The sequence below is a fragment of the Balearica regulorum genome, chromosome 2 (genome assembly GCF_011004875.1).
Source record: "Balearica regulorum gibbericeps isolate bBalReg1 chromosome 2, bBalReg1.pri, whole genome shotgun sequence".
NCBI classification, from domain to species: domain Eukaryota; kingdom Metazoa; phylum Chordata; class Aves; order Gruiformes; family Gruidae; genus Balearica; species Balearica regulorum.
The window spans coordinates 162,458,657-162,529,752 of record NC_046185.1 but is presented as its reverse complement, the minus strand read 5'-3'; the positions used below and the strand labels follow the sequence as shown (position 1 = coordinate 162,529,752).

The 71,096-nt window shown below is 46.9% G+C and overlaps 1 protein-coding gene across 7 annotated transcripts; it reads right to left on the bottom strand.

The window, feature by feature from the left end:
• Positions 1-11,805: 11,805 nt before the first annotated feature.
• On the bottom strand, positions 11,806-45,320 carry XIRP1 (xin actin binding repeat containing 1). Of its 7 annotated transcripts, none has more exons than XM_075746733.1 (8): positions 45,225-45,320; positions 43,725-43,858; positions 42,405-42,459; positions 40,612-41,004; positions 39,317-39,398; positions 23,195-23,355; positions 21,523-21,576; positions 11,806-20,062 (listed from the first exon to the last, which is right to left on the bottom strand). In XM_075746733.1, the coding sequence occupies exons 2-8, from the start codon at positions 43,847-43,849 to the stop codon at positions 12,371-12,373; spliced, it is 8,562 nt and encodes a 2,853-aa protein (XP_075602848.1). In that variant the 5' UTR covers positions 43,850-43,858; positions 45,225-45,320; the 3' UTR covers positions 11,806-12,370. The 7 variants fall into 7 exon arrangements, with proteins under 7 accessions (XP_075602848.1, XP_075602847.1, XP_075602850.1 ...); XM_075746732.1 differs by having other exon boundaries at positions 43,725-43,861; positions 45,225-45,319; XM_075746735.1 differs by having other exon boundaries at positions 40,612-40,674; positions 43,725-43,861; positions 45,225-45,319.
• Positions 45,321-71,096: the final 25,776 nt, after the last annotated feature.

The window sequence follows — 71,096 nt, the reverse complement described above, 5'->3', positions numbered from 1 at the left end:
GAGAGTAGTTTGGAAAGAGAAACCATTGCCTGGGGAGGAGGACTGGTACGGGCAGTAGGGCATTGATGCACTAATTCATGGATTTGGCTTTTCTCTTAGCTCTGAACATCAGGAGTGATTGTGGTTGGAGACCCATTTGGACACCTGTATGTTGGGATGAATTGCGGCCAGAACAGATTTGTACCCACCAGCTATGTGGTCCTGCATTTTCCTTCCCTCAGTGCTGGCAGGGAGAGGTCAGGTTTCTGGGTGTGCTAGGGACAGCTTGGTCTGGGGTGTCACTCAAAGCATCTTTGGCACAGATGACAGGCCACCCCTTTCCCACTGCTTCAGTGAAAGGTGCTTGATCCCTGCAAGCCTTTAGGTCTCATTGCTCCATCTCTAAACACAGCTTGACCAGGTTTCAGGCAGGGCTGCGAGGTGGCAGCACCTCTGTCGTCTCAAGTCTTTTGCCCCATCCCACGGTGAGACCGACTTCAGCATCTAATGAGTCATGCAACTTTCAAGGATGTCTCTCTTTTCCCTGATTCATGCTGATGGAACAGTGTCCCCGCACAGAGCACTGACACACTGCTTTGCAGCAGATGCGGTCATTAAGCAGCTTTATTCCTCCAGCAGATCTGACAGAACCAGATATACTTTGGCACTGGTGAGGCTGGGAGGTTGGGGTTTTTTAATTTTATTTTAAAAAATTAATCATTTTAACATCTTCATTTTATTTTATTTTTTTTTTTACAGACAGCTGATTAAAACAGATGAAGTGATACGCTCCACGATCCTTTTCGCAATACACATGTTCCTGGTTTAACTCTCTGAGATTTCCGGTGAGCTTGTTTATCACTAGTGTAATTGTTAACTCCTATAACATTTATGTTATGGCAGCAAAGGGCAGTCCGGGAGGATCAGAGTGCAACCATACAGGGAGAGCGGATGCAGCAGTGTCCCTGCCCCCCAAGACTTCAGGAGACATGGGTTCCCTTTCCTCCTCTGCACTTCTGACGGGGTGACATTGGCAAGGTCATTTCGTTTATCTATGCTCATCAAACAATGAGGCTAATGATGGCGACCCCCTATGTGAAGCAATTTTGCAGTCTACTGAAGGAAAAATATAATGAGGGGAGTGAGATTTCATTAATGTTAAGTGTAGGCAAGCCATATAGTGAAAAGATGTGTGACATTTTGGATTAGATTCATCTCTGGATGTCTAAATGTAGTTGTCTATATGTGAAATAGATAGCTAGGGTTGCACTGTAGTTACTGGAGATGGATCGACACAGTTAAAAGAGTCCAGAGAGCTGTTAGCTTTTCAAATACAGTTGTCTCTTTTAGGGTGGGCTGAATCACTCCCCAGACTGTGCTTACTAAGTCTCCATTGACTCCAATGTGGGCATAAGCATCTGGTTTACATTGAAACGCTAATATTGCAAATTTCTAAACCTAATTTGGAGACAAATCTTGACCCTGCCCTCCTCAGCTTTGCCTTCGTCCATTGCATTTTACTTGTGCACTTGTGGCCAAGAATTCGGTTCCTTCCTGATAATGGCATTCTCTTCTCATTTCAGTTTCTAGTTCTTCATTAACTTGTTGCTCATGGTTGCTTGCTGGTTGGGCCTCTTTGAAGGTCTGTCTCCCCTCTGCCATGCAGACAGTGGCCATGCAGACGTCCTCTGAGGGGCCTCGCTAGTAGATTTTGCAGAAGATCCCCTCTGCAGAAGACCTCTGGGTGCAGAGAAGAGGGTGCTCCTGGTGAGTCTCTCCTTGGAGGTTCCTCACAGTGAAGCCAATTGTTGCAATGTTCTTTTTTAGGAACTGACCCACTATGACCAAGATAGAGATCTTAAATTTATCTTCTTAAGACATTAATAAATCATTCTGTACACAACTGAATTTGTCTCATGCCAGAGGAGTGGGGCATTTCTAAACTGATTTAATGAATCAATTTTTGTCCCATATCAGCTAACTCGTGCTGCAGGGGTGGATGCTTTTTTCAATCTTCTTTTTTTTTTCAACTATATAAAGAACTCCTGGTCTAAAAGGCCATCATTTAACACATTCAGATCTACAGAAGAGAGACTTTCGTAATCTTCTTCAACTTCTGATGTATTTCTGCTGCTGTTCATTTTTTCAGGAGCCTCCTGGCCCATTTTGGTTGAATCAACATTGAAAGGATCAAAGACACCCTGATTAAAGTTTTCAGAAGCATGGCATGCATACATTGGGGGAAAATTGTCTTCCTGCGTGGAGGGATGCTTGTTTGTTGAGCCTTCAGCACTGAGACCCAATCCAAATGTATCTTCTGCAGCCTTTGGAGCCTGACACTGTGGATCCAACTGCTGTAGTGAGTCTTTAATATTAATCTCATCCTGTCCAGCAAGAAGCAAGAGACTGGAGGTGTCCCACAGCGCTAGTGGGGCATTTGTTTCTGCTGGGATTTCCTGGCATAATTCTGAAGGATTTGGATCAAAGCAAGATGGAGTTTCTGTTTCTGAATTTTGCAGGTCTGAATTTGGGTTTTTACTTGCTATGCTGGGAAAATCTTGTTCTCCAGAAAAGAACAAGTTATTGTCCTCCAGAAAATCCATGTTGTCTAACTGAAGCTCAGCTTCCTCAGGTAACTTTTCCAAATTACCTGGTGAAAAAAATATCCCATCCTCTGTCACTGTGTCCTGGACATCCAAACTCAATAGGTTCTCCATTTCTAGTAGATGAGCTTCATGATGATTTCCTTCCCTGATGAGATTTTTGCTGTTATCAGCTGCAGGCGTAAGCTCTGGAGGAGGATGTAGAGGGTTTGTTCCACCTTCCAAGATTACTGCAGCTTCTTTCTCTTCCTGTGCTGGCATGAGAGGCCAACAACTGTCCTGTGTTTGCCAAACCTGACTATGTTGGTCATGAATATCAAGTTCAGTTCTCTCGTGTTTATCATCGCATGAAATGTTTGTGCCAGGAGCTAACAAGAGGACATCAGTCTTCTTGCCCTCAGTACAGTCTGAGAAGCCTCTGGAGCTCTCCTGGATATGTTTAGGGAAGACCTCCATCTTTCCTGGCTGTGGCAGCTGATCATTCTTGGAGGCCTTCTGTTTTGCTTGGCTGGAGGAGCTGAGGAGGCCCTGGGGCTTTTCTGGCCTGTCATCAATATTTGTTTGTTCTGAGGATCTTGCAGGTTTTTCTCCTTCACTCTGCTTCTTCTCTGAGGAGTAACCAAACAAAGTGACAAGGGCTGACTGGGGCTTAGTGGGTTTCCTTTGGGTTGCTGTTTCCTTCTTGGGAGTGCTGCCTTTGTCTTCAGAACCAAAAAGGGTAGTGAAGGGTTTTTTCTCAAGCCTGAAACCTTTACCTAACATCTCTCTGCAGACTTGACTGCTTCTAGTTTCTTTGCTCTGGGAGCCAGGCCTTGACGTATGCACTGTGCTTTCCCCTGGGAGTTTCAGATCCATTTTTTCTTCACCCACTGGATGACCTCCAGATTTGTTCAAGGATATATTCGTTTTGGAAGAGTCTAATGTCTTGGCTGGTTGCTCAGAAATGTGAAAGGTGTTTCCACTAAGAACTTCTGTGGAATCCTTTGACTTGGAGTAGTTGACTTCATCATGTGATGACCAAGTGGCACAGGTTCTTTTCAGACGTGTGTCTGCTGATACTGGAAAATCCTTGCCAGGTGATTTTGTATCATGTCTTAAAATATCTACATGAGGGTTAGTTATCAGTGGGCCACATGTGCCCTGAGGTTCTGTTTCTTGTAGACAGGACACACTGTGGTCATCTGTCTTATCTGGCAAACCAGGTGAAGAGACTCTGCTGTTTTCTGCTCTGTTGTCCTGAAATGTATGCTCAGGACTGGGGTCCTCCAGAAACCCTGATGTACTTATTGGTTTCACTTCTTTTGTCTTCTCAGATTCTGCCCCTTTGCTCTCAATTCCAGGCAAATGACTTATGCTGTATGGCTGCATATTTTCCCCCAAAGTTACTGGTGTCTGTTTCCCAGGGAACTCATTGGTGTTTGCCTTTGATTTCTCATTTACCTGCTCAGTGATCTCAGGTGATACACTCAACCCTACTGGCTCCAGGGAGGCAGAAGATACATAAGGGGTCCTTGACACACCAGAGAGGCAATGGGCTTCTTCAGCTTTATTTTCAGGGTTATCAACACCCTCAGCTCCACGTTTTAGCTCTATACTTGTGGTGTTTCTGGTTTTGGGCTCTCCTGTCACACAGATAGACTGTGGGCTGTTCATTCTCTCTCCGAGATGATGCTTGTCTCCTGCAGTAGCTGGGATGGCTATAGTCAGTTCAGGCTTGTCATCTGTCACTGCAGGCATTGTGCCCCCTTTGTTGGGTGTGCTTAGAGACCCACTGACCTTGTTTTCCTTCACTGGGAGCTCTGCAGCAGAGAGGATGCAGCCCCCTGTGCCCCCCAGGTACATCCAGTTGGTGGGTTTAGTGCTTTGACGTGTGATGTGGTGGAGAACAAGTGAGCCATGAGGCAGGGATTTCACAGGCTCCAGAACTAGAGGAGAAGAAGCAGAGGCAGGTCTCTTCAACTGGGCTTTGTCCTGCTGGATTGCAGCCACTCGCTGGGACACCTTGCCCCCTCGCTTCCCTTTGGGCATGTCCCCATTCCCAGTCTTTTCACTGTCTCTCTGTTCTCCTGTCTTGGGCCAGGAACACACTTGCTCTCTTTCCTTGGTATGGGTGACACCAGGTAAGAAGCTTCCCTTCTCCACTGCTGCCTCCACTGCTGATTTTCCCTCCTGACCCCTGAGCAGCATCCTGCCTTCCCTGGTGCCTGCAGCCTGGTAGGTTTGCAGGCTCAGTGCAGGCTTTTTCCAGGAAAATGCTCCCTTTCCAGCTTTTTCATATGCAGCTACCAACGCTGTTTCTGAAGGGGGCCAGCTTGTTCTGAGCTTGTTCCCTAAGAGGACAGACCTGCCGTTCATCTCTTGCCTGTGCTTAGCCAGCTGCAAGCTGCACTGTGCATTGAAGGATGTGGGTTTTCCTCTTGTTTCAGTCTTCTTTTTAGTCCTGTTATGCCAGTCCGGTGACTGTGGTCCTCTGCCTGCCATTGCCACTCGCTGAACCTGATGGTGTCCTAGCCGATGCTCCAGTCTTTCTGTCTCGCTTCTGCTTTTAGCTCCAGCCATCTGCTTGTAGTGGACTTGGCAGTAAAACACCCCATGGAGGGCAGCATAGTTTTGCAAACTGGAAAACACACATTGGCATAACTGTTAGCAGCTGTATGGGAGGGAAGGATTAATGGTAGCACTGATGGACAGGTTTTCAGCAAAATTGTTTTTTCAGTGGAAACTCTTGGGGAAGGGAGGGTGTTTGAAGAATGAAACCTTTCAAAAGTAATGTTGTTTTTCTGGGGATATGTTTGATTTTTCTTTCAAAAAGCAAAACACGTGAAAAATTAAACATTTCCTTGCAATACCTCTGGGACCTGTAGTCCAGGTTATGTGCAACCCCTTTCTCATTTTCAGGCCAGGCTTCATACCAGCACTTCATCTCTCCCCCTGTATGCACAGCATGGACCATATGGGTAACACTGCACAGGGCTCCCATGAGACAACAGCTGCATGATGGGAGAAAGTGTCTGTACAGCTGGGGGGCCAAAAGGATTGCAAGCAGCCGTGGAGAAAAGGACTGGGGTGTTTCGGTGACTGACAAGCTCAAAACAAGCCAGCAGTGTGCCCTTGTGACAGAGAAGCCAACTACATCCTAGGCTGCATTAGCAAGAGCCCAGACAACTGGTCAAGAGAAGTGACTGTGCCTCCACATTTGGCACATGTAGGACCACATGTGGAGTCCAGTTTTGGGCTCCTCAGTGCAAGAAAGCCATTGACAGACTGGAAGGAGTCCAGCAAAGGGCTACCAAGGTGGTCAGGGACCTGGAATGTGTCATCTGTGGAGAGGCTGAGAGCTGGGTTAGCTAGGTCTTCTAAGGAGAAGGTTAAGAGGGAGGAACTCATTGTGTGTGTCTATTTTATGGGAGATTATAGAGAAGACAGGGCTGGAGTGCTCTTGGAAGTGGACAGCGACAGGATGAGAAGCTATGGAAACAAGTTGTAACATGGGAAACTGTGGTGAGATACAAGAAAAAGCCTTTTCACTGGTGGTCAAATCTTGAAAGAAGGACCCTAACTGAGAAGCTGTGGAATGCATCCTTGGAGCCATTCACACCTGTCCTGGATGTGTTCCTGAGCTACCTGCCCTCCTTGGGCCTGCAAGAGCCTGGGTGGAGACTTCCAGAGTTACCTTCCAACCTACCTGACTCCATGAACATGTGAGGTGCCCAAACGACTCCTGCAATTAAATTCCATATCAGCATTCCCAAACTGTAAGTATTTCTTGTATTTTCAGCTCACCCTTGCACCACCATGCAGATTGCTGGTCCACAAGTGTCTACAAGTTTGAGGTGAGCCGTTTTCAGACTCTAGTGATGGAGACACAGATTGTGTCAGGGAAACTGTCTGCCCTTTCTCATTTCCTGAAGCCTGCCCTGTTGGAATTATCCTTGGTCTATTGTGATGTAAACTTCTTGGACATTCCTTAAAAATAAATGTATCTGGGTCCTACCACTCACCTCAGCTTCCTCCCGCAGACCTGGCAGCAGAAACATGAGCGGTGCACACAGACTTTGTCAGTGACCACACGCTCCGTGGAGTAGACAGGCTGCAGACATAAGGCACACACTTCTTTCAACATGGGCTGAAGAAGAAGGAGAAACTGAAATTAAATAATTCTGAATCATGACCACTTGGACATGCATCTACAAACTAATTTGCCGAATCTTCTGCTTGTGTTGGATTTTCTCATTAATGTTCTTTTGCAGATCTGTTGTGAGAGCTCAGGTTCCTGTCTGACTCAATTCACTTGTCATCTTGGATAGGTCAGCATTAATTTTCAGTCAGGACAGAAAGACAAGACACCCTAGGATACCCAATGAGAGAAATTATTAATTTGATTGAGAGCAAATGATTCACTCAATCGAGTGAGGTAAGAAACATTGTTCAGAGGCTCTGACTCAAAACCTTTGGCTGGGCAACTCCTGAAATCACTCATATCATATGGCTGCTCACACAGACCACATAGTCCAAACCCTAAAAAGGCAGCACGTCTCAGCATTAAAGCTTCCACAGCTCCATAAACCTGGTGGTTTACTCTGGCATGTTTATCCTGTGGACTTTATTTTATGCCATGACCTGATTCCTCAAACACCACTTTATGTGAAGAGCCCAGGGAATCTCTCTGGAAAGCATTGCCAACACCAGCTATTTTATTAGTGGAGAGCGAAAGGGAATAAAGAAGCTTGGACATCAGCCTAGCTACGGAAATAGCTCCAGGTTGTCTGCATGGTCAAGAAATCCGGAGAATGCTGGCGGCAATGTGGATATCTCTGTGCACCCCTTTTCACTGTGGTGTGAAGCAGAGGCTCAGCTTACCTGGTGAGTCCATCTGCAAGCCAAGTCTGCCCAAAGCCCCAGCTAAGCCTAACCTAACTCTGACTGACCAGATCAGTGCTCTGGGTACTGATACTCCCTCACATGTGGACATCTCTGCCTCTTTGTTGGGGGTAATTTGCCACAGTTTGATTTGACTAAGTTTTGCTGGTGCTCTCTGATCCCTCTGGCTTTTTGTTCAATATGTGCTCACCCTTGTTTGCAGTCTTGTCAGCTCAGAGAAAAGGCAAGTTTACTTTCTGCTCTTATGTGGAGTGGGCTGATGGCCAGATTTTAGCTTTGACCAGAGGAAACAGGTTGCCCAGAGAAGCTGTGGCTGCCCCCTCCCTGGAAGTGTTCAAGGCCAGGCTGGATGGGGCTTTGGGCAACCTGGTCTAGTGGAGGGTGTCCCTGCCCATGGCAGGGGGGTTGGAACTAGATGTGCTTTAAGGTTCCTTCCAACCCAAACTGTTCTATGATTCTATGAAACATGAAAGGTGTTTCTATATCTCAAGAGATGAGTTGACAAGGGAACAAGAACTTTTATTTGCAACAGACACCTGGGGGACCAATTTTTTTTTAAATTACCTTCACTTTAGCTGAACATACTAGTAAGGTCAAGTCATCTTTGTTTTCATATGACAACACTTTCAAGAAGTTTAACATCTTCAGTTTTCTTCCCTCTCTCTAGAGGGACGTATACAAATAAAATCCCTGTCTTTCCTTCAGTCTGCAATGATCTCAGCGTACCTCTGCTATTCCAGTCCTCCACAGAGAGGGGACCACAGCTCTGTAAGTGTCTACGTATGTAATGTGTGTCTAAACTCCCAGTATATATAGTGGAGGTCCAGTTAAGGGAATCTAGATGGTGATACATCTACCCTAAAACAGGTCCATGTAGTTGGACAAAATCAGTCAGTCAGGCAAGATGAATTTCGCCAATGTGACTACAGACCTTTGCTGATGCCAATGGGAGGGCAGTGCTGGTGAAGGACAAGCAGAAAAACACTTTTGTGCAAAGATAGATCTTTCAAGTGTAAAGAAGCAGAAACCAGATGGAAAGTGATGCCATGTTAGCAGGTGTTTCCAAGAGAAATTGAAGCTCTGCACCTTCAGCATGGATGTCATTTCACTGGAGGAAATGAGCCAGCTATTTGGCAAAGAACAGTGGGTGGTGATGGGCAGCTGCATGAACGCAGCATCATCTGTGATGATGGAGCAAAGTGCTAGTCCTGGCGATAATAAATCTCAGCCAATGGATCAACTTTGCTGCATTTGGCAGTACAGATGACAGTTACATCTAGATACCCTGGCATGCATTTCCTCCAACAGTGACGAGCTCTCATACAGCACAAAGGTGTATGTCTTGGCAGAGAAGAGAGTAACTGTTGACGTGTCTCTGTTGTATAAGAAAAAAATGCTTTCCTTTAATCATGACCAGGGAAAGAAGCAGAGCTGGTTAGCAAACAAACAAGATCTCTCTACTCTTAGCTGGGAGTTAATGTATGTGCTCCTGGACCGTGCTTCCAAAGTGGGATAATCTTTTATAGGGGATGCAGGTCTCTCTCACCAGGGGATTTAAGTGCTCACTGTCTGATGCATGGCAAATACTCTTGCTCTTCAGAGGTATTTTTATCAGCCCCAGGAATAAGCCTTCCTAATGGTTTGGAAGATAGAGAGGTGATTAGCAGCAATCGAATGGCACTCTGGGCAAGGAAATAATCTTAAGACTTCTGTGACAAGCAGTTACAGAGTGTTCCTGGAAGGCTCTTCTAGCACACTGCTGACTACTGCCATGCAGAAGGTTGCAGCTGGCTTATGGCTTATCAGTTGTTGCCTTTTTTCCCCTAGGTGAGTTAAAATCGTTATAGTAGGAGAGGTAAGCCTGAAAATGCCTGTGTTGTGGATAGGTGGAGAAGGTGGTGAGCACAGAGCTTTCTGACCTAAGACAGTATCCTCAGGGGAGACCAGTGGCTGAAATGGATTTGGGAAGGGTAGCACTTGATGTAGGCACTTCAAATGTAGCATATTTCTTGTCTACTACTGCAAGACAACCAGATCTGTAGCTGAATTTCTCCTTTGACCAGTCAAGGAGGTACAGTTAAGACAAGGCCATCTGTTCTCTGTCCACTGTCCCAGGTAATTCTCCCAGCCATTTTGCTCTTGAAAATATGTACCTAGCACTGTGTGAGAATGCAGCGGCCCTCTAGGGCAAAGAATGGTGAACAATCTCATGTCTTGTATGCATAGATCACAGGAAAACTATGACAACTCATTTGGGATTTGAAAGTTTGTGTGTGCTCTGCTGGTTTATTATTGTAAGGTCTGAAAATATGAGCTGATCCTTCAGCTTGGATTTGAATTTCAAATCTTTGCATTTGTTTTTTTTCTCCAGCTCTTTCAGTGCTTCAAGGAGCCATGTATGGTCCTGAGATAATACAGCATCTGTCCCCTCATAATATTTCAATTCCTGGCTGATGGAAATACCATGAAAGAAACACATCTCATCTTAGCCTCATAAATGGCTCATTGAGACATTCAGAAATCCTGTAAATCCAGAAACACAAACAGTAAGATCAGTATTTTTAAGCACTGGCGGTGTAGGATATATGGGTTTATTTGCGTTCCCGTGGAATCATTTTCATTGCCTAAGCAACCTGTTTGCAGCTTACTAAAACTGCTCAGCAGCTGTCCTTAAAAATAAATGAAACAAACATGTGTTATGGGCATCCTCAAACAAGTTAAGACAGAAAACAATCAAGGATAAGAAAGCAGTGTTGGAAAAATTTTGAAGAGCAGCTTCAAATTACTAATTCTCCACTGTTTCTACAACTGGTCCTACTAAAACAATTGGGAAGATCTAAGCAGTTATTTTTTACTGATTCCCTGAAACCAGATACGCTCAGTTTCTGATGATGTGCTCTTCAACCTCAACCTTTGGTGTATTCTTTAGTGGAACTGAAAACGATATTCTTTTGGCATATCTCAATTTCAAATTTATTGAGTCCTAGATGCAAACCAAAGAGCTCTGGGTATGTGCCTGCTTTTCTGGGGGTTGAAACAGAACTTCTACTTGGTCTACAACACCTTGAACAAGGTATTGTATGATGTCAGATGTTACTTGCTATTTAAAAACCTATCTATGGACTCAGGGATATGAAGTGGTAGATGCTGAAACAGTCCCTTCCTCCCCAGTGTCCTGCTTTTCAGTCATCAATGTGAGTTCTTTACCCTCAGAGGAAAAAAGAAAATATTAACCACAACATCTTACTGAAACGTGATGTTTTTTTGAGTGGTGTTACTGTCCCCTTCTGCAGAAAGGTAAACTGATGCACTGAGAGATAAGATGGCTTGCTGTAGACCAGCCAGAAGGTCTACAGTTAGACCTAGGGGTCAGTAGCCTAAGTCTGAGCCAGGCGGTAGGACACAGCTCCCTGAGAAACCATCCAGTCACTCTGTAGGCTCCTCACTTCCTCCCACACCTGGAGCAAACCCCGTGCTCTCTTGCCTCATTCCCAAACAGGCCAACTGGTGATGTGAGTTGAGGCACAGCACTGAGCAACGGCTGGTTCATCAACTGCCTCTCCTTGTAAGGCTTATGGAGGCACAACACCTCAGCTGCCTTCTTATGTGGAAGAAATGGATACAGGCAAGTGTTCAGACCTTTCTTGGTGTATACATCCTACCCAGAGTTCTGCATTGGGTGGTGTATATCACCCTGGACTCAAATCAGTGTTCAGACAAGAGTATGAATTCTGCTTGCCACAGGGCTGTTCATCCATCCACACTGTAAAGAAGCTGTAAACTAAATCCCTCTAGTGATTTATAGTGCTCTCAATATGTGATTCAGATGGTTCATTGAGAGATGATTTCTAGGTACTTTGAAAAGAAACAAGCACTCAACAAAAGAAACTCAACCAGACCAAAATATTTTTAGAGGTAATGTTTACCTTCAGAACGCAGCAATAAAAGTTAAAAAAAAAAAAAAAGAAAAAGCCACAGAATATCTAAAATCTTGAGTTGAGAATGTACAAAACAAAGTCATAATAAAAAGAAAATTGATTTACAAAGTCTCAAAATGAATTTAAACAGTAAACATATATGAAAGCATGGAAAATCTAAAATAAGGTTTTTGTATATATTGAATAATAAATTACAATTCTAAAAATAAAGAAAGGAAAGCAGTAACCATTCTGACTCAAGTAGAGAATCTTTCATAGCATCTTTCTTTGAGGGAACAGCACTGATAATAGCTGTAGTTCTTGGCTTGACAATTTTCAGTAGCATTGAATACTTTCCAGGAACAGAAAAATAAACTGATAAATACCTCACCCAACCCCAATAGTGACAGCAATTTGACTTTTTTTTTCCTTTTATTTTCTTAATGGCTAAGAGAAAACCTATCCAACCCACCCATCGATATGAGCATGTGTATATATGTGTGTTTAGGATGCCCTTCTCGGAAAGTCTGTATTGAAATTAGAAAAAGAAGATAGCATAAAGGTGTTTGTTTGCCAATGACCAGATTGGTTGGTTCTTTAATTGATCCTACCTATCATTTCTTCTGCATTAATTCAGAGAATCCCAATATACCACACTCCCCAACTTCCCCCACCAAAACACTCTAGGGGGAAGAAGCTACCCTATGGTGTCCATGGATGGATTTTTCCCTTGTGCTTCTAACAGTGTCAGGGCTCTGGGTTGTGGTGCAGCACCAAGTCTGTTGGGTTGGCCAGGTGAAGGCTGTAGTCCTCCAGTGCCAAGGCAGACCTCATTTGTCCTGTCTGTATGCAAACACCAAGATGATGACCCTGAGAAGTCCTTAGGGTGTAGATGAATCCCTGTGTGTAATGTGGATAAACTAGCAGATGTTTTTATTGTGGATTTTCTTTTTTTGTCTTATACAGTTCTCTCTTGCTCTCCAGAATCTCCTATTTCTTTGGCTTGGAGTTGCCAAAGGTGACAAAGACCACTCCTGGCTCCTGAAAACTGCCATTGGTGTGGAAGTCTTCGCCTGGACTCTTCAGGTACCTCCGAAACACAGGTGAGGCAGAAACCTCATATTGGGGATGAGACACTGCATTGCATGTGGAAGATGTTTGTGTCTCAGATTGCTTGGTGACTGTGGTGGATGAAGTGATGATTTTGTTTCCAAACTGGTCCATTTCCTCATACTGCTCCATGACAGTTCGGGTGGCTCCATAGAGCTTGGACCCATCGGGCCCTGTCTGGAGCTCCAGGATGCTTTTCTGCCTTCGTGGATTTTGCGGGCTGGGGACATTCAGGGAGCAGTAGTCTGAAAAGCCTGCTTTCATCCCACAGTGGCAGCTGCCTTTGGAGGTGTCCAGAGGGCACCTCTCTTTCTCACTGATCTGATGGTTGGCATTGCCAAGAGTGTGCTGCTTCACTGAGCTTAGCCCAGCTTTTGTTTGCATGGGTTCTGGTCTCTTCTCAAAGGGGGTCATGTCATGCCCAGCAGAACCTGCTGATGGATGGTTAAAGGAGCTAAAGCTGTCCTGAGCAAAAGCGTCCTTCTTTCCTGGAGTGTCAAGACAGTCTGGTGAAGTGACATCCCAGGGAGAGTGTGCTGTCTTCGGTGATTCTGCTGTTTTCCTGGCAGCAGACTCAATGGAGATGTAGGAAGGTGAGGAAGGAGAGCTGACGCGAGATTGAATGAGGCGGGGGACCTCAAGCTCTGCCTTGGTTACTTCGGTCTTTTCTGCCACCTTTGCACCCCCCACAGGTGCTGCCTCCCCTGTCTCCAGTGTGGTTCCCTCCTGCTTGGCTTTGCTTGAGACAATACTGATTTTACGGATATTGCTGCTGCTCACAGAGCTTTGGGTGTTCCCCAGAGACTCCTTGAATAGCCCTGAGAGCCCAGCGATGTCTGACTCAGACTTGAGACTAGAGACAGAATAAAGGGCTTTCCTGATGGCTTCCTCGATGTCCAGGAGCCGGGCAAGTGTCTGCTCCTTCAGGTGGATGATCTCAGCACTTGCTCGCTCCAGGTCCTCGAAAACTAGCTCCACTGAGGAGACACTGTCAGTGTCCTCCTTTCCCAGTGTCTCGGCCCTATCCTGTTGCTTGGCCTGGTGGTCCTTCTGACGAACAACCCAGTCAGGGACCTTCTCAAAGAAGCTCTTCAGAGCTTTCACATCCACTTTGCTTGTCTCCTCCTCAAACTCCTTCACCCGCGTCAATATCTCTTGCAGCTCCTCCTGTCTCCTGAGGTTCTCAAAGATCTCCATAGCTTCCTTGACATTGCCTTTCATGATCTCCTCTTTGTGTACTGACAGCCTCTTCCGACGCTCATCTTCTGTTTCTCTCTTAGGTTTTTCTCTCATAACAACTGCTGGCTTCTCCTGGCCAGGTGTCTCTGCCTCTCCATGAGAACATTTCAATTGCCCACTACTCCCCTGCTGTTGCTTCTCAAAGTTCATTGGCTGTTGATGGAATGTCATTGAATGGCACATTTGCCTCCTCTCATTCACCTGCTGCATGACTCTCTGACTGTCCCATGATCCATAAGAATTAGACACACTTTCCCTTTCCACCTTGGATGAAGCATTTTGTGCAACGTCATCTCCTCTCTTTGGAGGAATGGTGTGGCCCACAGAGGAGGTGCTTGGCTCAGTCTGTTCTGGCACATTAAGTGTCTGTGCTCCACCAGGACAGGTTGGATGTGATACCGAAGAGCATCCATTCTTGTCTTGGCACAGCTCTATATGCCTCTGAACCACCTCACCTGGGCATCGCCTTGGAGCTGCTGCTTTCCCACTTATCATTCCCTGCTCAACTTCAAAAGTAACCACTCCATTTTTTATTGGCTTCAAAGTCTTAGTACTGTCTGATTCCACCTTTCCTTGTCCTCCTTTGCTTGCCTTGTACCTTTCCTCTGCCATTTGAAGAGGGGTTTTGGCAGTGTTTCTTGGCAGCTTTCTCTCAGGGCTCATACCCGGAACTGTGACAGGCTTGTCCACAGATGTCTCCAAGGTGCAGCATTTTGCCTGAACCTCCCCATGGCCTGATTGTTCACATACTTCCATGCAGCTTAATCCCAGCTCTGTGGGGGGAGGCTTTGGCTTGCTGATCTCCCTAAGGCCTGGAGGTTTTGGAGGTAGGGGTGGAGGGATGGGTTTGGTTGATCTGCTTGTGCTGTTATTTGCAGAGGCAGAATATGCCTCGTGTAAGAGATGCTCAGGTTTTGGAGGGGGAACGGGTTTTTTCCTCGGTGGGGCAGTAATTTCTGGTTTTGGAGAAGTCCTGGGCTTCTCTGCAGGACTCTGATCACTGGGTTTGCAGGACAGAGAAGGAAGGGCAGGAAGAGGGGTCTGGAGTGGTGCAGAACATCCTGGGGCTTCATCTTTGCTGGTTGGTAATGGAAGGGCACCTTCTCTTGTTGCTTTAGTTGAGGGTGGGCAATGCTCTGCTTTCATCACAGCAACTGAGGGAGGAGGAGGAAAGTCATTATCAGCCTGCGACCCTGAAGCCACTACAGCTGTCTGGTTACTAACGACTTGAGTCTCATTTTTCTTTTTACACACAGAATAGGACTGCCCTGCATTTCTGTATATCATAGCGGCTTTAAAATCCCCTCTGGAGACATTAACGTTAGACTTTTCCAGCGACTGAAGTGTGGCTTTTAAGTTACCTCGGACAACGTCCTCCTTTTCTACCAGGCGCTGTTCTGTGGCGGCACTTTGCAGTGCTCTGATAGCTGTCTGTACATCCCCTCTGATAATAACATCGCTTTCTTCTTGCACTGATTGCTCTTTGTAATCAGACTCAACAAAAGGGTTTATATAGGTTTTCATGGGTGTGGCAGTATAAAGGCCATCCTTAATGCTAAAATCTCTACTAGGCACAACTTGGCTTTCCTGGCTCAATAGTTGTCCTCCCTGTACTTCCTCTGAAGCACTGACCTTTTTGTGTGATGTTATGGTCTTCTGAGACATGCTTGTGTGGGTCTTGGATGCCTCCTGGACTCTAGAGGTGGTGGTCCTGATGGCAGTGCTGGTGCTCTCCTGTGTGGCGGATGCAGAGTCTTGTTGACGTACGGTTGATTGAAGGGTCACTGTCCCCTGTGTGCTGGCTGCCTGCTGCCTGCAGGCCATGTGGACTTCCTCTCTGTTCCTCTGTAGCTTGCTCTGGACATGGTGTTGAATGTTTTTTGCTTCTGCTGTTGCTAGCCTCAGGCTTTGCATTGCAGTCTGAAGATCACTCCCAAGAGCCTTTTCTTCTGGCTGCATCTGGCTGGCTTCCCCAGTCACCAAACTCTGCTGTTTCCTAGCCATTTCTCCCCTCTGAGCAGTCACTTGGGTCGGAAATTTGCCTTGCATCATAGCTTTGGGTTCCTTCAAACTGGCAGTGCTGGCTGCTTCTTTCTCTGCCTTCTTGCTGACATCTGCAACCCTTTGAATTGACTTTGTAGTCACTTTAAGCCCTCCCGACAGAATTTCTTCCTTTCCCATCACTGTGGGCAGGGGCTTCCCAAGACATTGCACTGTGGTGCCTGTCACACCTCCTGCATGCACAGCCTCTCTCTCTAATCCACCCTCTTTGCCCGTGCTTTCACATGTGAATACTTTTTTTGCTCCCTCCATAGCCCCTGGCTCACTCTCTGTAACTACTTTCTCTATTTGTTCTTTATTTGGTAAGATATGCATCTTAGCCCCCTGCACAACCTGTGGGGCACTCTCACCTGCCCCCTGCTCTGCTTGGGAAGAGATGAGGGACTGTATCTCTGATTCCTGCTGGAGATTCTTCAGATAGTTTAGATCTCCCTTCTCAATGCAGCTTGCAAAAAGCTGGACATTTCCCCTCTCATTGTCCTCACGCTTAACGGTTGCTGTTGTTTTCTGCTCCTGAGAAGAAGCCAACAGGTTCCCTATTGTTGACTTCACATCCCCCTTGACAACTTTCTGCTGGACAGAATGGAACAGAAGGGAATAGAGAGTCATCTTCACTGATCCTGATTTTGTCTCTTGTAAGACCATCCCCTTTTTGATGGAAGCATCTTGACTGAGGAGACCCTGTAAAGCCTTAGCTACATTTCCACTCAAGTCCTCTTTGCCTTTAACAGCTTCACTCTGGTCCAGTAGCTGCAACGGGCTTACTTTGATCTTGCCCTCTCTATCTTCCTCCACCAGCACACTCTGTGCTTCCACATTGGTTCTGTGCAGGAGCTGAAGCATGATCCTTTGCAGATGGCCTCCCACAACCTCCTCTTTCAGGATATCTGGAGCACCTGGGCTGCTGAGCTGGTACTTCACCATCTTCACACTCTCCATATCGTTGGCTTCAATGAGGATCCCATCATGCTGAATAGCCTGGCAAGTGCAAAGCATCTCTAAAGTCTCTTTCATGGTTCTTTCTTTCAGTTCTGTTTCTGTATTACCTTCAGAAGCACTAAATTTATCCAAGGGTGTGCTCTCGAAGAGCCACGTTGTACTTTTCACATCTGCGCGAGGGATCACTTCTTGGGCCCCAGCACTGGCTGTCACTTCTGGGTCCTTAAGGGTGTCCATTGGCTGGGTTTCAAACAACCAGGTGCAGCGTTTTACATCCCCTTTCTGGCTGTCCTCTCTCTGCACTGTACTGATAGATGAGCTTCTCTCTGCATCCCCATACAGGGAGTCCACAGGCTGGTTTTCAAAAAGCCAAGTGGATGTCCTCACATCACCCCGCTGAACATCACTGACACTGACCATCCTCACATATTTCTTCTGGCCCACTTGCTGGGACTCGAAGAGCTTCTTATTGGACTGAACATCTCCCTTCTGCACATCATCTACTGTTCTGGGCACAGACATCTTTCCCCCTGAGAAGGAGTCGAGAGGCTCTGTCTCAAACCTCCACCGGGCAGCCTGGACATCTCCTTTCTTGATGTCCTCTTGGGTGACAGCCCTAATCACAAACACCTCTTCTTCCTTCTTGATCTGATCCAGAGGCTTAGTTTCAAACAACCACCGTGCACCTTTCATATCACCTTTCATGATTTCTTCTTTCTGCACTGAGGTGACCTCATGGTATCCCCCTTCTTTGTCCTGGATAGCATATAAGGGTTGGCTTTCAAAGAGCATTGTGCAGGACTTGACATTGGCTTTGCTCATGGTGTCTTTTTGGATCTTCTGGAGCTCTGTCTCATCCACTTTGTCATGGATTTGGCCAAGGGAATAGGTCTCAAATACGAACCTTTTGCCCCCAACATCTCCCCCCTTGATATTCTTCTCTGGAGGGATTTCCTGGATGCCCTCAGAGCTGTCCTTCAGGGAGTCCATGGGGTAGTTCTCAAAGAGCCAAGTGAACTTGTGCACAGATCCAGCTTCAATTGTCCCATCATCCTTCTGGGATGTTGGTTTGGTGGCTGTATCCAAGGGCTTAGCTTCAAAGAACTCCTTCACTCTGGACACTTCCCCAGACTGTATCTCCACACGACTGGAGTACCGCATATTTTTCTTTTGGTCAGCTTCACTGATAACACTGCTGCCCAAGGGTTCGGTTTCAAATAGGTGCCGGACAGTTTTGACATCAACTCCCTGTAATTCATCCTGACTGTATGCCTTACTGACTTGTAAATACTGCTCTTCCTGGCCTTTCAGGGAGTCCAGGGGCCGAGTCTCAAACATCCATGTGTATGACTTCACATCAGCTTGGGGCACAATGCCATCCTCTTCCTGCTTCTTTTCAGCCTTCTCATACAGGGTTTGGATGGGCTGGGTCTCAAAAAGCCACCTGCAGGTCTTCACATCCCCCCGCTGGGAGATCTCCCGCTTCACCAAGGGATGCTCCTCACCTTGCATGGCTTGGTGATGAATGACGTCCATGGGCTGAGTTTCAAAGAGCCACTTGGCTGTTCTGACATCACCAGCCACCACCTCTTGCTTTGTGATCCCCCGTATTATATCCACTTTCTTGGTGCTTTCATCAAACTGGTCCAGGGGCCTGGTTTCAAACATCCATTTGTAGTTCTTGACATCACCACTGATGATTTGCTCTCTGCTTACAGAGGTGACTTCATGGAAATTGCCAAAGCTATCCTTGATGGCATACAGAGGTGTTGTCTCAAACAAGATTTGGTTGGCTTTGACATTGCCAGCTGGAATCTTCTCCTCTTCTTTGGTGACAGGCTCAGCATCAGCCTGCTTAATGCTGTCTAAGGGGAGAGTCTCAAACAGGGTCTTGAAAGACTTCACATCCCCTTTCACTACCTCTTCCATGCTGGTGGCAGGAATTTCTTCCTCAAATGCCTTGGAGATGCTGCCAAATGGGCAGGTCTCAAAGACATGTTTTCTTTGCTTCACATCTCCCTTCTCCTCTGCTGAAAGCTCTACTTTCTTTAACCGTCCCACCTCAAAATTGTCTTTCAGGGTTTCCATTGGCTGGGTTTCAAATAGCCAGAGTGTAGATTTCACATCACCTCCAATGACTTGCTCTTTGGCTACAATGCTTTCTGAAGCTTCTCCTTTCAGAGAATCAAGAGTCTGGGTCTCAAAGAGCATTCGCTGCTTACTGACATCTGCCCCTGTGACAAAATCTGTTGAAGCCTTGAAATCCTGTTCTTCAACTGTGATTTCTCTGATGGCATCCAGAGGCTGAGTTTCAAATATCCACCTTGCTCCACTAACATCTGGCCTTCCAATTTCTTCCAGTGAAATCCCACGGATTATTTTAACTTTCGAAGTGTCCTTGTTGATGGTATCCAGGGGCTGAGTCTCAAACAGCCAGCGAGCCGTTCTGACTGCATTGCTCTGAATTTCTTCTCGGCAGACGGACTTGATTTCATGAATGTTCCCAGTCTTGTCTCTGATGGCACAGAGGGGCTCTGTTTGGAAGAGCCTGATAGTCTTCTTAACATCACCTTTTAGCTCCTGGATTTCTGACTTGAGTTGCAGGATGCTCTTCTCCTCCACTGAGCAGCAGCGTCCTATAGCATCCAAGGACTGTGCTTCAAAGAGCTGTCTGGCACCTTTCACGTCACCTCCCTGGACGGGCTCCTTGAGAACCGCCTCCTGCATTTCAGTTTCATCTGAATAGAGTTTGTTTAATGAGTCTAGTGGTTGGGTTTCAAACAGCCACCGGGCAGTATGCACATCCCCTCTGGCAAGGTCTGTTTCCAATACCTTCGTTGGTGTTGACAGACTGTCCCCATTGATTGACTGGCTTTCAAACCTCAGGGAAGTACTTTTCACATCCCCACCAGGAATGATCTCTTCTTCTGTCAGCTTCTTTGTGGCTTGATGGTCCCCAATGGAGTCAAGTGCCCAGTTCTCAAAGATCCAGCGCATGGACTGAACCTCTCCTGGAAGAACTTTGTCCAGGTTCACAGATGCCTGTGCATTGGGATCTTCAGTATTAAGCATTTCTGCCAGGTCCTCAGTCACAGCTTCTTCCAAGTTCTTCCTGAGCTCAGGATGCATGTGTCTGTAGAGCCTCTTTAGCTCATTCACTTGACGCTGCTGGTAGAACTTGGAGAAGGCTTGCTTTGGAGGAGGCACAGGGAGTGGGTTGGGATCCTGGTTCCCCGGAACGATGACCTGGACTGAGCCAGGGGCAGGAGGGGGAGGTAAGTCATCTTCCATTTTCTTGATGGCAACTTTAGATGATTTCTGAGCCTCTGCCATCTTTAGGGAAACAGTTTTAAATGTCAGCATCATCTCTTACCCCCCAACCCCATGGCCATTAGTAGTGAGAACGGCAAAGGAAAAAGCCATCCAAACAAGGGAAATCCATGCACCTACTGAGCTCCATACCTTTGGTTCAGTAGCACACAGCACTCCAAAGCATCACACCACTGCACACGCTCCAGGCTTGGTGTTAGCTCTGGTTCCACAGCAACGCGCTCTAAAGCGAGGTCTTTAATCCAGGCATGTGTGGTGGTTAGTCTACAGTCCCCAGAATTCGGTCCAGCTACAGCGTAAGAGAGATGCCCGATTTGGACTGTGTCAGCAAGAGAGAGTGACCACAAGAATAACATGAAGAAGGCTTTCTTTGAGTACCGAGCTAAAATTCTCCCTCCTGCTCCCAAATGTCCAGGGCAGTGTGAGGACCTGCAGAGAGTCTGGGAACATAGGATATGGGTGCAGGAGAAAGCCAAGGAGCTCGTTATGAAGAGGTCTCAAGAAGAAAATGGGGAGAGGAAACCAAACCAAAGTGTCAAACTGAGATGATGAGGATGATTGATAGCCTATTTTTGGGTAGGCAGCTGGCATGGTGGGCTTTTGGTAGCACCATGGGCTGCCCACTGCACAGGAGTGAGGGCCTGGGGAAGGACATTTGTCTGACTGATGATTTCTTCTGTTGGACTCACACCAGAGGTTGGGGTAACACCCATAGCTGAGGGCCAGCAAAATTAGACCTGTTTAGACTCAGTCAGCCGGAGCTCAGCTCAAATTCATAGTGGCATTGGTACAGAAGTGAACAGAGGGTACCGTAACAATGGGGTGGACTGTGGTTGTTTAGCCTACCTTTGAGCCTCACTTTCTGCATTTTTTTCTCCTTAGCTTGGGAAACTTGGGCACCGAACGCTGAATTGAATACCTGCAATGTGTGCTGGCTTGGCATTTAACCAAAGGGAAGGTAGCTGGGGCCTGTAATCATTATCTAAAAGAGACTGTAATCCTGGTGGCTTCTCTTTCAGTAAACAGATCTGCTGACCCTTGGCATGCCTTTGGAGTTACGTCTGTAGAGTTATGCCTGGAATATTATTAGTTGTTGCTCAAAGCAATGGCACACAGTGTTATTTCACTCTGTTACACACAGATTTTTCTGGCTAAAAATAAGTATTGAACATTAGTAAAAAGAAAAAAAAAAAAGCAGAATACCAAAATCAGCATATTTTGCAGCAAGTGTAAAATGCAAATCTTTCACATGAGCCAACATACTTTGAAAGCACTTTTAAAAATAAGGAGGTTTTTTGAATCTGTGAAGAATTTCTGAATGTGGGGAAGGGCAATTGAGCAGCTGATAGCTATATTCAGTATGAAAGCGCTCCTCATTGCCTTGTGTGGGTATTTAAATCACATTCCACCACAGTCCACAAATATTTGGTTAGATAACGGTGCTTATCTTTAACATTTCTTACCTTGCTTTTTTTCTGGCTGTGGGGAGAGCGAATGGAGTTGTCCTTCACAGTACTCTGGGAAAGACACAAGGAGAAATGACATCAAACAGCACAGGAAGACAAGCTGTTATCTGTATATATATGTATCTGCTACAGAGACCTGAAAACCGTTGCAGGTGAGGGTTTTTTGTTTGCTGGCAGTTCTGTACAGCTGGGAAAAATGGTCTTATTCCAGGTTGATAAGAAATATTTTTTTCCAAAAGCCTCAGTCAACACATGAAACCACAAACACATTTGTTTAGAGTTGAGGGAAAACAGAACAGGCACTGATTTCTCCAAAGTTTGATTTAGCCTATATTTTTGTTTATACTTTAATATTTTTAAAATAAAACTGATATACATTTGTAATTGCATTATGGATTGTGAAATTCATTGTTTTGAAATTGCTTTTCTTATTTTTAGCTCAGATTTCTATTTTTCCCAACCAGAACGTCTTACTGGAATGAAGATTAATTAGGAAATTTCAGTTTAGTACAGATTCTGGTGAAGAGACATTTCTAGTGAAGAAAAATTTCTCAGCAAGCAGTATGGCCCATCATACACTGCTGAGCAGGACTCACGGTCCTCGTGCATCCCAGTGCAAAGTGAGACCCATGTAAGCACGGATCATGGGGCAGCCTTTACAGGATTCTCAACCTGCTTCATTGCAGGTAACTGGTTATAATTTTCCAGTTACATTCTCCACTTATTTATTATCAACTTGGGCTGCTTCAGTCTGGACTCCTCCAGTACAGAGCCCTGATACACACTTGAGAAATTGCATCTTTGGCCAGGGACCCTGCAACAGGTTGAGAGTGGGAGGGAACATGAATAAGCCTGCGGGAAAGGTGCTGATGTGAAATTACATCTCACCTTACTCCTGGATCACCAGCGTAGCTGGGGAAATGGGAAAAATGTAGCTCAGTGCCTCATAACACTTAAAACCTGCATTATCCTATGGCCCAATGATCAGCCTGGAGTGGGTGATTAAATCGCTGGATCCCAGACCAAGGGCTATAAATGGAAGAACACAGGGAGGGTGCACTGTAAAATTATGCCTGACTATGACATATATGGACATATATACGTGCGTGTGTTGGAACGGGTATAGCATGGAGGTGTACGTGTTGCTGTGTGCTATTTCTTCCATGGATGTGAATATGTGAATATATACGTGCAAAGTGGAAATCTTATGTGTGAATAAACTGTTTGTGTGGGCTAGTGGATGTAGACGTGTGTGTGTGTGTATGTGTGTGCATGTGTGAATATAAAGTGTATATATGTGTGCGTGTGTGTATGTATATGTAGTGTATACATCCTATTGGCACTTAGGGACATGGTTTAGTGATGAACTTGGCAGTGCTAGGTTTACAGTTGGATGATCTTAAAGATCTTTTCCAACCTAAATGATTCTATGATATACATATCAGCACCTCTGATCACTTTTATACAATATTTGCAAATGGCAAGGAAAAGCTGGTCATTTGGGGGGGGGGGGGGGGGGGGGGGGGGAGAAAAAAGAAAAAAAAAAGCAGCTACGTTTTTCCAGATTTACCAAACCAGACATGTTCTCTCTCACCCTCTTACAGCCACTTGCTGGGACAGGACATTGTTGGGATGCCGCTGGGGGAGGATGGTGATGTGCAGTGCTTACCGGCTGTGCGGGGCTGCTGGCGTGAGCAGCAGCAGCAGCTGTCTGGGAGAGATAGAGAGCCGAGAGCTCCTTCACGGAGGGTGCAGAGAACCTCCCTTGTCCTTGGTGAAGTATGCGGCTAGTGTTGTCTGATATGTCTAAAAATGACCGCGTCCTCTCATCTGAAACAGGGAGAGACGTGCATGGTGAGCTATGTGCCAAAGACTCGAGGGTATGGACAGCCTGGAGCACGAGCATCGCTTACCGAGGGCTCTGCCAAGCGCCTCCACCGTCTGCACATCGATTCCCCTGGCAGCCTCTGCCCTGGTCCCCCCAAAACATAACATCATGCACTTTTGGTTCAGGGAGAAAACATGGACATTTCCACCTCTTTCATGGCTGAAACAGACTTTGAGCCTGGATGAGAATAACACATCGGGCAGTGACCTGATGCCACCATCCTGCCAGCGGAGCACAGACACCCGTCCTTGCATCCCCGGACAAGGCCATCACCAGACAGCAGTGAGTCAGAAGATGTGAAGGAACTTCGCATATTCAACCAATTCTCCCTTTTTTTTGCTCTGCGCTCGCATCGCTCTCCCATCAACGTGCAGGTACACCCATTTATCTTTACGTCTCCCCTGTGAACTCGTTTCAGGGAACTAGAAGATGAAGAGGCTACGAGACCTGCCCAAGGATGCAGCAGGGAGTCTTTGGCAGAGCCAGAGGACCAAACCCGGCTCTTAGTTTAGAGATCTGATATTTTGAGATACACTAGCTCCCATGGGGCACCCACTGGGGCCTAGCAAGGCATTACTGAGATATTAAAGATATTCAGCATTCAGATGCCTCCCGTGGAGATACAGCTGAGGATGTCCCTGTCTGGTTGATGGAGAAATGGCTACTCTGGGAGGAGGAGATCTATTAGCCAGACTTCCTGAGGGGTGCCCAGAGGGACTGGATGGTTGGAGCAGTCATGCACTTTTGGATGATGCTCAGACAACACTCCCTCATTCCCATCCACTGCACTCCACCCCCCTTGGTCCTCGTCCACCTAAACAGAAGAGACTTCCTCTCCCTCTCCAAATGAGAGCTGTGTCCATCCCCAGAGAGAGGTTCATATCGAAACTAATGGCTCTAAAGTAGAAGGGTTCACTTTTCAAAGAAAGAGGCAACTCCAAATTCTAGCTAAGGAATTTCTTTTTGCATTGCTCTGCTAGGTGTCAGCAGCATGGCCATCTCCATCCCCCACTACAGACGTGTATGGAGCTTTACACCTATATGATGCATCTTAGTCCTCCAGGTTAGTCAGGGCTGTAATTTCTCTGTTACCGCTGTAAAAATACTAGAAGGTTCTCCTTTTATCTGCAGACTTGCACTGCTGCATTCGGATTTAGTGCGGTATTTGCAATGCTTTCTGTTTGAACAATGGGCTCTCTCTCCACAAATCCAGCTATTGCACAGCCAGGAAAGGGCTGATGTACTTTTTAATATGTGCACACTAGAAGCACTGCAGCAATTCTAGTGTTCTTTGCCCTCAAATCTCAGCCTCCAAATCACAAGATTTTGTAAATAACAAACTTAATGACTCTTTTCTTTGTTTTCTGCATTTTGAGTTCAGATTTTCTAGTTTTCCTCTAAAATACAGAAGATTTACTCTGTTTTTATTTTAAAGTGACAACAGCTAATGTTATACACTAACAGGATTCCAGGAGCTGGTGCTTCAAATGAAATACCAGTTCTTATGGGGACAAACATGCGCCAAAAAGCCATGAAGATAGGAGCAGAGGGACCCTGGAGAGCTTGTCAGACACCGGTCAGCATGCTGCCGAAAGGTGCCAAACCCCAAGGCTTCTTTTGTCCTTGGTTCCAGCTGCTCCTGCAGATGCGCAGGCATTTTGATGCAGAACCGAGGCTGGATACATGAGGAAGCAGTTGGATGCCGCACAGATTTAGTTGCCCTGTTCTGCCAGAGGTCACTAGGACACGAGGGGAGGAAACAGAAGACGACATTTCCTTAATGATTTATTTCCAAGTCACCATGTAAATATGGAGCCTCTCTCCCTGATTTCTGCTGTCTGCAGCTTAAACACTGAGTCAAAATTAATTATTCATCTACAGCGGAGACACTGGCACTGCTGGGGAAGATAGGGAGCATCTTAAGATAGGCTGCAAGGTTGCAAGATAAACCACCCTCTGATGACATCAGTTTTTCCCCACTCTGCTCAAGAGACCCCAGACTTTGACTAGATCCCTGGCTTTTTGAGATGAACAGCACCCTGGGAATGAGGAGGAGAGAGTCAAGGCATCGCTGAGACACCACTTTTATAGGAACTGGTGCCGATATCTGCTAACACAAGCCCCTCTATCTGCTGCATCAGGCTTCTCCATTTGGAGGCTCGAGGCATACATGTGAAGGGGTCCGCTCTGTAAAAATGGAAAATTAACTAATTGCCTGCAAAGGTACCTTGGATTTCATGGTCTTTCCTTATTATGGCCGTACCCTGTGAGAAGAACACTGAAGCATGTGCTCAACTAGCTGCAGAAAGCTTTGAAGAGAGCTTTGAAAAATCTTGCCTGGGAATCTCTCTCTTTTCTCCTACATTGCTGAGTTGCCTACTGGAAAGGCAAAAGGGGTCCAATCAGTCTGGAAAACAGAAGTTTTTTTCCTTGCAAGGTTTGGCTAAGCCTTCCAGTAAGAGCAATGGGGAGAGCCAGTCTTGCTAGCTTTAACAGCAGAAGAAAACCAAGAGCAGATTTGCAGCCTTTCTGGTTGGGAAAATGAACACAAGTTTTCAGCAAGGGCATGGCCATGCTAAAAAAAACTCTCTTAAAAAATACCTTTAGGAGAAGGGAGCAATTCACAGCAAGGCAGGGACCCAGCTTAGGCTGATAAGAGCATTGCTATGCTTAACCGTTTCAATGCTAAATGCTTAGCGAAAGCATCCCCATGTCCTAGAGCTGGGCTGATAATGTTTAATGGTCTCCTCCCACCCCAGGCTATGGGTATTACTGCTGAGCTGATATAATTTGTACTGGTCCATGGGCCCGTGGGGTGAGATGCTGCACAAAGAAGAGCAACGTGCCCTTCCGGCCAAGAACAAATAATGCAGCTGAAGGAAGATTTCCAGTCCATGCAGTGGAAAATAGCACAGCCTCAGTGCTGCCTAGCCCTACGTCCGTTAACTTGGATGGATGAAAGGCCACAGGGCTTCTGTTTTAATGACGGATATAATTAGATACAAGGCTTTCGTTGAAGCCTTCCCCTTATCGCTGCCTTTGTTTTCTCTTTTTTTTCCTTCTTCTTCATTTTGACATTTTTGCAGTGCACAGCCCTCTGCTTATTGCTTATCACAAACTGCCAGCCTTAGATCGGGGCTGCTCAAACCCGCCGGGCGGGCGGCTGGCTCTGCGCTTGCAGAAAATCTGGTCGCTCCATGCAGCTCTGCCTTATGAAACAGGCTGCTGCCACCCTCTAAATTGCTAATTATAGATAAGAGAGAAAGAACAACAGTTCATTCTGCTAACGAGAAAGCTGAGCTGGCGTGTGTGTGCGGCTACCGGCATCCAAGTGGCACCTAGGACATCTCAAGAGTTGTGAGCACGGTGCCGCTGCACAGCATCCCTTGGCAGGGACAGGGGAACTTCCCAGCTAGGGATGCTAAAGCAAAGCCAAAGGATGTTATGCAGACTGGGCTTAGGGTGTTATTTGTTGTGTATGAGATGGAGAGCATGGAAGTCCAGTTCGAGACCTGTGCCGGGCTCCACGTTTCTGCCTTGCTGAGCAAAAGGGCTCCGCTGGCATGTTCGGCATCTGTTCCTCACTGAGTGATGCATCCTGGGCGGCGCTGATTGACTAGCACTGACTGTGGCCCCAGGGATTTTAAACCTGATACTTCAAGCATTAAAGCATCCCCCCCCGTGAGCTAAAATAGAAGAAAAGATCTCCTGAGGACCCCCTCCTCCCATCCCACCCAGCGGCTGGCACTGCAGCCGACGGCACTGCTGTCTAAGCGAAGGATATGGGGAATGCTCCTCCCCGCTGGGCTTTGTTGTCAAAATGTCCTTCGTGCCAGCGTCTGGCGCCGGATGAATCTGCACATTTCATATGAGGGGCTGCAATGTCAGGACTATCCATAGGGAGCAGCTGTCGGGGTTTCTTTAGCTCTTTCCTTGCCCCACATACATGCAGCTCGGGCTTGGTTTACAGCCTCTCTGCGCCAGCAGCCATCCCCACGGTGAGCAGGGAGGGCTGTGGCACCTGGAAACTTGCAATTGGGGAAAATCGTTGCTCATATTCGTTTGTTCTCACTGATCTTTCTAGACACAGGAGGAAAAGGCAAGGCATCAGGGGGAAAAAGACTCTTAAATATTCATGTAAAAATTCACTCACTTCCTCTTCAGTTATTGCCCATAAATCACTCAACTGCTCTGTCTCCCGCTGAAGATAATATTACAGGTCTCTTGAACTGTAATTGTGTTACACCTGACAGTCAATTCCCAACAAATGGAAAACAAATCACTCACAAAAACACTTTCGCCCTCCTTCCACTGAGAAAACCCCATCTCTCCAATAACACGGCAGCTCCGTCTCACTCTGCTTTCTATTTGAACTGCTTTATCCTGTAGAGAAACAACATTACCCACCTGCTGGTGTCCACCACCTCTGCCGCTGGCACTCCTTTGCAGCCTGGCTCCCAACAACAACCCCAGTGAGCTACCGAGTGCCTGAGTCACGTATTAAAAAAGGAAGCTGCAAGCTCAGCACCAGTCTCCTGGCCCGCCTGGCCAACCACATGTCACCGGCTTTGCTCCCAAAATCAGCCGCCCTGAGAAAACACAGCTGCTAAGCAAAGCCCTTTGTGTCGCTGCGTGCACCCCAGGGCGGTCTGTGAACTGGGGGTTGTGTAACGGGGTCTGAGATCAGCCACAGGCTTGCACGGGGCTTGCACGAGTTGGAGGGAGAGGGATAACCTGGGCGTGAAATTTGTGCCAGGGTCCTGTTCCCCTCCACTGCTCGACAAAGGGAGCGGTGCTCCAAAGAGCATCCCATCCCAGCCAGCGGAATACAGCATCCTCCGTCATGGCTCAGCATCCGCCTGACGTCGATCCTCTGCAGACCAACACTGAATTTGCCATGACGGCATGTCCTACGCCATGAAGCTCAGATGTGTTATGGTCTCATACCCTGGCTGTGCCATGGCTCGGGTGCTGTGAGACATTTGGTGCATCCCACAGCACAAAACTCACAACCCAACACTTGAAGGCCAGTGGGAGCAAATCTCGGAATCAGGGCTGGAAAACAGAGGTTTCTTTATACCATGGCAGGGACTCTGCTTTCCAAGGGGATGGAAGTGAACCAACATGGAAATGCTCCTGATTTCCTGGGTTTGTGGTGCTCTGGGCTGGCTGTTTCCTGGGAATTTAGGGCCATTTCTGCTATTCCTCCCTGCCTGGGATGGGTCACGCGTTATCCCCAGTTGGATGGTCATTACCAGTTGGGACTCCTGACTCAGGCTGTGTGGCTGGACGTGTGACGTGTGCCCCATTCCCACCTGCTTGTCCTCAGTGTGCATGTCAGTGAAACCTCAGCAACTCACTGTCCCCCTCCTGAAGCTGGAAGCCCGTCCCTGCAGATGAGGACCCCATTTCTAAGGGCATCTATCCCTAGATGTGGTAGCTGCATGTGCTGAATCGCACCTACCCCATCCTCCTCCCATCTTTGCCCCTGGAAAATCTATCCCCTGACAAAACGGGCTCGGAAATACAGGCACTGCTCCACGGCTGGGCTGGAGGAATTTATGCGGATGGGTAAGCACCCATAAAAGCTGGCTGGGAAACCAGTGCTGCCACTTAATCCGGGAGCCTGTCAGCCCATTGGCGGTGCTCGGTCAGAGGGGAAAGGTTTAAATTTCTCGCCCCAAGCCCTGCGCTGGTGGCCCTGGTCCATGGAAAAGCTCTTGCCGGAGGAGATGCATGCTGAAGGTGGTGTGGGAAGCAGGGCAGGCTGCCTCAATGCCCCAGTTTGGAGGCTGCTAAAACGGTGAGTGGTCCTGGGATGCTGCAGTGAAGGGTGTGTGGGGAAGGGTAGTCCTGAGGAGGGGACAACATCTCTAGCTATTTCTCATTGGCCTCATGACCTGCTCTTGAGGCTTGAGTGCATGTTAAAATGTCGTGTGCTGCTTTTTCCAAAGGAAGGGGAAAAATGATGGGACAAGGCTGCAGCAGGGAGCGTCGATGGGATTTTAGGCAGCTTCTAGTAAAGAGTGAGGACCAGTGATGCTCTAAAACATCCTGCTTATCTGCACGAGTACTCTCTCCTGACCCCCGGATCACACTTTGCTCTGTTTGCAGACTGCAGTGTTTTCTCTCATTTTCAGTTCTACAAAGGACAGTGAGGATTTGAAATTCAAGCTTTTTCTTTTTGCCATGGATTGGCCAATTATGTGAGAGAGTGACAATTGTAAACATGTTTGTTTTTTTTAAATAAGTCATCTGTTTTTTGATTGTTTTGGTCCAAGTTACCTTTTTGTAATAACCACATGGGCTAGGAATCGACCTTTGAAAGCGAGAACTGAGATTTTCACATGCTTACCTAATCAACTCAGATGTTAAGAACACCACTGATTACAGTTAGATAACTAACAAACCCCATACAACTTAACAACACTTTTTATTCTGATTTCAAACTTTCATGAGTAGACTTTGTTCTTTCAAGTAAGTCTGTCCAGCATCACGTACAATAGATCCCTGATTTGGAGCTGCGGGGCATCTCTGGTATAGATCATAAATGTAATGACTAATGCACATAAAAAAAATATAAATCATTCTCTTTTGAAAGGGTTTAAGAAAGCTTTTGTGCTATCTGCAAGCCATATGCTGCAATCACTTGAGCAACTCTGGCACATAGAGCTAATATATGAATCCTGGAGTGGGAAATGGGTTGAAATGAAAAGTGCCAGAACCAGAGGAAGGTGCTAAACAAATCAATAAAATAAAATAATGTAACTAAAGAGCAGCTGTGTTGAAGAGGAAATAAGATTTTAAATATTATTTCATGCTTTAGGAATTGTCTACTAATTTATAGTCAAACAATTAACTTTTTGCACATATGGAAAGGTGCATTTGTAAATCTGAGAGGGTGAGAGGGGGTGAGGAAAAAACAGCTACTGAAGAGTGTCTTGTTTCCTGCACTTGAGTTTCAAACTCGGATCTCTTTACAATTTTCTACACGTCTAAACCGACGCTTGATGATCTTTAGTCACTTCTGCAAATGTTTTTGGCTCCTCAGTGTCAGCTGGACTTCCCTTTGCAGGAGCAACATCACAGCCCCCAGGTAATTTAAAGAGCTCCTGAGAAGAGTTGGGAAAATTTAGCCTCAGGCGGAGCTGAGTATCAGCCCCAAGTCAGCTCAGGGCTATTTCTGGGCTTTGCAAAAATCCAGGAATGTGGAGGACTCTATTCCTGGTACCAAAAAATGCCAAGAAGCTCTGCTGAGAGACAGCTGCGAGTGGCATTGCTGGTTGGGGACGTGGCTTTCCCGAGTGGGCAACTGCTGTGGGGTTGTCTTTCCTTAGAGAGAGCCCTCAACATCACCCAGCCGGCTCCCCCGCTTTTGGGATACAAAGTGCCTAGATAAAGTGGACGCAGCCCGACTATCTGCTAGGCACTGCCTCGTTCTCCACGTCCCTCTGCTACTTGCAAATGGTTAATAAAGGCCGAGCGGACGTTTAATAAATCGCTCCCCCAGGCTGTGTATCGCTGGGACCTCGGTACCCAGCACTGCCCTCTGACATGCTGGGGATCGTGTATCACGCCCCACTCACACCGGCACCGTTCTCGTACCCTCCAGTAACTCTTTATCTGTTATTTATACAGGGGGTTTTCACTGAAATAGTGATAAACACCCCTGCTTGATATCCAAAGAGAGCTGATTTTATTTGCCTGTTTCTCTGTTTCACCTATCCCTGAACGCTGTCCGGCACCAGGACTATTTTTATCCCTAACCCCTCTGCCAGGCTCTGTGTCCTTTGCATGCTCTACGTTCTCCCGTAGAGTAACATCTCAGCCCTTGCAGGCTGCAATGCAAGATGACCATTCATGATAGCAGCTTCCCTCCCTCTAAAATCCCATTCCCCAGGGAAAGCAATACCAAGCTACCCTCTGGAATAACCTCTGCCTGGGGAGAGGGCTTCTTGGCATGCCGCGAATACCAGACCTTTTAAGGGAAGCCCTCTCTAACCGCCATGAAGAGATACCTTGGGAATGTCTGCACAGGCATGAGTCCTGTGAGCATCACCGGCTGCACATCCCGCCTGGGATGAAGAGTACAGCCGGGATCAGGGCTGTGGCGTGCATCTTTAAGCATTTCTTAGCCATGCCATGGTGTTTACGCGGGGGCATTGCATGGATACCATGCGCCTCTGAGGAGTGTTGAGACCCTGCCTTTGCTTTCTATTCTTATCATGGTGTTTCCATGCTGCTGTCAGCCCTTTATCACTGACAGCCAAGAAAACTTAATACTGTTTTGGAAGAAACAGCCATAGCTAAAAAAAAATTTAGCAGTATCCTTTAAAGAGAAAACCCCAACCCACTTGTAGGTATTGAGTTTCCCCGGCATTTCCATTTGTTTCTGAATGAGGCAAATTGCCAGTGACAATACAGGGGAGGAGAGAAATGGTTGGCTTTAAAAGAGTAAAATACCAGGTTCTACAGTACTTAATGCAGATATTCCTGCTACTATGTTCAGAGCCAGACTTAGGGGTTTTGCTGGTGCTGAAGAAGGATTTCCATCCTCTTAGCAACAGGGTTATGGCATCCTAGCCTGGTTTCCCCCCAAAAACAGGTTTTTATATTCTGCAAAACACTGCATCTATTCAGGGGCTGAAAACAGCCTTTGTAGGATGTTCCTACAAATTTCCATCCATGTGGGATCCCTTAATTGCCACTAGTGGATTATCTACTACTTTGCATCGGCAAGAACACAGGTTTTCATATTTTGCCTCTTCTCATCAAGTCAGGTACCAACCCCACCTCTCTTTCCCCAAATCCCTGTTTTCTAATAAAACCCTGAAGATACTTCACATATTTTCCAGCAATGATTTGGGTGAAAACTGGACACCTAGAAGGAATTGGGGAAAGTTAAAGAATTTCTGTTATTCTCGCAGCAATCAGCAGGACGTGTATCCCAGAAGGAAATACTAACCACCACCAAATGCATGAGCAGAAAAATACTGTTTTCAGCTCAGGCCGTTGGGGTCAGGCTCTTCACACAGCGAGTGAGGGGCAGCACCGAGACCTGGACCTGGAGTCCCTGCTCTCTTCTGCTGGCCATGACACAGACCTTAGAGCTCAAAGGCTTTGGTAAAAGGATAATCACGTAAGAGACACACATGTGCACACAGGGGTAGGTTTCTGCTCCGTCTTATAGAGTTGTGCAGGTTTTTGGAGTTACTTTCCATACACGAGCACAAATAGGAAGCTATATTAATGCTGCTAACCCAACAAACGCCTGAAACCCTTTATTTGGTTCAGGGTCACAAACACATTTCTCAGCCCTCCCTGGAGACAGGAGAGAAGAGAGAGGGAAAGAAATTCCCTCCTTAAATAATCCTACTTTGCCTCCTGTTCTCTAGGGATGTAAGATGAAGCAAAGCTCATTTCCCTTCGAACATTCCACGTTTTTGCTGCCTACTGCCTACCAGTCCTGAACACGGCTTTGATCTGGAAGATGTCCCCTTCACCCCCAGCATCCATCTGCCTCAGCCGAATCCCCTGCAGATCCTTTCCCCTATTGCTGGTCATGGTGACCAGAGTCATGCTAAATAACAGTATTTTTTTGAGGAGAGAGTAGACACTGAGATCTGGCCCCATGAATTTAAACCTCAAAGCTAGGAACTTCAATATTTCAGGACAGGGGAAAAGCACACATGTACAATGCTCTGTTTCTGCCTCGAACATGCCCAAGCGCCCTAGACACCAGTGCTGAACCAGACTGAAGCCACCTTCCATAGAACACAGAGACAGCACCTTCTGCAGCAGAGGGTGGGATTTACCAAACTCTGGGCCAACAAAATAAAATCCATCACTTTCCATGAGCTGCAACACTGCTTTCATAGCACAGGATGCTAAGCATCCTCATTTGCCCTGCGTTTTAACATTAGCCTGAGGTTCATATTCATGCAACACTTCACCCCGCTCTAATCTACCCCAAAATTACTTACAGGGAGGTCTCGGTAGTCCCAACAGCTGTGTCACACCGTAGACAGCCCCAGCGGAAAATCTACATGAAACTCACGGCCGGGCAGCCCTTAGTGTATCCTACGAGGAGACCTGCTCCACTCCCCACACCCTCGGTCCTGTTCACTGCCTCCCAGTGGTCTCTGGCAGCTGGTTTTATCGCTGAGCGCTGGGCTATGTTGAGAGGATGAACCACTTGGTCTATTTTTAGGGAAGAGTGAAATTGCTCTTCCACCAGGCTGAGTCAATCACCTGCACGGAGGCTGGGAAAGTCTGGGGGCCTGGCTTATTTTCAGAGTTGATTCATTCAAAATACCCCTCCCCTGATGTAATCCAGTATGGGACAGGGGATGCTTCCAGGCAGTGGTGCAATGGGGAAGAGGCATTTCCCTGACTCACTGTCATGTCCTCGGGCTGTGATCTGCAGGGCCAGGCCCCACCACCTCTGGCCACAGCCAAAATTTTAAGGGAAAAGCTAGGAAGGTGACAGGTATTTGCTACATTTTCTGGTTCCCTATTTCCTTATCAGTTCCAATATTTTAGAACTAAGAAAAAAAAAAATTTTAGGAAAGTGAGGGGAAGCGTGTATGCCAAGAAGGACGATCGAACTATCTCTTTTATGGTCAGCTGGGAATCATCCCCATCCTTGCAGTCCCTCTGTTAACAACGCGGTGCTGCAGGTAGCTGCTCTGGGCCATGTTTGGAGAGGAATAGCAATAAAGCAGTCAGCCCCGGAGGGCTCTCCATGCCCTGAAAGCTCAGCTGGGCAATGGGTGCTATTTTTAGCATATTAATGGTGGATGCAACTATGTGCCAGAGCTGCAGACCCTGGCCTGGCCATGCTGATTTACAAATACAAACATAATCAATGTCTCTGGGGCTTATTTTAACAGTCCACCTTTACAAGGCTGGGATAGCGATACAGCTGAAGTACCCAGTAATGTTTGAATCAGGTCCAGCTGTTCTCTCTTTGGTTTACTTTTCTGACACCTTTAGAGAGCTTGTGGTTGAGTAAATCACCATGTGGCGATGAAAGATGTGGGTTGACTACATCAGTACCAGAGGTCACCATCACCTGAGATAAAACACTCCCTCAGAGGTGCTTAGGATCACAAAACACAAGGCGAGGGCCACAAGAGACCCATGCTCAGTCCCACCCTGCTTATACCCTCCCAGGCCATGCCCGTGGCCCACAGGACCCAATGCCAGACAATATGAGACTGCCACAATGGTGGAGAGAGATGCATGGATGTGCTGGACCAGATGGTCTCGGGGCAAAAATCTTATCTGTTTTATCTGCTAGCACAGAAGCTGTCTTAGGCTTCCTGTGCCCCAATGCACTGTCAGAAATACAGGGTAGGGGTACTTCCCCAAGGTCTTTCAGCCTCTCTGCAATGTATTTGTACAGTGTGTAGCACAGGGACATCTCCATTTCAGCTGAGCTCATTGGTCGCATAAAGATCTCAGAAGCATCGTGCTGAGTAGGTGAACCACGACCCCGGTCCTCAAAGGGAATCCATGCTTTTTTGCTCTAAAAGGCCAAGCAACTCATTGCTGCTGATTTTCCAGCTTGAGATGCCTAAGTTTTTTGGTTCCCTCCTCCTGAATAACTTTGCTGGAGTTTTACAGGGGTGTTTGGAAGAGCTGCTGTCCCTCTCTTTTCCCTATGGGTCTGCAGGTATCAGTCCCTGGAGAAGATGCTACACATCAACCAGGCTGCAGCTCAGCATGCAATGAGGTTTCCTTGCCAACGTCACGTCACGTCACATCACATCACATCACATCACATCACATCACATCACATCATCACGTCCAGCTCCAGATGACCATCTGCTTTCACTGAGGCTCCTGGAAGAGCCCAGCTTCTCCCTACCATAGCCCAGTTTCTTTAAACATCCCACAAGGCTACGAATTACCAGTCCCCTCTGTCTGTGCTAAGCTTGCTGCCTAGGAAGATCATCACCCCTCCTTCTAAAGTGATCTCCATGTTCTTTGTTGCTTCCATCAATAAATGAGGAACAGAGAACAAAGCTAAATTAAAAGGGCTGAAATTTAACCATCTGGGGGGTGGGGGGGATATACAGCCAGACTGAGGTGGTCTGTGCTGAGTATATCCCATGACGTGAAGCAGGAAAGCGAGGGATGTTGTTAGGAGTGTGACAGACAGGTCTTTGGTCGCCAGCCAGGCCGTGAGTCAGAGGGCTGGGGGTGGCAGGGGCTGTCAGCAAACACACACCCACTCAGGTAGCATGAACTGGGTGGCAAGGGTGGCAGCAAACACAGCAGCAGGCTGGGAACAGAGGTATCTTACTTATTCCATATGGGTGAAAGGACATAAAGGAAGGAGGCAAAGGGCAGAGCGTATCGACTCAGCTGCGCACGACAGGCACACGTGTGGCATGCATGTGCCCAGCAGGAAGACACAGCGTGCATGCATACATTTATGTGGAGCTCTCTCTTTGTCTGCAACATGTATTTGCTTGCCTGTCTGTCTAGGTGCAACATATAACATATGTACACAGGGGTGGTGGTCTGCCTGCATGCACGGCCGGCTGTTTGTGCTCCTGCTGTCTCTCTCTCCATCACTAGGTGGAGGACCTGGTCTTCCATGGGTTGTGCCTTCCATGCATATGCCCCCACCAGTGCCTCTGCACACTACTCCTGTGAGCACTCTCCTGCAAGCCTGCGAGATCTGAGCTTCCTGACTGCTCTGCACAGCTCCTGGGGAAGGGGAAGGGTTTTTCTCCTCCTGTCTGGCCATTTACAGGAGTCCCGACATTCGACTCCTGCTTGTCATGCTCATGAAAAACAACTGCTGAAAGGGAAACGAGCTTTTAAGGATTATTTTGACTTCAGGAGCCTGTATCATTGCAAGTGCCAGAGCTGCCTTGAACTCAGAGCCGTCTGTAGCACAAGCACAGCCTTTTATCTTAAATCAGCATTATTTCCTCACCTTTCACATCTTTCCAGTTCACTAGTGACGTTCTCTCAAACCAGTCTGCTGAACAGGGTGCTGCAGAAGGGGGATGCTGGCTGCAAGGCCCCAGGTCATGGAGACATGGAGGGTGACAGTGTCCCTCCACCCTGGGACTGAGACACCGTGGCCGGTGGCTGCTGTGCAGCAGCATCCTTCAGAGACTAATTTTGGGACCGAAGTGGGATGGTTTCATTGTCACTAGATGGCACCGCACCCCCTTGCAGGAGAAAGTGCGGGTGCTACAGCGAGCAGGGGAAAAAAACATCCCCCACCAAGTAAGTGTTGCAACAAAGCCTGGGTCTCCCTGCATGCAGGATGGGGAACCCACTGTCTTCTGCCCTCTCCTTCGCCTCCTCTCCTTGCTTTGAAAATTCCCTGTGGGTAGTGGTCGAAATGAATACAGAATAGAACGCGGGAGGGGGAGGAGGGAATTAAATGCATTTAAGAGGCTGGCTGGATGCTCTGTAATTTGCAGTCACGTCATGCTCCTGTTTCATCTTTGCACTGCACCGAGGTAACATCCTCGTGTGCCCTTCAGCTGAAAGCACTGAATAATGGAGTTATATTAATACATACATGTACAAGCATATGTATGTGTGTGAGCTGGGAGAATGGCGTGCCTGCTTGTGTGCCCGTCTTTTCTCTTTCTTGGCCATGATTTTCCTCTGTCTCATTGCCAGAATGCATCCAGAAGTTGTTAATTTTTAAACCCAGAGTACTCAGGAGACTCTACCTGCAGCAAATTAGCTGATGCTTTCTCCTCTTTAATATTAAAGGGCTCAAGCTTTCAACCATTTCCCTTTGGGGAAAATCGTTCCTTGATTTACCGTCTTCCTTCCTAGGAAGTATTTTGTTCTATCGTGTAAGTCTTCCACTGCTCAGTTTAATCTCGTTACTGCTAACTATAGCCGCTTGGACCTCTTTAATTAGTGACTTGGTCTTTGGTGGCAGCTTCCTCTGGATCATCTGATATTGTCAGCGTGGCTGGGGATGTAGGCCACCTGCTTTAGCTGCCTGGGAAGGGGTTTTTCTAAGGGGGGTATCAGCCTTCCCCTTCGAGCAATGCTCAGGACTCCAGCAGTGTCTCAGAGGTGACTACACGTGTCTGGAAAGAGGTACAGCAACCGGTGCTTTGACTTCACGTGTAGTTAGTCAGCTCTGAACTGTTGCATGGACATGTGTTTGCTGATAAGCCAAATGCCAGTGAGCAGAGCTGTCCTGAACACTGCCAAGCTGTCGTCCTCCATATCACGGTGTCCCAAACCTGAGAACCATGCTCTGTGCTTAACCTTACAATGCTGTGTGGCTTCAGACCACTTGACACTGCCTTCCCCATCCCAGGTCACAGCATTGGCTGAGTGTCCTCTCCTCAGCCCTGGGGAAGGGCTGTGGGGCAGTCCCTGGGTGATGGTGAGGAGACTTCTTTAGAAGAACTGACCTGGTCACTGCTGGGCCTCATGGAGCACTGATGTCTCTCTTGCTCCATGGGAATGACCAAGCACAGTGCAGGTATAGTTCCGAACATGTCTTGTTCCAAGAAGAGATATGGGACAGCTGGTTCCTGGTCTTTTTTAGGAAGCATTACAACTCTTGACTCTGAGCAAATCCAGCACCTACATCAGAGGTAGCTGTCGTATTCCCAGCTCCCTGGCTGCAATTGCCTTCCCAGAAGGACCCCACACCACGCGAACCCTAGCTCTACCAAAGAAACATTGCAGGAGATGACATGAAGTCTTTGCTATTACGAGGCCTTTGAGTCAGGGGCTGGAGACTGGTGTAAGGCTCCAAGATAGACCATGATTCATCATTCACCAGCCAAAGGAAAAGATGTTCCTCGCGCTGTAAAAGGCACACTGCAGTTAATACTGTGATCATGTTTAGCATGGTGACTTCACATGCTTTGACATTAAAAAAAATCCCAGCAATACTGTGGAAACTTCAGCTCCTTCATTTGTCTGTGTGCTCGTGTAAGAGACTTCTTTTCCTATGCAGCTGGGTAATTAAATACAGTGTCTCAAATCCAGGCAGCATGTGATTTTTTTCTTTCCCTTCTTGTGTCAAAGAAAAGGAAGAAATGGAAAGGAAAGAGAACAAATCCTAGATAGATGGGATATGGGGTCCCTGGATTGCTGATCCAGGCCTAAAGGAGGTAGGATGGTCTACTAGTCTAAAAGCCAGTCATTATGGGATTTTTGGAGAGCTCTTTCTTTCTGCCCCAAATCAAACAGCAAAGTTTGGTAAAATTGAACCCTTTTCCATGCAAAGCTTCAGCTTGGATCTGTCACTCTTCACAGATGCCTCTTGCCTTGAAATATCCCTGACCTGCTTTAGTCCCGATGATATCATAGTGTTAGGGATCACTTACACACCCTATCTTAAGCCAAGGATGATGGTGTCTGACACACCACTGCTGCCAAATTCAAAAAAGAGCCCAGCCAAGACTCCTTGGTTAGGTACAAAGGAACCTCTCCCTTTTCCTGTCCTCAAGGTTGAGGTGCAGGGAGATATTACTCATCCCAAACTAAACATGGACATACTTCTGCCTTGGTATCTAATACCAGCTATTTTTAAATGCTGGGATAACAGCACAGGGAGACTCAGCGTGGCTCTGTGGCCTCATCACTGGCCCAGATCCCAGGTGTGCTGGGATTTGCCAGATCCATGCAATGGGACCAATCAGGGCTGGAAGGCTGCAGTCGCGGGGTCGTCTGCTCTCTGTGTTCCCTATCCTTGGCCACACTCCTGCATGGCCAGTCCTGGCAGTACCCACACAATCCCCAGCCAGAATCACCCGGTCAGTCTGTGCTTTGGGATTACGTGGGAAATACAACTTTGTTCAAGGAACAAGTAGACCCTTCCCAATTGTGACTATAGAGCTGGCAGAAGACTAGCGATGATGACCAGTAACCAAAATAAATCCAACTCACAGCTTCTGCCTGTGGCTGAGTCATCGGCTGTATCCGGCACCAAGGAGATGATCGCCTGTCTGTTGTGGGACATCTTCCCTTCCTGTGCGGGAATGACAGCAGGTAAACAGGTAAATTCCCATAAACAGAGAGGAACTGCATAATGCCGCCGTGTGAGGAAGGCAACTGCACCAGAGGCTTTCCAGAGGCAAAGATGGCCCTGACATTGCCTCCACATATTGCATGTGGCTTGGATCTTTTTTCTGTAGACCTGACCAGACTTGTTTGCTCTGTTCTCTCCAAGGACAGTGTTACACAACTTTTTCGCCCCTCTTCTGTTTCCAGAGCTAAGTGGTATTTTCTCTACCCATTCTTATTTTTGAGGCCACCATTACTGCTCTTTCAGGGTTAGGTTTATCCATCCATATTTCCTTTGCCTGCTCCCAGAATGATTTCAGCATCTCAAAGCCAGTAATGATTGGTGTTGCCCTTTGCTGTACTCCCACTGAGGGGACCAGTCCCTCCTGTGCAGCAGTAATCACTGGGGTGATATCATACAGTGGTGAGATGGTTGAACATAGGACCTGTGCCCCTGATACCATTAAATTACCTAGAGCTGAATGGGGCTAGAGATAAACTATGTGGGAGCACAGAAAGAAAGATGGGTGTCTGGATTGAGAGAACTGGGCCAAGGAGATGTGGTGGTGTGTCTGGGTAGAGTAATGGACTGGAAGGAAGTTTAAGCCATAGGTGGTTATGAATTTGTGGTTGCTTGTAGGTGTTGCCTGGCTCCAGCCATTCTTAGCTGCTTGCATGAACTGGCACTAACATCCATTTCCAGCTCCTTTGGTGCTCTGTTATTTAACAGCAGAGTCAGGTTTATCTTTCACTTGTCACAGGACATGGTACCCTTTTTCCACTGGATAACGTGGCATTGCAGAACCTGGCTTGAGGGAAACCCAGCATGTGTTTGAGGATCTGGTGATGACTCTGCCAGGTTATAATAATACAGAAAGAGAGGTGGTCTCCATGCCTCAGGGAGGTGATGTGCCAAGGGGTTTTCTGTGGTAGACTCTGTTGCTTACCCTTACCACATCTTGGATCAAGCTCTATCCTGATCATAGCTCTGATGTTACAACATGGCTCCTCTGTAAGCCTGCTGTAAACCATGGAAGATTAGGCTTGTCCCCATGCCCAGGGATTGGCATCAGTGGATGATGAAGCACCACCATGAAGCCCAACCACTTACAAGGATGACTCTGGCCGCTCAAAGAAAAGAAATCTCCAGGAGCTTTCAAAAAAAAGCACCTACTAACCTTTGCAGAAGACTCCTTCCATTTGATGGTGGCAGGACTCCATTGTGTCTTCCTCTGGATACTCTGAAGAGAGGAAGGGAAGGATGGGTCTTTACGGGGTTTGGTCTCTACACTCAGGGGTTGGATTGTCGTCATGATTCTGGTATCAGCTTCCCTCTCCCTCAAAATGCCACTGGGAGATGGTGTCTTGAGTGGAGCAAAATGTAGTGTCTTACACCGTTGAGTGGCTTTAGGAGTGTCAAAGCTGGTCAGGAGTCCTTTGAGATTCCCTGTTGGAGCATTGATGTTAGGGATGGGAAGATCCTCCATGGACTTGCAATGGCTTTGAGATAGGGCATGTTTTTTCCCCATTGGACTGACATTAGTCTGTGATAGATATCTTCTCTCCATGAGCTAAAAAAAACTCAAACAAACATCAAAATAGTCTCATATCTAATGTCAATAATAAATCAACTGAAGTTTTTATTTCCTACTCTTCTACTCCAAGCATCATGTCTGTCAACCTTCTAACCTTTTGGGATGAAAGAATGTCCCATCACTTTCTGCTCTATGTTCCCCAGAGTAAATGTCAGGAACACGATCTAAACACACTCTAGCCCTTTCAGAAGTGTGAGAGAAGTTTCTGTCTTGCCTATTTCCAGTGCATCTTCCTAATTTGTCCATGGTCATGCAATAAAGCCTTGAAGTAGAAAAAATATGACCACTGGCTGTCTTCCCTCTTGGATCATTGTCTTATCCCTGTCTCCATCCTCTTCCTCTAGAAAACTGTGTTTCCAAACAGTCAGAAAATGCCTCTCTCTCTAGTTTCATAGGAATACTCCAATTTCATCTTAAAAACCTGGACTAGAAATAAAAATTTTCAGATTCTGCCTTTTTTAATGAGGTGCAATTCAGCTTTCTCTGGTTAGTGGGAATCAACCCTGTCTTCAGCAGGGAAATTGGATGAAGTCCAGAGTTATCTGGCTTCCAGTGTGTGATTTTATCATTGTTACTCTGGGTTGTAAGAGGCCCTTATCACAAAGCCCGACCCAGCATGCAAAAACAGAGCCAAGAACTGCACCTTATTGACTTTGCAACCAAAACATGATATAAAGGACACTGGTAGCTGGGAGGTGCACCTTTCCATCATGTGAGAACAGTAGTCACAGCTTCTAGTTAGGGGGCAATTCAGTTTAAGATGCTGAAATGTAGACATCTAAGTGTAGCTGTGAGAAAAATGCACTTGTGAACTTGATGTAGAAGTCCCATTACAGTCAAAAGTGTCAAGAAAGTAATTTCTGCACCCTAGGGTAGACAGTTTTCTTTGGTAGGTTGTGTCATTTGAGACACACAGGGTAACCCCAAAAACCTCCAGTTACTGGTGCATAAGGCCAGACATGCCTCAGTGTCATACCTGTCAGCCCAGTGTAGCTGTCTGGGTGCCTTAATGACTTTCTGTGCCTTTGCCTCAGGCTAGATCCTTCCTTTGCTTACTAACCAGTGCTAAATCCTCTGCCACGTCCTACACCTCTTGATGGTCTTCCATTAAGCTCTACCCCTACAATTTATTCACTCCAGAGCAATCTGAATGTTATATATGAAGCTTTCATCCCATCCTCAAGCATCTTATATGTGTCAGTCCACCTGTATGTACTAAAAGAGAATTGGATCTGACCTGCCATGAGATGTCCTCAGAACAGCACCAGATATTGCAAAAAATGCTAGGGTTTTGTTTGTCTTTAATTGCCAAAAACTGGAGCATTATGTTGTTAGGACATGCTCTGTCCCACCTGGTCTGACCCTTTCGTTCTCACCTTGCGATGTTCTTGCTTAGACATGCTGCTTTCACAGTCCAGGATGCTCTGGTACCTGCAGGGAAGACAGGAGATGGCATCTTAACCCCAATTTAGCTGGACTGTATTTTTCCATATAGTAGACAGGCTCTTTATGCCTTCCCCTACCTTCTGGAAAATATCAAATCCAACAGACTTTAAATGCAATCTTGGAGAGATGTGAAAAATCCCCTGAAGAGGACTGGTTTTAGGTTTAATGCATTAGTTCAATGCGGTGCCACTAGATCCAGCATGAGGCCTCTCTACCCAAGCTCCATACAGACGTGTCCCTGGAGCAGCCCATCTCCCCACTGGTGGAGGGTGTGCTGAGGGGGGTATATTGGCTGAAAGTGATGTATTACTGCATTTTGCTGAAACATGACTTGCAGCTACAGTCAGGCTTTCCAGAAGGTTGATGCGTTGTTTATTTATTCAGCTTTAACTTACTGTAAAGGGATTTATCAAGTCAGTACCTGACCTAATATAACACCAGTCAGGAATGAGACCTTTGCAGAAGAAACCACCTTCCTTCTCTTCCTTGCTGTGGGGAGTGCACTTTCGACTTTCTCCAAAAACCCTGTCAGATAGATGACTATTTACAGTGAAAACTGACCAAGTTTGGGATATTTGGAATTAAACTGTCCCAAGGGGAAGTTCAAGAGACAGTCTTGACAGCTGCTCTGTCACTCTTATGTTGAGGGAGATGTACTTCGAGTTCTGTTGCTAATCTTAATTTGTCTCACTCTTGGCAGCATTGTGGTCTGATCTCAGTTATGGGTTGAAGAGAAGAGAAGAGAAGAGAAATTAGCCCTTAAAGGGCTTGGGTTGAAATGCAAGTCTCCCTGGAGCATTTTGGTTAGAGACAGTTGAGAGAAACCAGAAGTGCATGAGATGCCCATACCCCTCTTGTCTCCTCATCAGCTCATCTCTCCGGCATTTGCTGGTTGCCCTCGTGGCACCTTACAGACTATCAAGATTAAAAGCTTTAATTATCCATCTGGGAATGCTCCAGTCATTGGGGTTGAGGGCAAATTCCTCTGTGTCATTGTATTTGGGGAAGTTTGTCGAGTGTGTCTGGCTTTTAAATCAGGACTTTTCTTCCAAGACTTAATAATGCATTGGTAATAGCTAAGAGCACTTATGGCAGAAAAGCATTTGCCTCTAACTTGAGACCTGACATGCTGGGATGCTGGAAAGACCTTATCTAAGTGAGATTTGTTTGTTATGGACGTGGGAGAGGGAGCATCTACCCTGGAACCCCTCAGATCTAAGGTGAACTGCAACCATAGATTAATCACCCACCTGGCAACCAGTTCAGAGACAGACACAGATTTTCTCAGAACTGCTCTGTGCTCTGGACTGCTCCTTGGAGAATGGCACAGAAAAGGAAAGGACTGAGCTGGCTTCAGCTTCTCAGCTTTTTCCATGTTCTCTGTCTGCTGGCATCGAAGCGAGAGAGCAAAGGTTACAGTGCTGGATGTGAAGATCCAGGGAAAAGAGGCCAACAATTAGTGCATCCATCTCCACTCATGGGATTGGTGCATCAGTAAAGGGCAGTGGAACAAACACAGCCTTCACTGATACATCTGCGAACCTCATCACACAAATTCACTTTTGAAAAAAATAAATTAGAGTTAAAGAAGACACAATTTAAATTAAATTACTCCTAATGCGGGGAATGGGTCTTTTCGACCTCTGCCTACCACTTTTCTCATTCTCTTAGATCACCCAGTTCATCTCTGTGACAGGGAGAGGGAAAGAACCTAAAGAAGAATTAGATTGAAATAATTTTAAAATTATTTGATGAAAATTTTGCATACGCATCATTGGTTAAAATGTTCGTATCTTTCCAATGTTGCATAGACCTGAACCAGCTCTGAATTCAGGCAGTAACTGGAGAATTAAGCACCTCTTGGCCTCTTCTGCCAAAAATGTTCTTGTTTTCCAGGCTTCAGAAATGCGCAGCAGAAGTCTCAGGCATTGGATTTACAATGACCGATCTGACACTTGGAAGTACGTTAGGTCATCTGTGGTTCATTTTCTGAATTTAGACACAGCTCTAGGGACCTACAAGTTATATATAATTGCTCTTTAATTACTGACCAGACGTTCGAACTATGGGATTGTTAGATACTTCTATTTAGATTTTGAAAGCACTTGTTTTAGAAGTATGTTGTTGGCAAAATATGTTTCATAAGTGATTTCTGTTGCACTGGACTGAATATTAGGCTGTGCCCAGAGCCAGCGTCCACACGCGTTTGGGTTTTCATTTCCAGATGTGCTCAAGAGGAGCAGATTTTCGTGGGGAAGGGGGTGACATTCAGCCTCTCCTCTCATGCCTTTAAGACATCCAAAATCAAGACCAGAGGGAGGGAGATATATTTCTCACTAGTTGCTTTAGAAATTTCCTTTTTCTTTCTTTCCAGGTCATTTTCCATAATGTTAGAGAAGAGACAGATTTGTTAGATCACAGGCTCCCACCTCCCACAGTCCAGGGATTGTTTCCCATTTTTGCAGTGGTGTCTAACTTTAAACAATTCCAGGTGAAGAGCCCTTGAGGGATTTACTCTGTGGCAGAACGACTCTGTTAGTAGGGAAATGTTCCCTGATTTTCCATTTATATCTCCCCTTTTCCTTAAATACAGTACAAGCAGTAGATGGAAACACTCTTCTCAGCCCACCCCGAACAGTTCCCACAATCAGCACAGCATCCCCCAGTTGCTAAAGGTTTACAGGATTTTTCTGATATTAATTCATTCCATCTTCTGTGATCTGGGAGGGTTTTTGTGTAAAATCACTTACATGCTAGAGTGCTTTCCTCCACCCGAGATCTGCCATTTGATAGTCTCCTTGGGGCTTTTCAGTACTGCGCTTCTGACTCCTTCCTCTCCCCCTTCTTTACAAGACAGGAGGCAAAGTCCCTTGGCAAAGCTGCAATTAAATATTAAAAGCTGATGTGGGAACGGGGATGGTGTGAATTGGAGAGCTGGCACTGAAGAGCGGAGGAGATGAAGCCTCCTCCCTGCTCCTGTCAGCCTATTGCCAGTTATCGAGGTCTCATTCTTCCCCATAAAAACACCGGGTCAATTCAGATCCCAGCTGGGCCATGAATAGCCGTCTAGACCCAAATCTAGATTCTGATTTGAGTGGAAATCTGCTGGAATCCATCTCCCCACCTTGTCCTAGGTGGAGCAGAAATGAGCTCCTCTGCATGGGGATTTTTAAGTGGATGCTTCTGGCACAGGTCATATATTCTTCCCCCAAACGAGCAAGTTTTTTCAGCTCAGTTTGTGGTCCCCTGTGCTTGTGGTTTCACTGGGGAGGTTTTGCATGAGCTGCAGGAGAGAGCATCTTCCCGGGGTGTTAACAGCTCTAGGGAATACACTGCTCCTCCTGGCAAAAGTGAAAGGCAGGCCAGGCCTTAAGGGAGGCAGGGTCCGGATTAAATGAATTGAAATACTTCACTATTGGGAGCAAGAAAGGGCAGGACTGTCTGAGGGGATCCGATTTAGGCAACATCTAAGTCTGATGAAAGTCGGACTTTGGCAAAAGTAATCTCTTAGCCCTCTCAAAAAGCATCATGGCCACAAACAGAGCTGCTTTTGCACCTAACAATAACTGGGTTTCTATGAAGCTCTTTCTGGGGATTTATTCTGCGCATGCTGGAAAGTTGACCAAGCAATAAAGCCAGTGCACAAATAAGAGCAGGTAACAGTGCGTTGGTTTATAATGAACAAGAAGGGCTGCATTTGACATCAAAAGCTGGAAAATCATTTACCCAGAAATGCCTAAGCTAAGCAAGAAACCTTTGACACAAGGAGTGAGTGAGTTAGGGCAAAGTAGAGATTTGGATAAACAAACCGGCTGTCCCTGTCATTACTTTACAAAATAATAACTTGCACTTCTCCATATGTTCTGATCCAACTCTTACTAAAACAAAATCTCTTCATCGAGCTTTTATTTCAGCACCTAAAACCAACTGAGAAACATTAATGATTTTAATTCTCTATCCTGTGGGTACAGCGAGTCTGATTTCATACGCTAGACTCTTCTCATGCTCTCAGTTGTGTTCGTTGCAGCAGTGCCTAAGGACCATCCCTAGCCCTGGCTTTGTACATACTCAGATTTGTGCCAGACCTGAACCCTTCATGCTTGTCCTGTGGTCCCAAGGTCTCCCTGACCTGCTGGATGTTTCCCACTGAACAAGATTCAGTTCTTGGTGGATTTTATATGATGCCCTGCTCTGTAATGGGATGATACCAGTGACTTCAGTAGCTGCTGGGCTACCAGAAGAAAAGTCTTATGGAGGCTAGAAGGATTTTAGTTGCATGGGCAAAACAAGGATCTGAAGCTGGGATGCTTCCCTGTTGGTTATTTAATTTAGAGGAGAAGGATTTGGCTGAAAGGATGAAACAATGAACATGGCAATCCATCCAATAGTGAGTAATAGAGGCTGCTAAAAGACCTGTAAATTTTTTTGGGCACTACTGCTATCCAGTTCCTCTCTCCGTAAAAAGATCGCATGAAACAATTCTCTGCATAGCTCCCAGGCACACTCACTAGATGAAGTGTGTTTTGAAACTGGTTTTGCCACAGTTATAGTGCCCTAGGCTGGTTCTCCAGCTACTGTCTCTGCTGGAGGCCTTGCTCAGCTCACAGTGATTTCAGTCTTCACTGTTAGTGGTGCACTGGGTTTGCTCTGTTGACAAGCATCTGTGGGAAGATGAGGTTGAATTGTTCATGCTGAGCAGTTTCTGTGAGCTGAGAAGAAGAGGTGAGTCCCAGTCCAGAGAGAGACAAATGTCTGCTGCATTAGAGCTATGCACACCTGCACACTGCTGGGCTGCTCCGTCTGGGCCCCTTGGTCCCTGCTCCCCAGGGCAAAATTCTCCAAGTCCTATTCCCTGCTTCTCCTTTGCATTATTGCATTATTTTCATGTTGCTGTAAGTAGCCCCACTGGTTTGCATGGAAAGGTGTCTGAATCAGGTTGACTTGCCTCCAGGTACCACATCACGGCAGTGGAGGAGTAGTTAGAGGATCGAGGGACAGAATGTAGCAGTCCCCAAAACAGCTTTTCCTCCCAGAACCAAGGAAGGGAAATCATTACTCTTGGAGACTGTTGGGGTTTGCATCTTGCCTTGTGAGAAGTTGGAAGAAGTCTCTTGCAGAAACTGGGATCTTTGATGTGACATTATTTTTGAGCTTCAGCAGTTTCCCCAGGTGGAGGAGAAGGGATAAAGAGGTGCTGTGAGGACCCCTCTGCACATGTTCTTCTGTGGCCCCCAAATGCTCTTATCAGTCACCAGCCCGAGCAAATCTTGACCAGTTTGGGACACAGATTTTCTTTCGGCTGCTCTGCTCCTGTTCTCCAAGGGGAGCAAACAGCTCAGCATTGACTGTGCTCCTGGAAGGGCCTTTCCAGATGTCCTTAACTCTAAATAAAATGTGGTGCCCTAGTATGCCAAGCTATAAAGAACAGTCGGCCACAAATACCTCCTCTGTTTCCTGCAGAAAGGTGGTAACAATCATGTTACTTAGGTGCGTCTCCATCCCAAGGACCCCTCTACAGGGTCTCACCCTGGGAGGGAAGATAGCTGAGACATTTTAAGCCAGGCTTCCCTTTCTCTCCTTACTGTGATAAACAGCCAAATCACATCCTTTTCCCTCAAGCAATGGGAATATCCCTGCGGAAAATGAGAAGGGAGCTAGATAATCCTTCAGATAGTTCCACAGGCCTGGGCAGAAAAGTGATGCCACTGGCATGCTCCTCTGTAGGGTCACAACTCTACTTGTTAGAGCCACCCTCCCTTCCTTGTCCTGTGACTGCAACGCAGACCTTCTCCGGGGTAGAGGATGGAGCTTTATTCCAGTCACTACAACACTTTTTTGCCTGCCCAGGAGATGTCCTGGCCACCACACTAGGAACAATAAGGTGTGCCTTTTGGTTTTGTTTGCTATGGTCAGACACCCTGCGGGGACACCGAGGGCGCTTGGTTTGGCCAGCTGGGACAGAGCAGAGCATCCTGGCTGGATGCTGTGGTTTGGTGTTGCATCCCTGGCAGAGGTGTTGAGCTTTCCAGCGTGGGCATGAGCAGGAGTGGGCAATGCTGCCTGCACCTTGCCTGGGCAGGAAGCAGCAGGCAGGCAGCCATGTGAGCCAGGCAGAGGGAGTACAGGCAAGGCACAGAGGCAGCTAGCGAGGAACTTTGAACTGGGAGCTGCTAATGGTTAACACAGACAATTATTTCTAGCTGTGTCAAACAGACTGACCTAAGCCCACATGAGATTTGTGCTGACCAGACTGGGACAGTGGTTTACATAACCACCTCTTTTTTTTTTTTTTGCTTCTTCTTTTTTTGCAGTTGTATAATGTTGTTTGGATAGCTGTATTCCCACTAAAAACGTGTGTGTTCCTCTTTCTTTCCCCTCATGTGCCCAGTCTGTGTTGCCTTGCTGCACGCATGTCTGTGCCCTGCTTGTCAGATGGCTGCATGTGGGGATGGTGGGATGGTGCAGGGTGCGAGCGAGCGTGAGAGGGAATAAATCAGTTTGGGTGTGAATAGAGATCTGCTATTTGTTATAAACAGATTGACGCATAAATGGTTTTCTGAAAAATAGTGGTTGTGATGTGCGTTTCCTCCAGATTTGATCCCCTGTCAGGGAATTTACAGCAAACTAGCTACAAGGAATGGAGGAAAGAGCCATATTTTCCACTCTCTCCAGCATGTTCTCCCCATTTTTGGGGGGTAAGGAGAGCAGTTTGCCTGTGTGGCCTCAGGGTTGTGTATGTGGCTGCATAGCAAGTGTTTAATCCTGTAGCTGAAGGCACTGTGCAGCTCCGGGGAGCTGATGCTGGCAGAGCCGATTTCTTTCCTTTGGTCTGCTGGGTAGGGCTCTGCACTAGCAGTTTGCTAAGGTTGGGCGCATTAGGGGAGGAAAAATCCCTGCAAAGTCTCTGGTATCGCTTTCTCTCCGCTCTCCATCTTTTTCTCGTACAGAGTATCTGGATCCTCGCAGTCATTTCCATAATTATTGGTTTCATGTTAAGTAACCAAAAAATTATCTATCAAACGCACATGTGGAACTAATGGGGCTTATTTGAAAAGACCTGTCTTTGCATTTACAGCTGGCAAATTGCTCGGTCCATTTTAATGAGCTTCCACAGCATTGGCACATGCTTGGGAGGGAGCTCACGTGCGCGCTCGCCCCAGGCTGCCCGTGCCCCTCCCTGGGACTGTGGGGCTCCGGTTTCACCCCAGCACGCTGAAACACAAACACGTGCTCTGCGGGGGCAAGCATGGGAAAAGTGCTGCAAGAACGTCCATGGATGTACGCTCCCTTTGAATGCTCCCTGCTGCAGACCGCCTAGTCTTTTTTCTGATTTTTTCATTTTAGGAACCAGGGTGGAAAGCTTGGGAAACTAGATTTTCTTGGGAGACCTCTGTAGCGTAGTGTAACGCTGGTCTCAAGATACTCAAAAGGAGAGAAGGCTTCTGATGGCCTTCATTTTAGAGTTTTAGGGTCTGATTTTGAGAATAGCACCAGCATAGCCTGTAGAACCTGATGGGGTTTGTGGGTGGAAAACAACCTGAACTTCCAGCTACAAGACTTGTTGAGATAAGCAATGTCAAATAGACTCTGAGTAGAGGAACAAGGACTCAGGTCCCATGGCACTTTGAAGATGCCAAAGAAAAAATTTGATCATGTGGGACAGTTAAAATATGTTTTCAAGTCAGGACTGTTATTGCAACCAACTCTTCCCAGAGATGGCGTCTGTTTTGACAAACTGGAGTTTTCTGATCGTGTTTCTGCCCCTCAAGGTCCACCTGGTCCCAGAAACTCCCCAATATCCATGCAGCAGGGACCTTGTGCTGCCCCAGAGTTGACTGTCTATTGACTCACAGGGGACCAAGCTGAGGGACAGCAGCGGGTTATCTGGGTTGGGGTTGCACTCAGCCACAGCCCACCATCTCCCCAAGGAGCAGAGCAGTCCTTGGGCAATGCCCCAGGCTTTCCTGAGCTGCTCTCAAAGGCAAATGACGATCCCCAAAATCCCCTTGATTTCTCCCATGCCTTTCTATGGGTACAAGCCACATCCCCTAACTCTTCATTTCAATTATTTATTGCAGAAGAGAAACTGCTCGTTTATGTGGAGGTGAAAAATGAATGCTGGAGTGGGAGGAAAGGTGGAAAGGTGGAAAGAAGGAAAGAAAGAAAGGAAGGAAGGGGAGGACTAGAGCTACCTTTAATTTTGGAATAGAAATAAACCTATGCAACTAAAAGCTGTGTGACTCTTCTCACCCTGAGCACTCTGCTTGTCCCATGCAGTGCTTTTTCTCAAGGAAAGACTCTGCCTTTTCAGTCTTTAGTGTATAAACCATCTTGTTCTGACCATATGGGACTGCAGCATCCCTTTGGGCTGGTCATGTTTTTTGTTCACAGGCTTTTCCCTGTGAAAGGGGGTGATTGCCTGAGATGGTTTTATGAAAGTGTTTGGAGGTGGATGTTTCTTCCACCCTCCCCAGCAAAATGCGAAACCGCAGATTGTTCAGGCTTCAGTTTCTCATTGAAAAATATCTTTCTCCTGCCCCGGGAAGCTCTGAAAATTAAAACCAGCAAAAATACATTTCTTGTGAGAAGGAAATATTTCCCAGCTGCCTCTAAGACACCGTGGGGCTCTGTGTGTGTGTCTGCAAATTACACAATGTGCGTATTCTGTGCTGTTCTACTCTGTGGCCATACAGCAGAGCTGGGTGCAGCCATAATGCAGGGCAAAACTTCCACTTTCCTCCTTTTTTTTTTTCTTTCTTTTTTTTTTTTTTTTAATGAGCTGGAGAATACACACTGCCCTGATTGATGCTAAAGTGCTAAAGGAAGGGGAAAGGCAACAGCAGCCCCTCAGCATCTCTGCACTCTCCTCCCTGGCAAATGCACTCTTGCACACAGTTTGCAGTGTATTTTTGGGTTGTTCGAAAGATGTGCAAAGGTTTGGTGACCATTAGGGTGTCTTTTTTCTCTGTGCCTGCACTAGAGGCTCTTGGCACTGCACTCTTGTACCTGGAAGTGTTGACTCAGAGGAAAGGCACCGCTGCAGAGCAGCTCAGGGGCAGCTGGCTGAACAGTGCTGCTGCCTGCCAGCCCCGACCACGAGTCTTGCAGCAGATAAATGGGAAATCTCTTAAGATCTGTCTTGGAAACGTGAGCGTGCGTAAATCTAGGTGAGGGGGAGATGCTCCCCACATCGGGCTCAGCAGAGTGGACAAAGGGCCAAGCAGCAGCTCAGGTCCTGCCTCACCGCCGCCAAAACCCACGCTGCATGCAAGCAGCAAGCCCGGCTTTGCTCGTCTCCAATTGTCGGCGGAGGAAAATGTGTGTTGCTCCATCGCTCTCAGCTGGGGGTCTGGCCCTGAACGTATCTGGAGCGTAACGGCTGCATAAGGACCCAGGGGTGTTGGGGGGTGTGTGTTGGAGCAGCTCCCCAGGGCCCAGCCCAGACAGCCCTGCTCCATCTTCAGCTTCTCTCCAGCTGGCTGGGGCGCTTGGCAGCTGTCATCGCCTCCTCTCGGTCCCCGGGCTGAGTTCCCTCCTGGTGCTGGTTAGGAGCAGGGAAAGGGTTTTGGGCCAGGGGATAGGGGATGGGGCAGCATTGTGTCAGTCTTGCATGTGTCCTCACTGAGGAGCTGTATTCCCGAGCCCTATGTATTTATCTTGAAGGTTTTTACATTGCCAGCTTGATGCAACTGTTAAGAAATAGATCTGGCTTCATATCTGCATGATCCTTTGGAAAGATGCAAATAAGGAGGAAACATTTGCATACTCAAGTGGGATCTGAGTGAGATTTATTCAGTATTATTATTGTTGTTATTATTAACGGTGGTGTGCTTCTACTAGTCTCTGAAAGGCAGAAAAGGTAAAAATAAGAGAACTCTTCCAGCCCTTCTTTTCCTGTAAAGAAAAGATTTGTGAAGCCTGAAACCTCCCAGCCCATGGTGCCACCATTTACTCAAAATACAGACAGTGATCTCCAGCCATGAGAAATGGTGTATTAAAGGATTCGGAGGCTGCCTGCGTGCATCCCGCAGCTGTCAAACACGCAGAGCCTGGGGGATGTCCCCACCAGGAGAGAGGTCGTCTGTCTACAGCAACGTGGGCACATATGGAAGAGTGTGTCGGCAGGCGAGGTACAGCATGTGCCCTCAGGAGCTTAACGTGCCTCTGACAAGACAAAACCCCATGGGAACTACAGGCTGTCGATGGAGAGGAGTCAGCGAGCAGAGATCAGTCATGGTGGTGGGGGAGGTAGGTTTGGCGATGCTGCTGTCTGCTCAGCCAGATACTTTTGCTGTCTGTACAGCAAACTCAGCATTACCTGTGGACAGATGCTGTGTGAACAAACCCTCAGCTGCAGAGGCTCAAACCCCTGCTGTGTTCTCCCCCTCCTTGCTTGTGACCTCTTTGCATTTCTGAGCTTCATTTCTTTGTTTACAACCCTGTTCTCTGTCTCGTCTTCACATCTTCAAAGGTAAATACTATAAATACGGTGTTTGTCAAGCAGTTTGCATGTGTTTTCCATAATCAGTATTTTTCTTCCCTATGGGATGCTGTAATCCCTTTTTCTTGAAGGACTGAGCATTCACTACTCCCCTGACCCCAGAAGGTCTGTTGGGAAATGGCCGAAGGTAGACCCAAAGAGCATCTGGGGAGCTTGTCTGCCCAAAGAAGGCAGTCCATTGTGGGTGGTGGGTTTGGGTGGCTGTTAAATTATTGTTTCTAAATAGTTGTCTTCCAAGTAGATCTTTTTTTTGTGTGGGGGTTTTCCTGAACCACTTGCCCAGAACTTCCTGCTGCCCACAGATGGAGGCCTGCATCTATCACTTGCTCTCCCTGGTGCATCTCACTCACAGTTGGATGAGCAAAGGGGACAGATCCTGAGACACATTTCTTCTATTGAGGCTCAAGGGTCCTGCTTGCAAAGTTGTGTGTGTCTGGGGACAGGGCACTTTGGTTGGAGCCCTTTTCCGTGGATGGATGCTGTTGTTGCCGTACACTTCCACGCTGTCGTTGTCCTTGGAGGAGCATCATGCCAAGCAGAAGGAAAACATCTAGGGAGTGGGAAGAAGCAAAAGTACCTTAGCTTATTCAGGTAGTAAAAGCTCCTTGGAAGATGCCCTAAGCCAGTCTCTCACAGGGCTCTGTACTGGGTTTCCTGATGGTGTGGTGCAGATCGTGCTGCCTCTGTAAGGTCCTTCCAACTGCATTTATAGCAAGAGATGAAGCTTCTCTTTGACTACGCTGTCACACTGGGAGAACTCCCTGTTCCCCCATCTTCTGCCCTTTAGGTACCAAACGTGTCCCTGACTTGTGCAAAATGGTCTGAAAAGGAGCACGTGCCCACCTATTTTCGGACAACGGACCCACTTGGCCTCCTCTGAGGACACAAGAGGGCGCTTCCACCTTACTTTTGGGGACCATTCCCTCATTTGCAGGCATTTCTCTCCTCTTCACCCCATCAGCTGAAGAAGGTTGGGTGAAGGTCTTTAAAGCAGGGAACTTGTCTCCATATGTGTTTGCAAGGCACTCAGCTGAAGGGAGCTTCATCCTTGCAGAATTTCCAGAGCCTCCCACAGAGTAATTAAATCATATTTATTTATACAAATTAGGGGGTGTCTCCACTTCAGAATCTGACAGATTTTCAGAGAATACCTCAGAGGAGCTTGGTTCTGAGATATGTCATTGATTTTCATGATTCACTGTGAGAAACACAGACATGTCAAAATGGCATTGCTGAAATCCTCTCTGACTGTAACAGAATTGATGGATCTGGGGAAAATTTGGTTTAAAAATAGGAGGTGTGAGCCTGTGAAGGGAGAGGGGACAGATTTTGTACTCACTGCCCCAGTGGGTGCAGCGGCAGAGGGGGGTGCAGTGAGCACATCAAACATCTGGTCTCCCCACCACCAAGGAGGACGCAGAACAGGTAAGAAAGCTGTCAGAGGTTGGGAAACTACCCTGTCTGTGTCCATTTAATAAAGGTAATTTCCTCCCAAGTGTTCTTTTCCTGAGAAGGTTGTAGCCTGCTGTCGGCTGTATCCCAGCCATGCTCTGGAGATGGAGACCTCAGGACCCCTGACCTCCAGGCTGACCTGCAGTGCACAGAAACGTCATGACACTGGTGGTAAAAGGTACTTTTTATTCACTGCTATATCCAAGTGCTCCATACCTGGTTTCTGAACAACAGCCTGGGTTTCCAAGCTGCACTGCATAGGCAGTCTTGATATTCCCATGTCGGCTCACTCTTGGGACCTGGATATAGTCTCCTGTGTTGGAGTCTGCTTTCCTTCCTCCATCCCCCTTCAAGGGATGCTGTAAGACTGTTTCCAGACAGGCTGTCCCCAGAGGAGCACAGAGTTAAGGGACACCCGTTCAATGGGAACATGTTTTGTCTTTCACTACAGCTATGAGAGCAGGGAGTGCTGCAGCTGCACCTAATTACCTACTCATAAATAGAGCCCAATTAGCCAGTGCCCAATTTTTCCTGTGTATCTTTGTCCCATCACCTCTCTTTCAACATGGGGAAAGCAGTTTTTCCTTCATGTGTTTGGGGATGCTTTTGCTAAGAGCTGGCAGAAAGGGGCAAAACATTTATAGCAAGAGCAGGGCTGACCTGGAGAAGGGCACAGAACATGCTGCCAGTAATGTCTCTTCATACAATCTTCAGGAGAAAATCAGAGTACTGGGGTATTTTTCATCATGACAGTAGGGCTTTAGGGTTTCCTAGGGCTGCATGGTCTCTAGGATGCTGAGATAGTGTTTTTTTGTGAGTGCTGGGTGACATTGGGTGGGTTACTCCCTTTTTTTTAAAAAAAAAAAAAGACTTTTGAATCAAGATGCTTTTAAGATGCTTGTCTTGCAGAAACTGCTATATGGGAGGCAAGGTTTTTCCTGAAAATCAGACCATTTTCTAGTGTATAAAGGTGTGTTCTGGAACAGGATGCTCCCCAAACACTAGTTACATGTGAAATGATTTTTTTAAAATGTTCTAGTTTTAAAGGAGCAACAAAAGCCACTGGGAAAAATAAACTAAACGTGCTTGGCACTTTTGAAAATCAGAGTGCCTCTGTTTAGGTCCTCAAAAACAGAGCTTGACACAGAGAGACTCTGATTTCCAGAGCATCCATACCTTCTTAGGGCTGGAGTTGGTGAGGGGGCTTGTAAGCAGCACCGCCAGGCTCTGAAACTGTGTGCTTACTTTTCAGCCAGCTACAACTGAGTTAAAGAGATTATTCTTCTCCACTGTCTCATTCCAGGTCAAATCCAAATGTTCACCAGAAGAAAGAAATTTGGGGCAATCAGGATGAGGTTGCGTCTGTTTCCTCCTTTCCATGCCTCAGCCCCAGCCCAACCTTGGCAACCGCTGATCCCAGTCTGGTCCTTGGGCCTGGAGCAGGTGTTTTTGAGCCCAGCTTGCTTCCCTGGTGTCTGATGGCCTCCTTCCTGCACCATTGCCTTGGGGGATTTTGGCCACAGAGCCATGGACAAGGTAGTAGGAGGGCAGAGCAGGACATCTTGTGTCTCGGTAAGATCCTTTTTCAAGACCAGCAGGTCACAACCAAGCACTTTTTCATCCTCAGCATGCACCCTGGCACTGTTTTGGCCTGGGGTAGCGTGACCCCAGGCAATGCTTGAGTCTGGTTTGGATGTGGCCACATTGCTCTGGGTTTCACTATATGGATGCATGCCGTATTTTCAGGACTACAGAGTGACTTTTTATTAGCCCAGAGGCCTCTCAGACTTGGGGATTACACTTAAAAACATGCTTAGTTCTCCTTAATGTACACACAAGGAGTGTACACAAGTACTGCAAAAACTAAACTCTTCCATTGAACATCTGATCCTTTCTGAAAGAAAGTAGGACCTCTAGGTGGAAGAAATCGATGTGGTTAAGAACTTTATCATCAGACAACCACTATCTGGGCAACCTCTCAGATGGGTCATGCTCTTGTGCACGAGGTGGCACAGGTATTGGTTTGGTTTTTTTTAAACTCTAAAAACGGCATTTATTTCTCCATCAGTAGAGAAATGTGGCAATGTCTTCCTCTTTATAGCCCTAATGATATCTGTTGGAAGGATCTTCCCCATGGTCTTGTCCTTTTTTTCTGAAGAGCATGTCTGAACCCTCCTTTCTTCTAAGCCTCCACAGTTTAAAATCTTGATCTTCATAGCAGGCAAGAAGATGACGGAGAATTTCATGAGGGGAACATGCACCTATTTGTCTTAGTAAGCAGGACCATTTTTATTCTGGGTCCTTTGGGGGGTCTACATACTTCAGTTTAGTCACTTCTCCAGGACTTGACCTTGTAGCATTTTCTTACTGTTGTTTTCACATTTGCAAGTTGCCTTTTCCCACTGGGCTCCAGGCTTGCACGGGAAAACGTCCAGACCAGATACCATAAACCCATGAACAGCATTGCTTAATGTGATCCATTTTGCAATGTTTCCACCCGTATCTGTTTATCCCCCTTGCCTGCCTTTTCACAGCAGGGCGGAGGCATTTTGCTCTGCAGCTCTTGGCGGTTGTGACCTCTGCATTCACAGGGACATGCTGGCCAGGCTCGGCCGAGCACAGATGTGAAAATGTATTGCAGATATTCACCACTTTTTCTTGACCATATAAGGGAACGTTGCCCTTCCTAATGCTGGGGAACGGGGGTAGTATGAATAACTTGGAGGATTAAGAATGAAATTTGGAGCCTTTTCCCTCTCCTGGTCGCAGGCTCATGGGCTGGGAAGGATTGTTACCATCTGAGGGCTGGTGAAATGGGTTGGCTTCTTGCTGTTCAGCTCCCCAAGCTTGTTCCAGCAGTTTGTTGGCAGTTCTGAATGGGTCTGCGGATCCAGCCTGGATGGAGTCCTCCAAACCAGGGCTGGAGAATACGGAGACAGCCTGCACGCAAAATCTGGAGTCACTCACTGCATCCCCACTCTGCGGCTAAATAGGGCACTCAAGTCTTCAGGGCTGAAGTCCATCTGGCTCTTCACAGTCACTTAAGCAGTGTTTTCAAACAGCAGCTGCCAGGGCACCCTCCTCTGCTGCTTTGTATGCCAAGAAAGAGAAGACCACCCCTTGTCTGCAAGGGACATGAGTTCAATGTCTACTAACCATTCCCAGCTGCTGCTCTCAGCCAGGGAAGCCTCATGGATGTAGGGGAAATGTGGGGAAGGTGGTCCTGGAGTCCCACCTCTACCCTGGGAATCTGTGCGAGAAGGAGTGGTGATCTGCCCAAGGGGGAAGAAGCTGGGAGATGATTTTAACAGTGTCTTGAAAGTGAGTGAGGTGCAGACAAGGCCTGTTCCCACAAAACGTGCAGAGATGTTGCATTAATGGGAGAGGAAGCAGAGCTCTTAGGCAGTGTGTTGAGGTGACTCTTTGAAATGACCTCCAAGGTGGCTCAAAGGGACCAGAACTCTTAGGCAGTGTGTTGGGGTGACTCTTTGAAAAGGCCTCCAAGGTGGCCCATGGCAGTTGAAAAGCTCAGCTATGAGTTGCCTGTGCTCCTGGTGCAAGGCTCTCAGCAAGGTTAAGGGGCAGCCTGAGGCACCTGAATTCAAACTCCTATGGCCCAGATTTACCTCTGAGCTTGGCCACATGTCTACCATGTCCATGCTGCCTGAGTTGGTAGTATTGCCATTTTCTGGTTGAAGCTGGGCCACCCTCCTCTATTTGTATTTTCTGTCCTGCTTATTCCCCAGCCTTCTCTCCTTTGTCCTGTCAGCTCCCCCCTGCTGGGAGTTGAACCTCTTTCCAGATGCCTGGCTGCTCTCCCAGAAGCAGCACAGCACCATTGTAATGTGTAATTAGGCTGGAATTCTCCTCCAGCTCCATCTTTTATTTAAATTACACCAATTGTTGAGTATGCATGAGGTTATAAACCCAAGCAGACCAGGGTCCTCACACTTTTTCCCTTCTTTCCCCAAGATGTAGCCTTTTAGCTTTTTACCTGACAATACAGGAAAAATATCAACAATAATAAAGCGTAACACTGAAAGAGGACACATCTTGGAAAGACGGAGTAGTGCAATCTTCATCTTGTGAATGAGATGGGGCAGAAGAAGTGTTGGGTGAGTTTACCAAGGCTACCTGGCACAGTAACAGCAGAGAGAGATAAAAAAGCAGCAATTCCAAGCCCAATACTAATCGTCCTTCCAATGGCCAACACTAAAATAACTCTAATATGATCAGGGCCGCATATTTAATGCACAGTTATTAGACTGTAGCCAGACATCAAAATAATACTAAACACAGCACAGTAGTGCAAACCTGGATCTTCTCTTTAGTGGCTAAAATCCAAAGAAAGCACAGAAGCATTTTCAGAAGCCCAGCTTGGACAAATCCTGCTGAATGGACACTTTAGAGATGGCCATCTCTGATAACCTCTTCCACCAGCTGGGAAGTGGTAGGTGTGTCTTGAAGGCTGGTTACTGCAGTCAACCCTTCTGAAGGCAGCAACTGTTCAACGTCATTAGAGGGTTTGACCTAATGTAGGATAGACAGATCCCATCAAAGAGCCCAGGACACTTTTAATGCCCAAAAGGAAAGACCGCCATCCCTTTTTGGTACCCAGTCTTCGTGAATGTACTGTTACAGGCCAATCTCTCTGCCACTGAAAGGGCTCAGGGCTGTGTCTGCTGTGGGATATCTAAGTGTAGCTCCATGTACTCCAGCTGCTGATGTGACCTTGGGCAGGCAAAAATACCACGGAGATAGCGATTGCATTTGTAAGGTGTTAAAGGGTAAGAGGCATTTCTAGGAATTTTCCACTTTGGCTGCAGACTTCAAATGCATATATATAAATGCATGGGAAAAAATACAGATATAGGTAAAGATGCATGGAAACTGCCAGGTCTCCCTCATTTCCATTTGCCTTGGGTTGGTCATGTCCTCTGCGTTAAACCAAAAACAAAACCCCAAAAACATTGGACTGTGTGGTTTAAACACCATCAGAGCAGCTCTCTGACTGTCTGACATTGTTAGACTCCATCATGCTCTTTGTCAGTGTTGATCTAATCTGTATAAGCAGGAAGGCAAGTTACTGTGAAGATAAAGCCAAAGTGCTAAAGGGTAACAGCCGCATGACTTTTTTTCCTTGTAGCAGTTTCTGTAGCAGTGACAGCTTTTGGATTACAGGTCCAACTCAATGTCTGTCAAAAGGATGTATTTCTCCAGTATCGCCTGCTACGAAGCACAGATGAGATCCTCCTGCGTGCCGGAGCTGATCCCTGTTTTAGATGTTGAAGTATCTTGGCTCCCTGAGCAGACCCTGGTGTTCACCAAGGAGGTGGCTGTGACACCAGTGGGGACTATTCAAGGACTTGAGGTGCTGCTACCCCTGTTTAGTGCCTGCTGACAATTTCACCTCTGTGTCCCCTCTGCCAAGGATGTGAGTCTGTTATGCCCCCAGTTGTATAGCTCTTCCTGTGGCTGCAGCAGGAACTATTTTTGGCTCCAGAGGGTGTTAGTCCATCTGCTGAGGTATGTGTGGCACCCCTCAGATGAGCTTAGAAAATAAGGAGCATTAGTGGGGTAGCTCTCAAAACCACTTCCACTGTTTTAGGGTCATGCACAAGAAAACTCATATCTTCATCCTGATGAAGTTTGTAATATGTATCAAATCTCAGAAAGTCCAAATGCTTAGGAAATGTCACCCTTCCCCTGTTATGTGGGGTCACTGTTGATTGATACCTTAAGTAGGGTAGGGCATAGCGAGAGTGGAAGACTAAGGGATGGAAGTACAAGATCAGTTCAGTCCTCCACAAAATTTGTCCTGATCTGGGAAGGACATATTGTAGCTCAGTATAGTAGCACTCAAATAGTGATTTCCATGCTCTTCAAAAGGTCCCTCATCTGGGCATCTGGGCATCACACAATGCAGCCTCGATCTCTGCTCCAGCAAAGAGAACCTAAAATAAGACCTTATCCAAATGTTGTCACTTGTAGGGACACAGAAACCCTGTGCAGCAAATGGCACGCACTGTTTCCTTCATCGCTGCGTGCTTTGGCTGCTCTGGCAATGAACCCTCTATGTGGGCAGCTGAGACTTTCTCCAACACATCCCCACCCAGGTGGCTGCACGGTCAGAAGGACGTATGCCATGTTGGGTCGTGCATCTATAGGTGAATCTAAATGCAGCCAAGAGCTCCTGCAAACAGAACCAAAAACAGGACCTGTTCCAAATGTCATCTTAGTCTTGGTATTTCTCCCTTCATCTCTGGATTTTTTTTCACTTTCTTTGAGAAGAGTCTCACTGAAATGAATGGGATTGTCTTGCAGTAGTGTTTATCATAGTCTTTTGCGATGTGCACGCTGTCTCTAGAGTATCACCATAACTTACAAACTCAGAGTGGTGTGTGGCTGTATTGTATAACACTGTGATCTTCTCCTGATCTGTGGCTGGGCCTTGCAGAAAGGGAGATACGGGTGGAAAGACCTCAGTTGTAATGTACATTTTTTCTCCCTTGGTCCAGACCAGACTGGATCGTCCAGCATGCTTGAGTAATGCATCATCCACAGCCAGTCACAAAATGACACTAGGTCTTTTCCAAGCAGAAATGAGGTTTAAACTTTTTTTTTTTTTTTTTTTTTTTTAGTGAGAAGTAACTGGATTTTTATAAGTTCCTGTCTTTCATCAAACACATCTGCTGAGTGCTGAAGTCTTGAGCTGAAAAATGGGACTCACCTCTCAGGAATCTTCCTTCCCAATGTTTGAGACAATTCTGTGTTGGATCTGATAAAACGTGGGCATGTCAGTGACATGAGTAGGTCATGGTCATGGTACTGTACCTAGGTGAGAACAGGCTGCTAGTGGGACCTCTCTGTCCAGGAGTGCCAGGTACTGGTGTCCCCCAGATGGAAGATTAAGGGCCAGACCATTGAGTTCTGTGTGGCACATGAAGCTGGAGAGGAAAAAAAATGACCATAATGCAGCATTGCAAACGCAGGTCTACCTATGACAAGACTCACTTATTCACAGTTGCATATGCACTGCACAGGTCTGGAGAGGTCTGGAGCTGTGGTAGCTTTTGGAGGGTTGTATTTTGCTCCTTCCCTGCTTCTGTGGGCTAAGATACCCACCAGACTATGTGCCATGAGCAAGGGACTCTGTGAAGTATTGTTTCCTTTCACTAGCGAGAACCACCAGTGAGTCCTGCTCAGTACAGAGCTGATAAAATCTCAAAAGCAAGAATCTTTGCCAAAATCCCAACAATTCCCCTAGAAATTTGTGACTAAAACCACAATTTATATTTTATTTTAAAAAATTCAAGGTAGAAAACAAATAGACAAAGCAAACACAACCCTAGATCTATTCCAGCTGAATGGATTTAGGCACTTGTATTCTATTTTTGAGATACTATACATGGTTTTGCACTTGAGATGCAATTCTTTAGTTCTGGGAAGCTGCCCATGACAACCTCAGTTCTTATGTCCCGAATAATTCTTAGGGCTGATGTTCAGTATGCAGGATCTGTTAGAGACGTACCTCATCTCTTGAAATTCCTGGTATCTCCAGGAAACCAAAGAGAAATGGAAAGCCCTGCCCTGATTATTTTTTTCCAAGCCATATCTGGTACTATTTTCTCTATTACAGGTCCTGCTGCAACATTTATGATCATGTCATAAATGAGGATGCATATCTATTGCAGGGTGGCTGTACATCCTGATTTGGCTGGAGATTGTCCCAGGTGATGGAGGACATTCCCGCCATCCTGAAAATAACCCTTGGGGTGCTTGGCTTTAATCAGGACATGAGCTTTCTCCTGTATCTCTTGAGCTCACCCCTGGGAACCAGCGAATCCTGAGGGAGAGGGAACTGACAGAGCTCAGCATTGGTGTTGTCTCCGGTTCTAGGACACAAAATCTGATAAGGTGAGTGCCTTGTGTCCTGGCATATGGTGTAGATGTCATGGTCCCTGTATCTCCACCTTTTTAACACTTACTGTAATTTGTTATACACCTATCTAGAGAGATTAAACAATTTTGAGGTGGACTGGGAGATGGAGAAGAGCAAAGTGCCCAAGGTGGGACTAAAACTGATGCCTCTGTGCTTGATGGCTTAATGACAAAGTCAGCTCTCCTTAGCCGGAGACAACTGGAAAAGAAAACCTGCCTGTGTTGCTCCTGCTGAGAGTTATCTAGGGTTTGGGCTGGGTACGTCCTCACATGTACCTGCTGAAGTGGCAGATGTCCTAAAGCCCTGACAGCCACAACAGAGTTCAATCTGCTCACAGCCACAGAGAATCCATCGCCTTGCATTGGGGATTTTGCTGCCATTCATCAGGTGATATCTCAGCTGTGACTACTTGTCAGAGAAATTTTACTGTGGATGCTTTATCCCCTTACGACTTGCACTGGACGCCGTGATTTACAGCTTCCAGCTCTCAGCCCAGATGGAGCAGCGCAGTGATGGTATCAGGTGATGAAGCCTGTGCAAGCTGGGGAAATGCTGCTGTGTCCCCCAGTAACGGGAAGGCAATGAGAACCGTCTGCTTTCCTTTTTCCCTGTGACCACGGCGACACAGAAGTGCCTGTCTGTAACAGGAGGAAAGAGGATTAGCTCTGGGGACCAGCTCTCTGCCTGTGCATCACCCAGCATGCATCCTACTGCCAATCGATGTCCTGCGCACAGGGTTACAGCAATTTTATGTCATGGGCTCTGGAAGAAGGCTCTGGCTATCTTTGCTGATCCACGTTCCCTGTTTCGCTGTCTTTTTCTCACTCTGCCCTTCGGCAGAGAGGCAGAGGGAGGGAGTGCGTGACCCTGGCTCTGCCTCCTACGACGGCTGCTTGGCAGGGCTAGGGCTGCGAGCGAAGGGGAAGAGACATCTCGTCTCTGAAGTGGCTTTCCCCTCGGGAGGCAGAGGCTGTGTTGATGTGGGCTCTGGCATGCCCGCACATCCGTGCGCTGGAGCGATGGGCTGGGGAGCGCAGCCCCACCGCAGGCAGCAGAAACCTCTCTCCGTGGCTTTGCATATCCACAAGCCTGATCCAGCTCCCTCCCCTCTGGCTCTGGCACAGTCAGTCTCACACATGCCTCCCCTGTCACGTTTCCTGGTGGATGTTGGCTTACACAAGGGCTGGAGCACGCTGTGGGCATGTGGCTGACCAGGGCAGGGAGGTAGGGGGACACCACCTGAATTCACGGTCCTCTGGGGCAGGTGAGAAGAAGTTGATGTTCAGCAAAAGGGTAGCAAGTATTAACCTCTCATCTGCCAGTACCCGAGGCACTAAGTGCTAGCTATTCGATATGCATCTCTAAAACTATGAGGCAGATTCCCTGCTCTAGATGGAGGCATGGGTCAAGCCCTTGTTAGCACCTCTGCGCACAGCCTGGTTCTGCATGTATGCCTGCACGGCTTGCTGCAAGCCGAAACAAGACAAAAGCCACATTAACCCTGCAGAGAGCAGGATAGGCTAATTCAGCCTCCAGGATGCTTGCTTGGGTAACAGCATTGTGCTGACTGCATTTGCACAGACCTGCTCAGCCCAGAGCATGGGATGCACTTGCTGTGAGCTGCTTACACGGTGGACCTCTGCCTGCAGGAGCTGGGTTCTGCTGTACTCATATCACTCCTGAAGGAGCTCTTGAAGACCTTTTAAGATAAGGGCTAAATCAGAGAGCAGCTGTGTAGGAACTAACATGAAAGATCAGATTGTATTGGTAATCAGTAAACACTATATCAGATATTCAGGATATGGAGAGCAGGGGATTCATCATTATTAAAAATCCCTGTTCCTTTATTTCCTTACCCAGGATAGCATTCACACATCTTGGTGCAGAGCGTGAGGAGGTTTTATTGGCATGTGTTTGGGCAATCTCATTATTCATGAATGACAGACCGAGGCAAAGGGAGTGAGTTATGCTGGCCTTTGCAGACAAGTGGCAATAAAATAAGTTTATGGTACCGCCTCCTGCACCGTCACATATTTATGTCCCATATTTATCTTGCTTTGTTAGCCATTTGTGCTTGCTTGTCTTGCAAGGCCATCCTGCCTCCATTCCCCCAGAGTAGCGAAGGGCTGGATTCTGATATTGCAGCTTGTGCTGGCAGCACTGCCTCCGCTCCAGCTCCCTGGAGACATCCAGGTTGAAGTGAGGCAGTGATCTCAGTGAGGTCAGTGACCTATATGTTGGCTTCCTCCAGGTTCAAGCCAAGTGGCTCTGCAGGTCCTTAGTGGGGTTGAGCCCAACCTCTCTCAGCGGTTTGGGACACAACCTGCTGAGCAGACTGGTGAGATCTGGAACCAGAACTGGTGCATCCCACAGGTACCTGCTCTGGTAAGCAACAGATTTGCTCCATGATTCAAACTTGCATGTCTGAGAGGTTCCACTTTTCGCCCCATTGCAGTTGCAATGACACAATTTGACTTTTTCACGTATGACAAGAAGGTAAGTATTGACAGGTGGCAGTTTTATGAGCACCACCGTCTCCAGTTTCCCTGTAGATTAATATCTTCTGATTGATTTTTTTTTAATTGCCTGTATTAAGAGCTCCCATTTTCCTTGAATAAACCCGTCATTTCTTCTCACACTCCTTGGGCTTGCCAGCAACCATGTTTTACTGTAGAAATCAGCCCCTTTGGATTGCAAAATTATGGAGGACAAATTGATTCCAGGAAATTAATTTCTCCTCTGCCTTTGTTCATGTGCTGTAGTTGTCTATGAGGTATCCTCCCCTGCATCTGGCTAACAGGTTCAAAAGTTACTCAGTACAAGAACAGATGTAGACAGGTTTGCATGAGTGCAAATTACTTGTTAGGACTGGAGAAGGACATTTTGATATTTGGGATAAGAAGGTATTTTCTTTCCCTTCTTCCAGGATGTCCTCTTGCAATCTGTGCTGCCACCTTTCTCTCTCTCTCCTTCTCTATCAAGGGAAGGGGTAGGAGCATTTTAGAGATGGGGCTCTTCCTTTGACTGCTAATCTCATTTTAGGCTGCATAAACCCTGCAGAAAGCAAAAGGAAGAGTGGAAATTTGTTCTGGCCTGGAAAATAAAGAAGGTTTGGGGTGAGGAGGAAAGGTGCTCATCCAGGAGGTCTAGAAGCCTTTTCACACTGGAAAGAATTGCGTATAAAGACAGTTGGGTTGCAACTTGCAGACTGGACAACTGCATGTTTGCATTTCATAATGTCCCCATGGCCAAGGACAGTTTGGTTCCTTGGTATCTGACAACATGAGAGTTTCTGCATCCCATGGAAGGTCCATCGCACGTCAAAGCTAGTCAGACGGAAGGGGATTAAGCCCTGAGAGGCAAGGACCTGATTCTGTCATCTTGAAAGCCAACAATGAGATTTAGCCTGTGTCCCCAGCCAGAGAGGTCAAACATGTGGTTTTCACTCTAGATCCCAACTCTTTTTCCCTGTTTTTCTGTTCCCCAGCCAGCCCATGATGTGCAGCCACAATACAAAGAGACGACAGCGTAGCCCTTTGTAACATCTGACAGCAGCACACAGTCCCCCATCTGTCCCCGGGGGCTGCTCTGCAGCGTGACCCTTCCATTGTGCTCCAGCTCTGTCTGGAGGGCACTGATTTGGCTTTGCACATATGAATTACCTGTGGAAGGACAGACATCTGTAAGACCCAAAGTAGAGGACAGTAAATTACAATAAACAGAGCTTTCTATTTAATTTCATGAGGATGTAGTGATAACGCCTCTCCAAGTCGTCTTTGCTTCCCTTTTTGGAGTTATTGACATATATTCCCTTTTGCTGCCAGCTTTGATGGCAGCTGCTAACTCAGCCAGTGCCCATCTTTCAGCCCTGAATAATCAAGTGACTGGGACACCTAACAGAAGGACACAATGGCCCTGATGTCCAAACACGTTCAAACGCAATGAAGTTGAAAGGAGAGGGCCGGGTGGGCAAAATGCCTGTGCTGGTACACTATGATTTTAAACACATGATAGCAAAGGATAACAAAATTTCTACCACAATATTAATCCTACATGACTGACTCTTTCAACCTTGCATGCCCAGCGTGGCTCTGCTCTGCCTGATCCATCTGCCTTCCATCCCTAGCTCTCTACTCTAGCAGCCAGGAGTGGGAGAGGCTGCAAGAGAGCCAAATTTGTCCTTTTCATACCTTACATGGTGGTGCTAAGGTGATAAGCTGAACAAAATAGTTGAATCCCTGTTCCTCAGCATCCTATCAAGAGGGAAATCCATCCCACCAGTGAGGACAAGCCCCTGGGGAGCAGGTGTTTAGTAGCATTCAAGGTAGAGAATGCCTCCCTCCATCACAACAACCCATCCTAAGCCCTAAATCCTGCTAATGTCTTGCAAAAGGTTGAATGATAGCCAGACAACTGGAAATATTGTGGTATTTGCTTGGTGTTGGTCCTGTGGAAGGTTTAAAGGGCATCACTAGATGCTTTGATACAATCTTGATCTTCCATTGATGCCATTTCGCACACTTTGCACTCAGCCAGCTTCAGCAAATTCTCCCCTGAAAGACATTGCAGATGCACTCAGCAGGACTTGCCTACACACAGCAAGTGTTTATGTATTTGCAGGATCTGAGCTAACACCTTTCTTACCAAGCGCTCGGAGCGAGAAATGCAGTGGTCGCATCTAGGCAGCCTACCTGGAGCTCTGGAAATTTTTAGTGTAAAAATGAAATGCACTGATTTGGGGAGGGAGAAAGAAACACAAAAGGTCTTAAGATTTCACTGATTTCTCCCGAGACCCTTTTCTGTACACAAAGTGTTTCCTGCTCTGTTCTTGGAAGCATTACCCTTGGCTGGGGCTGGCCTTTAAAACATTACCAGCTGTATGCAAAATAGAGTGCAAAGTGCCAAAAAGCCCTGCAGGCTATTTACATTTGGCTGAAGCTTGCTGTGTTGGCCAAGCTACAGAGATACTTTGTTCATCGGCCTTGCAAGGAAAGCAGCTACTTCAAGCTGTTTGGTCGTGTTTATACACAAAGTTACCATGGAAGTCCCCATGCCTTACAGCTTTACACACTCACATGTCCAGGGGATATTTTTCTGGGACCTGATTTGTCTCCCCTCTCCCCTCTCATTTGGCAGGGGATTGGTAGGAAAGTCTGTGATGAGATTCTTTAGTAGATGTTGGGTGCTAACTGATTTATGTCTACAGTGAAGGGCTGTTTTGTGCTGCATGGATCCTCTCTCGATGCAAGCAAAAGCAGGTGGAGCAATGGGATACCTGCTGGGTTGGTAAGAACATTTTTCCCGAGGTGAATTTGGGGAATGTGGTAAGGAGCAAATGGCAAATCCTGCAATGACAAGCATAAGGGTAACTGCGTTTTAGGAGACTTTAGGGAAAAGGTAACAACCCTTGCAACATTTCTGGTTAAGAGCGGTATGTTGGAGTCCTTGAGCTACCAGCTCAACTAATAAGGATGTGGATTTCTTGCCATCTCTTTCTTCTATTGTTTGTTACTTTACCTGTTGTATTAAAAAGACTTCTCATAGCTGAAGATTTGTCATTAATCAACTCTTGCAAACATGTCATAGGCAGACTGATTCATGGGCACGGCATAGCTGGATGCAAGGGCATAGCGGGAGGATCTCTTCTCCTGACTGGCTCTAGGTCTCCAGCTTAGGGTATCTTACATCTCTGCCCTGGAAACCAGTGCTGGGGCAGACTAACACATTGCTTCTTTGGCCTTATACCAAGGCCCAGGATCATCTCATGTGCTTGATGGGGTGGTTTGAATACGGCCTTCTGTACTGCAAGAAATTGTGTCCTCAGCGAGTGTTTAGGGGGACCACTCTGCTGAAGGGGGTAGAGATGCATGAACTTCTCCAGCTGATCATGAAACACTCCTCCCTGTGTCTGAGATCTGATCTCAGAGCCTAAGTGAGGTTGAGAGGGACTTTTCCCACTCATTTTAGTAGAGCAAGGGCTTGACACTGAGAGGTGCTGCAGTTATGAGCGGGTAGAGGAGGAGCAAAGCTAAGCCCGGCAGGCTGGCCAGAAGTCTCCAAGCCCAGCTGTCTGGGGTGGAGCCTGGATAATGCAGCTACACCTGTGAAATAAAGGTTCTCTGGCTGCTTTGGCTATCAAAATCCTTACTTGGGAGTGGAAATGCTTGGGAAGCAAAAGAGCAATGTGTCTGCTGTCTGTGCACTTGCTCTCTACCAAAGAGGGAGTCAGCCAAGCCTGGAGTTCATTCTCTCTTGGCCAATAGTTAATAATAACCCTGCAACAGCTTCTTTTTTTTTTTTTTTTTTTTTTTTTTTATTGCAAATTGAGGGTGGATGAATGGCCTGGATAAAATTAGAAATCTCTTCCTGAAAGGCTAAGCTGAGTTTACAAAGTTATAGCTCCACGGATGTCCTGTCACTGCTGGGGAATCCCAGCTGCTCTCTGAAGGGTGAATAGATGATAATAAAATGCATGTGTGTTGCCTGATCTGGGTTAGAGGTTCACATCAACAGTTCAACAGCAACTTTGAGGAGGTTAGTGGGGTGATTCCTGATTTCACCTTCACCTGCCAAGACAGACAGCTGAACTCTCCCTAGCAGGCAAGGAGCCTATGGGGTGTTGAGGGGTATGGGCTGATGGGAGGTTGCCTGGGGTTATATGATGGATGTGCATTGAGTGGGTCAGATCACAGGAGAGGAAAGGAGTGCAGGCTCAGGAAGGACTTCTAGTGAGCTCCTTTGAACATAATGCCTAGGCACCTTCTGGACACGGAACTTTCTAGATGCAGATAGCCAGGCAGCAATTTGTTGGGAAAGCTGTCCCTCATCCCCTCTGCAACTGGACGAGGGGACAGAGTGTACCCTCAGCAAATTTGCTGATGATAGTAGGCTGGGAGGAGTGGCTGACACACCAGATGGCTGCACTGCTATTCAGTGAGACTTGGACAGACGAGAGAATTTGGCAAAGAGGAACCAAATGAAATTCTACAAGGGCAAGTGTAGGGTCCTGCACCTAGGGAGGAATAACCCCAGGTACCAGTACAGGTTAGGAGTTGACCTGCTGGGAAGCAGCTCTGCGGAGAAGGACCTGGGAGTCCTGGTGGACAATAAGCTCTCCATGACCAGCAGTGTGCTCTCGTGGCCAAGAAGGCCAAGGGTATCCTGGGGTGCATTAAGAAGAGCATGGCCAGCAAGTCGAGGGAGGTTATCCTCCCCCCTACTCTGCCCTGGTGAGGCCACATCTGGAATGTTGTGTCCAGCTCTGGGCTCCCCAGTTCAAGAAAGACGGGGAACTACCATACTATGATTCTATGATTTGGATTTTGCTGGGATCTAAAATGATCCACTGAGGTCAGTAGAGATGATGCACATCAACCCAGCACTTTATGCATAGTGTTAACATTTATATCCCTTTAGAAAGGCTGCAGAAAGCACAGGTTACCTTTGTAATGAGGCATTAAAAAAAATCCCCAAACAAAACAATATGTGTTTGATAACCTGGAAGATCTGTCTGTTGCTTTTAAAAGTCATTCTGGGCTCTTATATAACAGTGTAATTAGTTGATACTGTAAACTTATTATGTACCTGCTGGAACACAACAGCTCCTTTGAAGCAATTCGGATCTATTGTGCAATTATGTAATTAGGCCACATGCCATACGTGGGAGATTGTGCAAAGGGGGAAAGCTTTCCATTTTGAAGTAACCAAGAGCCTTAGTGGCTGTGGGCATTTTTTCCCTGCTGCCCTGCAATTTGGAAAATACACAACTCTTAAATGTATCACTCTTCTTTGGCTGAGTTAAGCACCCCAGGAATCTCCAAGGGCATCTGCAATATATTGACAATAGAGAGATTTCCTTGGACAGTGCAGACCTGCTCTGCGTGCTGTCAAATGTGATGGGATCTGGCACCTCCAGCAGCAATGGAAGGGAAGCAGAAGTCTTAAAAAATCTGGTTGCATCAGGTTCAGGCTTTTTTCTTTGTAGGCACTCCAGAAATATTACAGCTGGATTTTCCCTTACCTCTTATAATAACTTTTTTGTGTCTTCCTCTTTGGGTGGATGGAACAGTCCTGTGTAGGACATGAGACAAGGGCTGGTTATAGCATCTCAGCATCTAGAGTGTCAAGTGGCAGTTCAGCGCTGTTTGATGTGCCAGTTGCTTGGTGGCACTGTGCAGTATGCAGGCTCATGAAGAAGGATCGCTGGGATGAAAACATGTTTGGTGGGCTGTAGCTATGGTGAAACACAAGAAGAGAGTCAACTGATTCTTGGTGGTGAATCTTGAAAAGTCTCCAAAATATGACAAGGACCTCCAGAGCTCAGAGCCTGAGCCTGCACAGCCTAGGCTTGGAGTGGTACAAACCCTGCATTGGCATTAGTCTCCTCAGCAACCTTTATGTGGACGTATGGCCCAGGGTGTGGCTCTTCTCATCTAAAATAGACACCAAAGCAGAGTAAGGGAGATGCATTTTGCGGGAACCCATTTCCCCTATTGTATCTAGTGGGAGTCCAATGTGAAGACAACCTCATCACAGATCTCTTTAATTAGGTGAAACCTATCTCTCCCTGGTTTCCTACTCACCGGTTGTAGGAGACCCAGCTTTGCCATGAATTTCTCATTGAAACATAAACAGAACAGTGCTTCAAGTATTTCCTTTGTGAAGGACAAACTTGTTCTCATCTCCAGAGCAATCTGGGCTTGGGGAATGATTGTGTTTCCTAGCTGG

Excerpts from the sequence above, each read along its gene's own strand:
- XIRP1 (XM_075746733.1), bottom strand. The coding sequence starts at position 43,849 with ATGGAAAAAGCTGAGAAGCTGAAGCCAGCTCAGTCCTTTCCTTTTCTG. Across the intron at positions 39,399-40,611 it reads GGAAGGAGTCTTCTGCAAAG|GAAGGGAAGATGTCCCACAA; the intron begins GTTAGTAGGTGC and ends ATTCCCGCACAG. Across the intron at positions 23,356-39,316 it reads CTCAGCCACAGGCAGAAGCT|ATGAGAGGACGCGGTCATTT; the intron begins GTGAGTTGGATT and ends TCCCTGTTTCAG.